Source organism: Sus scrofa, chromosome 10, assembly GCF_054392235.1.
Source record: "Sus scrofa isolate SSC_HxYL_T2T_F1_AM1 chromosome 10, Sscrofa_HxYL_maternal_Yorkshire_Landrace_v2.0, whole genome shotgun sequence".
Lineage (NCBI taxonomy): Eukaryota > Metazoa > Chordata > Mammalia > Artiodactyla > Suidae > Sus > Sus scrofa.
In genome coordinates, this window is record NC_139392.1 from 92,957,673 (window position 1) to 93,029,308 (window position 71,636).

General features: G+C 49.8%; 2 long non-coding RNA genes across 2 annotated transcripts; one reads left to right on the plus strand and one right to left on the minus strand.

Annotated features, from left to right (window-relative positions):
• The first annotated feature begins 18,324 nt into the window (after nucleotides 1-18,324).
• Nucleotides 18,325-27,139, plus strand: LOC146399615 (uncharacterized). The gene is made up of 2 exons (XR_014818238.1): nucleotides 18,325-22,766; nucleotides 23,065-27,139. It is a non-coding gene; the product is annotated as an uncharacterized LOC146399615 (long non-coding RNA).
• A 12,909-nt stretch (nucleotides 27,140-40,048) lies between these two features.
• On the minus strand, nucleotides 40,049-41,519 carry LOC110255729 (uncharacterized). The gene is made up of 3 exons (XR_002336440.2): nucleotides 41,310-41,519; nucleotides 40,707-40,809; nucleotides 40,049-40,378 (listed from the first exon to the last, which is right to left on the minus strand). It is a non-coding gene; the product is annotated as an uncharacterized LOC110255729 (long non-coding RNA).
• Nucleotides 41,520-71,636: the final 30,117 nt, after the last annotated feature.

The following is a 71,636-nucleotide window of genomic DNA, read 5'->3' on the forward strand; positions in this document are numbered from 1 at the left end:
TATATATCAACGTCCATCTTTCAAACATCTCTTTTCTAAGACATCTGACCCACTGACACCCCCACAGAGCCTGGCCCTGCCCACCTAGAGTTTGATCAGGTTTACTGGATCTCTGCCTCAAGAGCAGCCACCCACCGCCTGGCTAGCAGCATCTAATTTACACGGCTTGGTTCAGCACATGATTGCAGCAATCATATTCACGTCTTAGGAAAACAGAGATGATTTTGTTCATGAAAAGTGGGGAGAGATAAAGAAGCAAGAGGAAATAGAAGGAAGGGAGTCATGACAGAGAAAAGAAAAAAGTGGGACTGCCCCCCTGAGAAAGCAGCCCTAGTTCTTGTCATCTATCCTCTTTCCATAGGAAACCAGCACCTCTGCTTGGCCTTTTGTTTTTAGACTCCCGGGAATGCTTGCTGTAATTGTTTCATAGATGATAGTAAACCTTGGTTTCTTGAAACTGGAAGAGCCCTGGAAATTCAGTAGATACAAATGTGCAAAGTTCTCAAGCATCACTGAATGCAAATGATGTGGCCAGTGCATCCCACGCGTTTCCTCCTTTGCCCCTCGGTCCAAACCCTGGTGTTACCGTCACCAGTGAACAGGGAATACAGGAAACAACACGTGACCTTCTCCTGGCACATGATGGACAATGGAGAGAGGATTCAAAAGTCAGTATTCTGACTCCAGAGCTCACGTGTGTAACTCTCTGCAGGGCTGTTGCCTCATTGCTGCTCCTGCGACATTCTGTCTACAGAAAGGAAAAGAAGAAAAAAAATGATTAAAACTGCTCTAGTTCCTTGATTTTAAGGTGTCATCAATTGGGATATTTAGAATCACTTTAGTAACAGCAATTTACAGAAAAAATAAAACACTGGCATTATTCTAAACCCTTTTTCTCTTTCAAATTTTTTTTGGCCGTGCCCTCAGCATGTGGAAACTCCCAGGCCAGGAATCAGACCTATGCCACCGCTGTAATATGAGCCACAGCAGTGACAGCGCTGGATCCTTCACCCTCTTAGCCATGAGAGAACTCCTTAAACATTTTTTTCTGGGGGCAATAACAATGTATTCACCCGTATAGTTACAGACTCCCTTCCTCTGCAAGATACAATCAATAGTGGAGTTTAGCTGTCTTCATTTCATAGCTTAGTTATTCTTTTGAATGGTCTTTGGCCATCATGCATGTCTTCATGGGCACGCCCTGGTTTTGGTAACCTGCACTTATCATTTTTAGGCTTGACACAATCATTTCAAGGATTACAGAGGAGTTCGCCTGTACTTCCAGTTGGGTCAAGTTTTTTGTGTTTGTTTTTCTGTGTTTTTTTATAACTGACTTATATACAGGGTCAATGAACTTCTTGGAAGACGTATGGAAACTTCAGACAGTCATTGAGAACTGAGCGATAACTTCTCAGGATGCATGAACCTGTCACAAGAACCTCTCTGAATTTAGATATTGAAGACATTTAAAAATTCCTGCCACATTGGAACAGTGTGTAGAAGCCTTGTCTATATATACAATGCATTTGTGTTTCAACTCTATTACGTGCAGTCATTTCTCAGGCAACAAGCAATTTCTGACCCAAATTTAATTTAAATTTCAGCTGCATCCAGTGCTACCCATGCAAACAGCCCGTGTGACAGCCAAGTGGATCGGTGCTACCGAGGCCCAGATGAAAGCAGTCTGCCTGCAGTGACAGCCCTGCCAGACACACCCCTCTGGTGACAGCCATAGAGAGCGAGCTGTGGTTGTCACCGACTCTAAAACCAGGCCTTGATTCCAGAGACATTCAACTGTGAGCAAAACACACATTTGAAAATGATAGAGGTCACTACAACAGGCAGTTGCAAAATAAATACAGAACATCAATCTTTTCCCATGTGTCAACAATGAATAAAGTCATTTTGTTTTCCTTTGTGGCCATTGGGAAATGAACTGGAAAAGATTATATTGCTATGGTCTTTATGATATTATCACAATAACCTCACGATCACAAAAATGCCTTCCATAAACTTAGCACACAGCTTTCTGGAGAGTTAAGGGGACGTTCATGAGAGCTCCCTTGTGACCTAATGGTTCAGGATCTGGCATTGTCACTGCTGTGGCGAGGGTTTGATCCCTGGCTGGGGAATGTCCATGTACCTCAATCACCGCCAAAAATAAAACAACAAAGGAAGAGGAGAATTCCTTTTGCCAGGAGTTGTGTAAAACTCACCACACGTGTCATAGAGTCCCCACGAGACCCCGTGTAGGAGACCTGCCACTTCTGAGGAAAATCCAAACACGGAGGCTTAGAAAGAAGTGAATAAAATCCAAAAGAGCAGGAGGTGAGACTGAGACATGCTGGAAGTTGCAGCCCTCGAGGGTCTGGAACCTCAAGTCTGTGTCTCTCTCGTTCTCAAGTTCCAACAAATTCTCCATGATTACAGGGTTCCAAGAAAAGCATTTTATCGCAGAGGAAGTGCCCAGAGTAATTTTTTTTTCAAAAGTTAACAAAGGACTCCATTAATTGGCTGGAAACATTTTTTGTCTTATTTGATTGGATATTTTAGCCATGATAAAAACAAAATCAAAGCGCACAAAATTTAATTTCAATTTCTTCTTTTGTTATCTTTCTTTTTTCCTTTTTTTCTTGATGTTTGTTTGTTTGGCTTTCTAGGGCCGCATGTGCGGCATATGGAGGTTCCCAGGCTAATCATACCTGCAGCTGCCAGCCTACACCACCGCCACAGCCACAGCCACCCAGATCCAAGCTGCATCTGTGACCTATACCGCAGCTCCTGGCAAGTTCTGCCCCCGTCTAGACTCCCCGGCGAGCTCTCCCATTCCGCCGGCCCTCCTCAGCAACCTGAGCAGAACAGGGGCCCCATCTCGCTCTTGGCTTGTCTCCTGCAGCGTTCAACCAAGGCCAACCACAGGCAGCCAAAAAGCTGTGGACGCTCAGGTTAACAGATGTACTTGGGGTGGAATATAAAAAGGGCTCAAAATGTTTGTTGAACACAGCCGATGTTTCACTCCGTGAGCGGGAGATGGCACATTTGGAATTGCGCCTACTTATTTGAACGGGACAGTTTGATGCAACCGAGCTTGGCGCACATTTCCCAGCTTCGGCTGCGTATGGATTATCTGCACCCGCTTATCTAGAGGTTATACCTGTGTTACACTGTTTCAGGCTGGCTTTGAGGAAGGCAGAACCACAAGCCCGGTCCACACGGTCACTCCGCAAACACTGATGCGCTGGGTGACGGGAGGAGGCCGGTGAGGTCCCCAAACCCCGGCTTAGGGCTTCCATGCAGACATTAAGGCCACAAAGCCCGGGAGGCAACGGAGGGGAACAGGAGCGCCGAGCCTCCGAAACCTCTCAGGAGCCCGTCCTGCTCTCCACCCTCTTCCCGCGCACCTGAAACGCGGGTGTGTTGCTCCGCTCCCGCGCTCTGTGCAGACCCCGCCAAGGCTGGCTCAGAGGTCTGCTGGAGGTCTGCCCATCACTTTGAGGATAAACCTTTCTCACGAGATGCCAGCCGAGCCCGTCAGCATCTCCCCACCCCTCCCCACCCCCAGCCAGCTGCCCCTCCCTGCTCCCTGCCCCTTCTCCTCTCTGGACGTGCATGGTGGCATCTCATGTTTCTGGGCTTTGCAAATACTTTTCCTGTTTGTCCTTAAAGGCTGGGGCCGTTCTTTCTCTCACTCTTCAGGACAGTTTAAATATCTTGACTCTCTCCAAGGCTTTTTTGAAAGTATGTGCTCATCATTGTACCGTCAATGTGCTACAAGCAGCACTTCTGTGTCTGGTAACTGTTATTAACGCTTTGCCTCCTTTCTCAGAATGTGCGCTTAGTGGAAGCGGGAACTGTGTTTTCTCTCTATTTATATGTCAACATCTAACACAGTACATGGTATCAAACAGACAATCCATAAAATGTTTATTTAAAGAATGACTAGGAGTTCCCTGGTGGCTCAGCAGGTTAAAGATCTGGTTTTGTCACTGCTGTGGCACGGGTTCAATCCCTGGCTGGGGAACTTCTGCTTGCCGAAGGTGTGGGCAAAAAAAAAAAAAGACCAAAGGAGTAATAGAAACAGGGGTCTGCTTGCTTCTGGGAGAGGGCACCCCAGTGTTTTCCCGAAGCCGGCCTTCCTTTCCTCCGTAGTGATGGAGTCTCCAGGAGGCAAATTTCGGAAGGCAACGGCAGGGGATCGAACCCTCACCTCTGCAGCAACTCAGGTTGGACTCCTAACCCACTGTGCCACAGCGCGACGCATTTTTCCTCAACTCCCAATGGTCCAACGTCCCTAACTCACAAGGCGGCCTCTTCCATCGTTGGGGAGTCTAAAGAGCAGAAAGGGTTTACTTATGGTTAAATTACGCTTCCTTGTAATTTCCTCCAGTTGGTTCAGTTCCGCAGTCTGGAGCTGTGTAGACGGCGTGGAAAAGCCACAGGTTTATGGTGGGAAGAAGGCCGTCCTCTTCCTGGCCTCCCCCAGGCTTCTGGACCTGAGAATCCCAGCAGTCCAGGCTGGCTCTCCAACGACGGGCTTCCCAAAGCATATCGTCACACGGTCGGCCTGGCTTTCTCAAGACTGGGGGTTTGGTAACATCTATCACTAAAGGCTGCTTTCTGGAAGTAAAATAAGTGTGGCTTGAGTGGGCACAGGAGCCGATAGCACCCCGTGCATGTCTACAGCCTTTTACATTTCTTCATCTGTTCAAGAAGAACTTATGGCATGCCGTTAAATGTGTGACATTCCTCTGGGTGCTGGCAACAGAGAAGACAACTCTAAGAGCTCACGGACCACACAGAGAGCAATTTTCCTCCCAAACCATTAGAACGGGTAGTTCTATCTCTGATCTGGCAGCTCAAGAGGGAGTCTCTCCTTTTTTAGATACTCATCTTTCATCAATTGAAAAATTGTGCAAAAACAACAATTGGCGTCATGGTTCCAGCCAGGCCTCTTTCATGACTCAGGCTTGTCCAGAGGAATGGAGCAGGCCCACAGGACCAGGACCCAGAGTCCATGAGGGGAGGGGGGATGCAGAGCCAAGACGCCCCCCACCCGCCCGGTGCCGCCAGGGGCGCAGGATGCCCCTCTCCGCTCATCTCCACATCCTGCTCCATCTTCTTCTCAGCGGTTTACTTACTATCTTTACAGCTGTTAAGTTAAAAAGCTAGATGACATTCCCGCGGGAGCTTACTTATCTTGGCTTTGTAAGCCCCTCCCTGTCTCCTCCGGATATTTAAAGTAGGAGTTCCTTGGTGGCCTAGCGGTTAAGGATTTGGCATTGTCACTGCTGTGGTATGGGTTTGATCCCAGGCCCGGGAACTTCTGTAGGCTGCAGGCACAGCCTAAAAAAATGTATTTCAGACTTTCTAAAGGCAAAATTTGTTTGTTCTCTTTCGCTCTCTCACATATATATCTATACATTAAATAGATATATAGATATGGATTTATATAAATTGATATATCCAATATAGAGAGATCTATGCGTATCTATCTATGACATATCTATTATATATCTATTATAGAGAGATTGATAACTAAAGATATAAATATCTAAATTATCTATAATATATCTCTCTATATCTATGCATATCAACATCTGTCTATATGGAGAGGAGGAATTCATGCATTTAATCTTGAAATTCCCAAAAAGGAGCCACAGTTGAGGTGGGGTGAAAAAGTAGAGAAATGGCCACCCCACCTCAAAATGATCTAGAATCGCTGGGCTGAGGACAAAGCAATTTGAGAAATGTGCCAACAGGGGAAGAAGAAGAAGTGGCGGTTTAGGAAAGCAGAGCAGCCTCAGGAGGTTCTGAGGCTTCAGCAAGGAATGAAAGAATGAAATGAAGGCAGGTGAGAGGCCCTGGGGAATGGGGGCCAGTGAGACACAGGGGCTCGGGGCGGAATGGGGCTTTATGGATGGGGCCAAGGTGGTGCAGCTGCGGGCGATGAAGAGGAAGCTCAGACCACGGCGACCCTGAGCCACAGGGAAGGGAGAGCGTTGATCTGAAGAGGGAGGAAGGAGTCGGGAGTCACACCCAGCTTGGGGGACACATCTGTCACAGGTTTGGGACACCACAGTGGTCCCAGAGCCGGGAAGAGGAAAGAACTTCCAAACCCATGAAAAGCTCTGCTTGGGGCTTGGCAGCACGGTGCACAGTGCCCTGTGCAGGGGCGTTTGCGCCCAGGAAAGTGGCAGCAGGAGAGAGGGCCCTTCTTCTCCATCATCTGTCAGCTGGTCCTCTGTCAGCCAGCGCGCCATCCCCAGCCGCTCAGCCTGCACCCCGCCTCCGGCATCCCGCCGCTTCTCTCAGTGCCTGCAGCCTGGATGGAAGCCCCCTTTCCTGGCACCACATCACACTGCTTAGCATCAGTTTTCAAACGTGCATGCATCCTGTCGTGCCTACTAACTGGAAGGCGAGCGAGTGACATCTCTGCATGCTTTTGGCACATCCCTCAATGCCTAGCATGTGGCCAAACACTAAGGCACAAAAAATACCTGTCAAAAAGTCTGAAGTGTCCGGTTCCAGGCATTACTTGATTTCCACATATTGGTAAGGCCCAGGCTGATGTGAGTGGACTCACTTTTCACGTCCATGTATTTTTACGTTGTAATTAAATCCGGTGAGGAAGGGACGTTGCAAAGGGCCTGAAGGACAGGAGGAGGCTGGGGACCAGAGCCCTCCAGGGACTATCTCAAAGCCACCTCTCCCTGCATATCACGTGCATGAGTCTTACTGTATAACATTCAAAATGACACAAGTCAGTCTCCACCTGTGCCGTCACCGCGGTGGAGAGCAGGTTCGCCACCAGTGTGGCCTCGGGACACAGGAGGCAGAGCTCAGGAGACACGGAAGGGAGGGCTTGGGGGTCACCCAGAGAGGAGACAGACCCTGGCTCTACTTCTTCCTGCGTAAGGATGGGGTGACTAATCCCTCTGAACCTCGGTTTCATCATCAAGTTGAAAAAGCAGTAAATAGCATTAAATTTGTGACATTATTGCAATTCCCTGTAACTGATTTTCTGGAAACCGCGTAAGAGAGCTATTAAAAAATGGATAATGAAACGTCAAATTCATACCAAATGCTTAAAATTAACCAACTATCCCTCTTAAAATATCATCTTTCTCTAGTCTTAGTTCCTTGTCTTTTATTTTGATTTTTCTATTTTATTGTTGCCGTGGATTTCCAGTGGTGTGCCAGTTTCTGCTGTACAGTACAGGGACCCAGTCATACACATGGAGGTACATTCTTTTTCTCCTGTCATCTTCCATCATGTTCTATCTCAAGAGATGAACGCTATGACATGGAGACTGTGGCTGAGCAATGCGGTCCTAACTGTACAGCACAGGGAACTCTATCCAGTCTCTCTGTAGTTTATTTTATTTTTTTTATTTATTTTTTATAATTTATTTTTTTCCCACTGTACAGCAAGGGGATCAAGTTATCCTTACACATATACATTTTTCCCCCACCCTTTGTTCTGTTGCAATATGAGTATCTAGACATAGTTCTCAATGCTACTCAGCAGGATCTCCTTGTAAATCTATTCCAAGTTGTGTCTGATAAGCCCAAGTTCCCAATCCCTCCCACGCCCTCGCTCTCCCATCAGGCAGCCACAAGTCTGTTTTCCAAGTCCGTGATTTTCTTTTCTGTGGAGGTGTTCGTTTGTGCTTGATATTAGATTCCAGTTATAAGTGATATCATATGGTATTTGTCTTTGTCTTTCTGGCTCATTTCACTCAGTTTGAGATTCTCTAGTTCCACCCATGTTGCTACAAATGGCATGATGTCATTCTTTTTTATGGCTGAGTAGTATTCCATTGTGTATATTTTTAAAGCAAGAGTCCATGGAAAGTGTTCACACACTATCTGGCATATAGAAAATGCTTAATAGGTGTTGTTATAATCGTCTCTTCTGCCCTAAGTAGTGGGGAAAACTGAATTACTTCTGGAGGCATATCCAAAGTCTGTACTCCCTTAAGGAAGTCTGGCCAATAAGACACTTTTAATTGGCGTAATTTCTTCTTTAGCCAGGGATTTTTCTGTCCTGTCCTTCTTCATGACATGGTGTACAAATAGAATGATAACAAAAAATAAAAGTATTAGTAGCATTGAAAAACATAAGCCCCCAAATCACTAACTTACCTAAATCTCTACTTGTTAATTCATTAATTATTCAACGAATGAGCTAAGAGGCTAGCAAATTAACTGGGAGACGTAAATCAACAAATATGAGCGCTAAAGAAATGGGAGAAATTCATGCAACATTTGCGTTGCTTTGTTGTTTAAAAAGAAGTTTTCAAACAACCAAATATTCAGGGGCGATAAAGAACAAAACTTTCCCCATTGTGAGCAATCGGCAAAACTTAGTTGTCCTGGAGAGTTTGGAATGCCTCATAACTGGGGTTGGACAATGCGAGATGTCAGCCTGGCCCACGTTTCTGGAAGCTCTTGCAATGATCAATGCGGTATCGGGGAAAAGCAGAGCGTGAAAGATGTTCGCCGCGCAGCCCCACGCTGTCAGGGGTGCCCGAGGACAAGGACGTTGATCTGAGCCAGTGGCTCCTCTGCTTCCAGTGACTCCAAAATGCGTCAATGGCTGGGATGAGCTGGCAGTGCGCTGGGCAAGTCAGCTGCCTTGGGGTCCTCAGCCAGAGCTGACCTCACCTCCACCCGCATCCCCAGCCCCCAGGATGCAACGCCCCTCTCCACGCTCACTCTTGGGCTCTCAGGGGCGGTGAGGAGGTCTGCTCAGTGTGCCAGTAGCTGTGCCCTTCCAAGGCACACACCCACCCCATCTCCACTCTGGGTCGGGGCTCTGTGCTTGTCTTCCGGCCGTCTGCCTGGAAAAGCCTATGGATTCCCATAAAGATCTCTCAGCACAAGACATCAGTGTTTGCCACGCCGAAGGCATGTGCCATTTGTCAGCTGTTCCACCCTGGTCTCTCATCTGATGTCAGTGGCAAGTGACTTTGGCAGCCTCAAAGGATCTGCACTGCCAGTCGCTTTCCTGCCTCTGCTCGGCCGCTTGGCTTGGTACCAGCCAGCTTCAGCGCTTACTCGGCTTGGAGGCACCTGCCTGGGGGCCGCCGCGTTGGTTTTCAAGCCCCACTGTCGACGGTAAGGAGGGTCGTACCCACAGTGACGGCACGAGTAGTGATGAAGACTGCAGGTAAGACTGAGGACATCCGGAATCGCCATCACAGTGACGTCTGTGTCCCTATCGTCCCCGGCATCTTTGCCCGTCAGTGGTGGCTTTGCTTTCCATCTTTCAGAGGCTGTCGAACATGCTTGGAAAAGTCCAGAAGCCACAGGCAGACGCGCAGGGGAAAGAATTCGGAGAGCCCGCGCTCGTCTAGACCCTAGACTGTCAGCCCACGCGCCCCTCCTCGGCCAGGCCTTTGATCCACGGATGGGAAAGTGGATTCTAAAAGGTCCATTGTCAACCGGCCCACCCTGTAGACGAATGGTAAATAATCAGAGATGTGAAAGTAGGTGAGGGGGCGTGAGCTTCAGCCCGAGGATTGTGATGCTTGGCCAAGGTCCACATGACCCCGGGTCTGGGACGGGAGCTCTCGGAGTGAAAGAGGCACAGCGAACAAGACGAAGCCAAATGACAAAGCAAACTGACAGCACTGTGTCTCTCGACACAGCTGACACACATCGCAATGTGCCTGGTGTCACTGCAGCACTGAGAGCCGGGGGGATTTTGTCATGTGTTGTATGTTTTTTCTGCATTTTCCAAATTCCCTGAAGTAAACAGGCACTGGGAAATTCTTATTCTGAAAACATTTTTTTTATTTATTTATTTTTTATTTTTTTTTTTTTTATTTTTTTGCCATTTCTTGGGCCGCTCCCACGGCATATGGAGGTTCCCAGGCTAGGGGTCTAATCGGAGCTGTAGCCGCTGACCTATGCCAGAGCCACAGCAACGCTGGATCCGAGCCGAGTCTGCAACCTACACCACAGCTCACGGCAACGCCGGATCGTTAACCCACTGAGCAGGGGCAGGGGTCGAACCCGCAACCTCATGGTTCCTAGTCGGATTCGTTAACCACTGCGCCACGACGGGAACTCCTGAAAACATTTTTTTTAAACTAAAGTATGTGAAGAGTTTCTGTCTAAATGGAAGCTTTTGTGGGAACGTAAAAACCTAAATATTACAAAGCCACAGTCATCAAAACAGTGTGGTACTAGTACCAAAACAGACAGACCTACCAATGGAACAGAATAGAGAACCCAGAAATAAACCCTGACACCTATGGTCAATTAATCTTTGACAAGGGAGGCAAGAACATAAAATGGGAAAAAGAAAGTCTATTCAGCAAGCATTGCTGGGAAGCCTGGACAGCTGCATGCAAAGCAATGAAACTAGAACACACCCTCACACCATGCACAAAAATAAACTCCAAATGGCTGAAAGACTTAAATCTACGACAGGACACCATCAAACTCCTAGAAGAAAACACAGGCAAAACACTCTCTCACATCAACATCATGAATATTTTCTCAGGTCAGTCTCCCAAAGCAATAGAAATTAGAGCAAAAATAAACCCATGGGACCTCATCAAACTGAAAAGCTTTTGCACAGCAAAGGAAACCCAAAAGAAAACAGAAAGACAACTTACAGAATGGGAGAAAATAGTTTCAAATGATGCAACTGACAAGGGCTTGATCTCTCCAATATATAAACAACTTATATAACCCAACAGCAAAAAAACCAATCAATCAATGGAAAAATGGGCAAAAGACCTGAATAGACATTTCTCCAAAGAAGATATACAGATGGCCAACAAACACATGAAAAAATGCTCAACATCGCTGATTATAAGAGAAATGCAAATCAAAACGACCATGAGATAACACCTCACACCAGTCAGAATGGCCGTCATTAATAAATCCACAAATAACAAGTGCTGGAAGGGCTGTGGAGAAAAGGGAACCCTCCTGCACTATTGGTGGGAATGTAAACTGGTACAGCCACTATGGAGAACAGTTTGGAGATACCTTAGAAATCTATACATAGAACTTCCATATGACCCCACAATTCCACTCTTGGGCATATATCCGGACAAAACTCTACCTAAAAGAGACACATGCACCCGCATGTTCATTGCAGCACTATTCACAATAGCCAGGACATGGAAACAATCCAAATGTCCATCGACAGATGATTGGATTCGGAAGAGGTGGTATATATACACAATGGAATACTACTCAGCCATAAAAAAGGATGACATCATGCCATTTGCAGCAACATGGATGGAACCAGAGACTCTTACCCTGAGTGAAATGAGCCAGAAAGACAAAGACAAATACATATGATATCACTTTTAACTGGAATCTAACATCCAGCACAAATGAACATCTCCACAGAAAAGAAAATCATGGACTTGGAAAACAGACTTGTGGCTGCCTGATGGGAGAGGGAGGGCGTGGGAGGGATCGGGAACTTGGGCTTATCAGACACAACTTGGAATAGATTTACAAGGAGATCCTGCTGAGTAGCATTGAGAACTATGTCTAGATACTCATATTGCAACAGAACAAAGGGTGGGGGAAAAATGTATACATGTAAGAATAACTTGATCCCCATGCTGTACAGCAGGGAAAACAAACAAACAAACAAAAAACCACCTGAAATTAAAGCTAGAACAATTGATCCATAAGAATTTACCTTAACCATTTTCTAGAAACGGTATTAAAAAATACCTACTTAAAAATGGACAATGAAACTTCTAACTCATAGTCAAATGTTTAAAATTAACCAAATACGGAGTTCCTGTCATGGCGCAGTGGAAACGAATCCGACTAGGAACCATGGGGTTGCGGGTTTGATCCCTGGCCTCGCTCAGTGGGTTAAGAATCCCGCGTTGCCGTGAGCTATGGTGTAGGTCACAGACGTGGCTTGGATCTGGCGTTGCTGTGACTGTGGTGTAGGCTCACGGCTACAGCTCCACTTGGACTGCTAGCCTGCGAACCTCCATATGCCTAAATAGCAAAACTAAATAAACAAATAAAATAAAATGAACCAAATACTACTCTTAAAATATCATATTTCTAGTCTTGGGTTTTTGTCTGCTTTATTTTTGAAGCAAGATTTCCGGCAGGGTTTTTTTTTCTCCTATTTACTACTTAAGCGGGAAAAAAATGTTATCACTCATGACAAAAATGCAGACACATTAGGTCTGAAAGATAGAGGGTGTTTCCTACGACTTCCTTAATGTAAAGATGAGGATGCAGGTGGGTGCTTGACAAGCCTGGGACCGCAGTTTGCTCCAGAAAGTCAGGCCACCTTCTGGCGCCACATCCCGAGACTCATTTCTGAGCAGCAGTTACTGCTGAAGATCCTAAAGCTTGGAGATGAAACAGGAGCAGGCCTGGCCATGAAATGCCATCCCCAGGTCCACTCCTGGGACGTACGCTGAGCCCCTTCTTTGTCCCGTTGGATGTTAGGTTCACATCCATCCGCTGGGGACGTGGGGAGAGACTGGACAAAGGTGTGCTCGAGCCTGGCTCCATCCAGAGTCGTGCGCTCTGGAACATGGCACCCCACCCCCCCCAAGCCTAAATTTCTGAAAAGGGCAGCATGATATTCTGTTTTGTTGTAAAAATGATACCTGGGAGATACATGCAGCCTGAAAGGTGTCCCCTGAAATTCACATATTGACACTCGACCCTCCTGGTGCCGCCAAATGTGACATGTGTGGAGACAAGTTCTTTTAAAAGGTAATTAATTAGAACGAGGTCATTGGGGTGACCCTAACCCACAGGGCTGGTGTCCTTGTAAGAAGAGGCCAGGACACAGGCTCACAGAGGGGTCTCTGTGAGCACGTGGCAGGGGTTGGGGAGTGGGGGAGATGGGGTCCACCTGCCCAGGAGAGAGGCCTCAGGGGACCCAGCCCAGCCCCCACCGTGATCTAAGACCCCTGGCCTCTAGAACTGGGGGAGAATCCGCGGGTAGGCCCCCCGTCTGTGGTCTTTCGCTGTGGCAGCCCTGGCAGACTGACGTGACCCCTCAACAGAGTAAGTGCGCCAAAGGCAGAGACAATCTCCCTAACACCAGGGCCGCCTCCACCCAGGGCAGAGGCCCTGGCCCCGAATACGTGCTTAGCGAGCGGAGGCGGGAGACCAGGCCACTCGCCTCACGACTTACTCTATTCGCTTCCTGTTTGTCCCATCACTGCAAAGGGCGTCACGTTGACAAGTTTCCTGTTTTTGCAGAAATTTTATTATTATTCTCTATAGAGGTGTTTTTCTCCAACTCTATGTTTCTCTTTCAGCAAGGAAGGAAGGACATTGAACGAGGAAGACAGATATCAATCACCAATTATATAAGAATCTGAGCCAACAGATAAACAAATCCACCATATCATAAAAACGTAAACTCAGGACGTGAGCCACTGAGAATGAACTCAGAGCCATCCCGCTGTTCCAAGACCTCAGGCAATCATTTCCCTGTGCTAAGCCTCTGCTTCCTCATCTCCGAGTACAGCGTCGGGGTCAGTCTCTAAAGTCCCTTCAACCTTTGATTCCTGACTCAGTGTTTAAGGCCTCATTGAAACCAGCAGAATTAAAATAGCGACCGATACGCCTGACGCTGATGTGGTGACCACATCAGGTGACCACAAGGGCCTCGGTCTGGAGAGGAAAGTCAGTGACCCATGGAAAGGTAGCTGCGGAAGCTTGGCTGTCAGCAAATGAGGCACGTCTTCCAGGTTCCCTCGCGGTGCTCAGGTGCTGCGGGAAAAAGGTGTTAATCAGGGCCCCGCTTCCAAAATGAAAAGAATACGTATCATATCAAGCCGTATAAAGCCGTTCTGAGACCTTTATCGCAGGCCTTCGCCGACTCCCAGTGTCTCATGCGGGAAGGTGGCTTCTCATTTAGAAAGCATTCTTCCTGACCGGAGAACTTTCCCAGTTGCATACATATAGTATGCATGGGAATGTACATATTTCTACAAATGTGCATGTATAAATACATTATAATATTAATGTATAAATTTATTATTATTATATATATATAGATACGTCTCTGCACAGAGCTGATAGTCAGTATAAGATCAGCATATCCTAGACAAGCAGATAGCATTGGCAGTTAAGTTATACACAAATAAATATGTATTCAAATACTGTAATATACATAGTAAATATTATATGAATTCATCCGGGTTAAAATCCAGACTCCTCCACTTAACTGTACGTGAAATGACATAATTTTCCTACACTTGTACTTCAATACCACTCGACTCAAAAAATTTTGTAAAAGATAATTCTCTTTGTGTAGCTGTTGTGTTTTTCTTAATTAGCCTTTCAAATGTATTGATATTTGAAAGTAAGGAATCTGTTCTCTCCCGAGTCTTGTTCTACAAAATTCACTCGCAGTCGCTTCTCTCAGAAACATCCTTTTTCTCTCTCTTTTCCTCTCTCCCTCTCTCTCTCCGCCAGGGTCATCACCCAAGCTCTGCCTCCCACAGGGCACATGAGGCCATTTAAATTTAAACTTATTAAAATTTAAATGAAAGGGTAAAATTCCCTTTCTCTTCCTAGTGTATCAGAGACACATGTGGCTCGTGGCTCATGGCGACCACCTTGGAAACTACAGGCCCAGGCCGATTTTATTCTTGGGGAAAGTTCTGTCTCACAGCCCCGCTCTAGCGGTTCTAAATTCTTGGTAGGAACAGGTTGCATGTTAAATGAGGGTTGGAGCTCTCGTTGTGGCTCAGCGGGTTAAGAGCCGGACTAGTGTCCATGAGGATGCGCGTCCGCTTCGATCCCTGGCCTCCATCGGTGGGTTAAGCATCCAGCGTTGCCGAGAGCTGCAGCGTAAGTCGCGGATGTGGCTCGGATCTGGCGTTGCTTCGACTGTGGTGTAGGCCAGCAGCTACGGCTCTGATTCGACCCCTAGTCTGGGAACTTCCGTATGCCAAGGGTGTGGCCCTAAAAAGAAAAAAAAAAACAACATTTTTTAAGAAGGAAGTTGCTTTACTGTACACAAGCGGCTGAGTCACCCGCTGCTCCATGAGTCGTGGCGTCTTAGATGCTCGATGGCGTTACTCCAGCAGCTGAAACTACAGATCCGTGTCTGGGTTTTACTGCCGTCATTTCTAATTCCGTTTAAGTCCAGTTCGAGACTTGTACAGCACAGCTTCTCCTCCGGGCCCCATGGATGGACACGCGGCCACCAGAACAGGACAGGCGACAGCCCCTTTCTGCGCAGAACAGTCTAATGAGAACCTGACTCTGCCACGTGTCCAGGGACACGCAGGAGAGAGAGAGGACGGGGACCGAGCTACCAGGGGCGACTAGAGAAAATCCGAGTGACTGGGAAAGAGACGATGGAAAGGGCCTGATCTGGCCCCTCAGATACCCGGTGGGCGGTCGTGGCAACAGCAGGACAGGCTTATTCTGGGGCCACAAAGCAGAACTGGGGGTCCTGGCTCGGGCGGTCCTAAGAGAGGTTTTCTGGCTAATACAGGAAAGCACTTTCTAGAGGGGGCAGCGTTATCGGAAAACGACATGGAACTCCTCCAGAAGGCCTCCGCTTCTTCTCAAGAACCTTCAGCTGGGATGGCCCATCAACTGTCAGGCATGTTAGGAAAGCGATTCGAACCTCAGACTTACCTGTGTAAAGCCTGACAACCCTCACGTCAGTTCCGGGTCTCCGTGGGGCTAAAGCCTCAGGTAAAACCCTCGCTGTTCACACCTCTGAAACCTCACGTGTTTTCTGCAATGCAGCTCAAAACCTGAAACGAGAAATAACTCTCTAACACATGAAGTCACCAGAGGGCTAGGCTGGTGCCAAGGACACAGCAGGGGCTCGGGACAGAATGACTGGGAAAAGGCCATCGTGTCACAGCCTTTGTATTGGGGACGGTTGTTCCTTCTAAAGTCACCATCAGTAAGGGAGGGGGTGGGGGAGGGAGGAAGGGGGGGAAAACAGAACAAATGCGCTTAGGCCGCCAGAGAAAACGGAAACGAAACCCAGAAATAGCCCTCAAATCAGACAGATTTTTATGATGGAAAAGCCAATCAAGCAGTTTCTTGCTGAAAACGCTGGGCTTACTACCGTTTCTCTCAGAATCAAGTTCGAATGCCTCCGCCCGCCTTCTGCTGCATGGCCCTTTGTGACCTGGTCCCCTCCCCCCGTCAGGCCCCCTCTCTCCTGGCTTCCACACAGCTGGGTCCAACTGTTTCCATTTCTGCTCCACGGCCTTGACGCCTGGAGCGCGCTTACCCACCTGCTCTGTGCCTGAAAGACCCCTACATTTTAGGCTGTTGCTTAGGCCGCTCTTACCAAAAGAGATGCGCAGTGAATCCCTACCCCGTAGACCGGGCTGGGGCCTGGTTAGTGGCCAGTCACGGCGTTGGATATTCTGTGAATGGACTGGACGGAAAGTCGGCTCACCCAGCAAAGCCCCAAACTGAAACACCACAATATCCACCCAGCTGTTACTGGACAGGTAAGCTGGGGTACACCGAGCCATAGACACCCAGCTTCTTCTTCCACATGCACCCCCTAGACACACCTCAAGTACAGGTTCCAAAAGAAAGGAGCCAGACAAGAATATCCGTAGTGCATGATCCTGTTTCCGTGAAGCCCGAATGCAGGACGAGCTCAGGTGATACAATCGGCTTTTGAGGGGTGGGTGGGGTGTTCGGAAGCAGCACAGGACGGAGCTGACGGGCCAAGTGACACTTTCACCTTATTTCAGGCTTTGGCTTATGCGATCGTCAAAGCTCATTTAATTGGATACTTGGGAAGAAAAGAATACTAATTTTTACAGGACTTGTGTTTCTGTGCTTATGCCCCATCCCAGTCTAATAAGGCGTTTGCTCTCCGTGGAGGCTTCTGGAGCCATCTGTAGCTTTTGCATGTAGCTCTTCCTGGCAGTGTGTCCCCCTAAACTCCCCTCAGTTGACTTCTGAGGCAGCTCCCAGCCCAGCAACATCCGCCAGGGTCAAGGCTGATCTGCGCGGCTATGGACCGAACGTTTATGTCCCTCCCCGAAAAGTCCTGTGTTGAAACTTAACCCTAATGCGACGTCAGGAGGTGGGGGCTTTGGGAGGTCATGCGGTCATGAGGGTGGCGTCCTCCAGGTGAGGACCCAGCGAGAGGACGCCGTCTCTGAACCAGGAAGCAGGTCCTCGCCAGTCCCCGAACCTGCCTGCGTCTCGATCCTGGATGCCCGGCCCCAGAGCTGTGAGAAATAGGCGTCTGTTGTCTGAGTCTCCCAGGCTGTGGTTCTTGTTACAGCAGCCGGAATGGACTGGGGCGAGCACTCAGAGAACGCCCAGGTTGCCTGCTGAGAGCCTGATCCTCACGACACTTTTGAGGGACGTGACTTCGAGTGCCATTTAAGGAAACGCTTCCACTTCCTACCATGTTGCACTTGGGGATCATTGGAAGGGTTGCCTCCATGGGCATCTCTGAGTCGTGATGTGTCCCTTTTGCTGCGTCTCTGCTGGGGCTCTTGCTATGTGTTCATTCTCTGCAGGGAACCCTCAGAGAGCAGGTGCCTGTCTCTCCTGGCCTGGATGTGGGTAAATATAAACAGGAAGGACGGGAGGAGGAAACTTGGGGAGAAGGAAGGAAGACGATGGGTAGACAGATGAGAGATGATACGTAGATAGACAGACAGACAGACTGATAGAAAATAGACAGATAAGGTAGGTAGCTGCGTAGGTAGATAGAAGATACACAGATAGATTCATTAGATCTAATTTTCCCAAGGAAAACAAGCTTGATTTTGCAGTCTCCCAAGGAACAGTAAGAAAAACCTATCAATTGAACAAGGGCTAACCCAGCCTGTGTCCTCTGGCCAACACAGAAGCCTCACCATTTTAGCCACATCAATAAGGTTTAATTGACTCTTTAAACATCTTCAATTAGAAAGAGGTTTTAGAGGAAGACTCTACCGTGGTGGGCAGCTCAGCCCACCACCATTGGTTTACGATGGGGACACCCCTGCCAAGCGTCGCTCGCAGACGTGTATAGAGAAAAGGAAGGGTGAGGTGTAAATACGTGTGTTATTTACCAGCGGAGAATCCAGGGGCCTGGCTGCTGTGATGATTTTACATCTTGCACTGTTCTTACTGTGAGTGAGTTGTGGGGAGGGGATGCTGAAGGGATTCAAAGAGAGAAAAATAAGAGAGGCAAGGTATTTGTTGGTTGCAAAGAGTGGAAATCTAGCTCAAGCCAGCTTCAGTACACAGTTAGATCGGGAGGCCCCTGTGGCCCACACGGTCCTGGGAAGGGCGCTGTCTCGGGCCTTTGCCGAAATCCAGAAGGGGAAACTCCCCTGTCTTGTTTCAGTGTGTGTTCTCTTCATGGGGGGCGGGGGGGGCGGATGGCCGCTGGCAAGGTTGGGCTTGATTCTTTTCACAATCAGCAATTCCATGATTCTGCAGTAGCCCCAGGGCTGGCCTGGAACGGCCCCCAGGGACTGTGGCTCATCCAGAAGTGAGACGGCCTGTCGGACCCGGGCTCAGCCTCCCCGTCGCCGGCGGCCAGTCAACCTCAGCAAAACGCGAGGCGAGGCGGTTCGGGAAGAGGACAGACGCTGCCACCAGAGCAATGGCTGGCTGGCAAACAAAACTGAAACCTGCCAGAGGAGCCGGGATGTGGGGCACCATTCCTCTGGCCTTGACCCGGGCCATGGTCAGCACGAGTCTTGCTAAATTCGGAAGCGGCAGTGAGAAAACAGGAAGCCGCCGAGCCATCATCACCCGGCCTCTGAGGGTCACCCTTCAGTCCGGGGGCAGAACAGAGGAGAGAGTGTGGGATCCAGCAAATTTCGTAATAATTGATCACGGCCATCCCTGAAGGTGCCCTGTCTTTTAACCTCTGCTTATTCCAGGTCGTCGGATGAAGCGACGTTAGAGCCAGGTGGAAGCAGGCCTGACTCTGACTGGGCCACTGGAGGCCACGTGATCGCAGGGAGGCCACTGGCTGTGCTTTCCCCCAGCCCTCGTCTGCAGGACGGTTTGCGCTGAGCCTTCAGTTATGATGGACCTTGAGCAGCTTAGGCCTGGAGCTGCAGACAAGCTCGGTTCCTCCCATGGCTGTTCCGTCCCAGCCGCCAGTGAGGCTCTCAGGGTGGAAAGAGACGTGACTATAAGTCTACCAAGGCCAAAACACGCCTGTAAAAAGCGTGGCTAATGTTGCTTTAGACGCATTCAGACAAATTAGCTGCTATTTCTACATGCCCACCATAGGCCACTTAATGTTCTAAACACTATGTATGGATGTGCTGAAGCCTCACAGAAATGCGACAAGGTAGGTACTTTGTCACTGTCTCCCTGCTGCACCTGAAGCGATGGAAGGCCAGAGAGGTAACGCAACTTGCCCCAGGTCACACAGCGAGTACGGACAGAGCTGGGATCCAGTTTAGTCGGTCGGGCTCCAGCATCTAAGGTCCTTGAGCCCAACCACTTGATCTATTTCCAATCGTTTTTATCTTTTGAAAAAATCGTGACTACATTAAAATTGCTTCTTGTGCTCTGTACATTATAATTCAGTGGTAGTGGGTATTGACTCCTTGAGAGGCATTTGCTTCTGTTTGTCACTGGTGACGTTCTGATTATAAATACTGCTGATGGCTCATTGAAGGAGCCGAGTGTGACCTTCTGCGGGACACAGAGTCTCTCGAACCTGCATATTTATGTGCCTTTTGTGATGGGAACAAAGCGTGTCTGGGGACTGCAGCGGAGTCCCCAGATGACCGAGGAGGGCGCCCAGAAAGAGTCAGAGGAAAAACACAGGGTTTTGGTGCCGCGGATTCAGCCGTCTGTCAGTGATGGAACAGGACGGGGTTGTCCATCGCCGGCCCACACGTCCGTCCAGACAGAAGTGAGAGCAGTGATCGCACGCGGGTCGAATGCATGTGAGAGTCGGCAGTGCCGGGGCCCAGAACCCCCCGGGGGATGCTGAGGCCAAACGCACATCAAACCCACATCCCAGCCAGTGTCCCTGTGCCAAGGAACCCGGCGTTGGGAATGCTCGTCAGTAGTCTGCCCTCGAGGATAAAAATGTCCTTCCTCCATTAGCGCAGTTTCCCGCAGATCCATCATTCCCAGGAGCGGCTGGTGCGCGCCCGCCCCGTGTGCCTGGCGGGGCGGTAGGAGCCTGAGCCTGGACCAAGGCGTGGCGTCTAAGGAATAGGCAAAGCGGTCCAGAGCTATTGGGTCCCTTCTCCACCCTCCTCCTTCCTCCCGTTGTGCGAAGATACAGATGATGGAGACCAGGAGGGACTTAGAGCACACACGTGTGTACACACACGGCTGTGCACAGGTTCCCGCAGGAGCAGCTGGGACCTCACGGGAACCCAATTCCAGCTCTCCTCGTCCTCCGGCCAGAATCCCTCCTCCTCCTTCCTGCCCCCTCGCTTCTTGAACCCCCACGAGCTTTGTCCTCAAGGCAATTGGGGCAGGAAGGGGACACGGCATGCACGCCTCCATCTCGCAAGGTCTGCTTCCCAGGGAACCAAATATAAATATATATGCATCTCCCCTCCGATGGGAGCCAGGAGAGGAGGGCACTTCCAGCTTTGATGGGAGACGGAGGCACCGGTGGCTTTCCTCCCCTCGTGGACACGCAGACGGCTGCTCTGATGCTAGAGGCTGTAGCAAAGGTCAGAAATGGAAACCGCAGTCTGTCCCGGATAAACAGTGGGCCATTGAAACATTGGTTATCACTGCTAAAATGTGGAAAACCAGCGGGGAAACTATTGCCACATCATTTTAAAAAGCACATCCTAGGAAATATTTGAGATGCTCTTTGAGTGAAAATTAAACCATTTCTGCTAACATTGGTGTTATTTTCTCTCTGGATATCAGATATATCAGTTGATATTTACCATCTTTTGCGAATGAAAGTATGAAACTAATGAGATGGTTATGATTCTGTGACTCTTTTAAAACCAGAAGAGCCTTCTCAATTCTGGGGGGCGGGGTAAGAATGACAGTAAATGCGTGACCAGTCAGAAAGATGGGACGCAAGGTAACACACGTCGGGCTTGTGTGTCAGGTGCCCTTCTGAGGAGAGGAGGAAGCACACAGAAGGCAAACCTGAGTACATTTGATGAGTCCGCTCTGATACAGAGACGCACAGGGACATGACATGGGGCATGTGGGGGCCACACCCAGGATTTTAGAAAGCGGGGCTTTTTGCTTCGTCGTTTCCAGTGCTCTTAGCCACAGGCACCTGTGATGGATTCAGGTTGGTTTGCAGGCCTGTGTCTCAGCTGCTTCTGAGCCTCTTGGTTGGTTGTGGCGGAGGGTGGCTTTTGGGGAAAAAGCTGCTTCAAAGGTGACAGGCAATGGCAACCGTTGATGACACCGTCTCAAAACACAGGACAGAACAATGAAGAACTCCAAAAGCAGGTTTCTGTTTCCAGGTCTACAAAAAGCTAAGGATTTGTGCTATGGAATGTCAGCTATCTTGAAGAGGCCGCCAGAGGCCGCGCGGCGTGTTCCCCAGAAGACGAGGTGCAGGGCCGTGTGGGGGCTTTTTCGGAACTCCGACGGCAGGCCGTAAACCTCCTCAAGAGTGAGAGCTCCCCATCTGTCACTCGGCTGCTCTGGGAAGAGCTGGAAGCACACGGGGGGCAAGCGGCTGACATTCCCTTGAAGCACTCCATCAGGCCGGGAAAGGCGCCCGAGCTCGCCTGGCCCTGCAGTACATGTGTGTGCGTGTGCACACACACACACACGCACAGAGTGATGAGAAAAACCTCTAGAGAAAATATGAGAACAGAAATTCACGTCCCTGGAATTTCTCAACAGGATGCTTTTGAATTGTTAGGTTTCTACCAAGACCTTAGGACTTCTCAGTGATGAAACTAAAATTCCTTCCCGCCCTGCTTTCTGCTCAGAGAAACCTTTACAGACACACGTGCGGAGGTTGCGCCTCACCCGCCCCATCTCACACAGTCTCCTGACAGTTGGAAGCAAAGAGCAGGGGCGATATTTGGTCACTTCCCCTCCCGCGGGTCAGTAGAACCCAGAGAGGTGGGAACGTGGTTGTCAGGGACGCTGCTCATCCCCAAGTTGCGCGGGGACCCGGGTGAAGACACAGCTTCAGAGGTTGCTCAGATGATCCCTTGTTGCTAAAAGCCTGGTGGAGGCCGTCTGGGTTACTTTGATTAAAGACTTGTCAACGCTGAAGAGTTTTCCTGAACGGGGCCTCTGAAAGCTGTGAAAGGTCACGGGCCAGAACCGAGAGAGGCTGATGATAGGGGCCCTGGGCAGCCTGCCCGAGACATTGGCTCCTGAAAAGCCCAGGGGGTCCCTGCGGGACACTGCCTGGCAGGCTGTGTGACCCCTGGGTTTGTCCCCCGCTTAAACCAGGGCTACCCAAATTCATTTTGCATCAAGAGTGGATAGACTGAGAGAGGAAAATGGTTTTAATTCCTCGGAAATAACCAGAAAACAGAACGTGGTCTCCGAGGAGAATTTTCTTCCTGGGCAGGCTTTCCTATTCCAAACTGTCAGAGCACCTGCAGGGCACTTGAGAGTTCCCGCAGAGCAGCACGAGACCCGGACGTATTTATGCCTCTATTTCTTTCTAATTGTTACTGCAGCACAGCCGATTTACAGCATTGTGTTATTTGCAGGTGTACAGAAAAGTGATTCATTGATGCGTATCTATGTGCATATATATTATTTTCCAGATTCTCTTCCATGATAGGTTATTACAAGATATTGAATATGGCTTCCTGGGCTGTGCAGTAGGTCCTGGCTGGTTATCTATTTTATATATAGTAGTAGTTGTATTTTTTTTTTTGTCTTTTTTTTGTTGTTGTTGTTGTTGTTGTTGCTATTTCTTGGGCCGCTCCCGCGGCATATGGAGGTTCCCAGGCTAGGGGTCCAATCGGAGCTGTAGCCACCGGCCTACGCCAGAGCCACAGCAACGTGGGATCCGAGCCGCGTCTGCAACCTACACCACAGCTCACGGCAACGCCGGATCGTTAACCCACTGAGCAAGGGCAGGGACCGAACCCGCAACCTCATGGTTCCTAGTCGGATTCGTTAACCACTGCGCCACGACGGGAACTCCATTAGTAGTTGTATATTTTAATCCCAAATTCCTAATGCTTCCCTTCCCCAGCCCCTTTCCCCTTGGTAATCATAAGTTTATTTTCTGCATCTGTGTTTCTGTTCTGTAAATAAGTTCATTTGTATCATTTTTAAGAGTCCACATATTAGTGATAACATATATTTATCTTTCTCTGACTTAACCTCACGTGGTTTGATTTTCAGTTGCTCTCGTCTTCAAATATGTTCTCTATCACAAGCTTTTATTCACAAATTCTTTGCTGTAATAAAAACATTAGGATGGGTCTCCATGGAATTAATGAGACATTTTTAGTCATTGGAGAGAAAAATTCAATGGATGTTTTCCCACGTTCACTACTCAGAACCTTGGGTGAGGTCCAGGGTTTGAAATCTGAAACTTGAAAGTTCAAATTCTTTGTGGAATTTTCCTCTTGAAAATGTGTGTTACCTCCCCAGTTTTGAATCCTGGCCCCACGCTTCCTTTGTCCCCTGATGGACACGGTTCAGAATCCTTTTCAAAGATGTGCATTTAGAACTGCTCCCCACACGGCTGAGAACCGAGTGGAGGCAGCTATCAGTGAGCGTTAAAGATTACGGAGGATTCGCATAAGAGCCAAGACCCCGAGGGATGAGTTCGTTGTTACACTGCACACAGTAGAAACAGTTGGAGTCAGGGACTGAGACTGGGGGGGGGGTGATTAAGGAGAAATAGGACGCAAAGGAGCTCCTCTGGAAGAGGGCGCTCTTGGCAGAGAGACTGCCTCCGGGGCCAGGAGAGACAGGCCGCAATGAACTTGGGGTCTGCGCTGGACCCGGGGCATCCCTGAGTGGGTTGGGAGCTGGCTAGAGAGGCTTAAGCCTCGGGACGTGTCATCACTCTGTTTTCGTTTCGAAGGGCTGGCTGTGGGCTCCGTGCTGAGGACAAGCTGGTGGTGGAGCGTGTGGGGAGGGAGCAAAGCCAGAAGGACGGGAAGGGCCACGCAGCAATTCAGGGCCCCGTGAGGGCCTGTCCACCACCCAGCACCCAGCCAGGGATGCAGAGGGGCTGGGGTCCAGGGAGCCGCTGGGGAGAACAGAAGCTGGGGCGTGTGAGGAGAGGAAGTCACAGGGAACCCCAAGGAACGGGCGGGGGTGGGGGAGCTCTCATTTCCTGAGAAGTTTGGAAATTGGGGTGTTTTCCAAAATTGTGTGTTTGAGAGGCTAATCTGGTAACCCAGGGAACTGCAGAGCAGACAGTGAGTTCTGAGCCTCTGGGCTGTTTGTGTGGACTTGGAAGTCTGCAGGGCATTGGGTGTGTGTGTGTGTGTGTGTGTGTGCGTGTGCACGCGCAGCACTTAAAGCTACAGCGTCACCAAAGGAAAGCATCCCAGGACTGAGCCCAGGATGTTCCAGATGAAAAGGAGCAAGGGCTACAGGCAAGGGCCAGGGTACCCGGGGCCAGGAACGGACACATCCTCAGGAAGAAGACGTGCCCTCTGTGCCTGATACCAGTGACGGTCAGGGGAAGTGATGGATGGGGACACAGCGGGGACGGTGACCCCAGCGGGGCTGTTAGGAGAAGCCTGCTCTGGCGGCTCCTACAAGCATCCCCCAGGGAACCGTGAAGAACAAAAACAGACAATGGTCAGTGGAGGAAAATTAAGCAGCGTGACAAACTGAGAAAAGAAACGAAAGTGTCATAAAAAACGCGCGTGTGAAGGGACTTGGGCAGGAGGGCCCTGCAGGGTGGCCTCGGAGCTGTCCTTGGATTTGGCAGGTACAGCGCGATTTTATAGGGAGAGGGAGCCAAGCTGTGCTGGGATAAGGGGCAGCCAGCCTACCTCTAGACGTCTGGTACCTGAAGAAAGGAAGATTGGGAAGGGTCATGGCTCTGACCTCCAAATATCTCGGGTTGTATCTTACCCAGACACATGCCTTTTCATGTTTTAACAGCTCTGAAAACAGAAGGCATCTTGGCAATTGATGGCAGTTTTCAGTGTTTATTGGCAGCATTTTTTTCTTTCATTCTCTGTGGCTCATAATGTTACGGTACATTTTACGATCCATGTTGCTTAGATTTCATAAAACATGGGCACAGAATGAATGACTAAGCCAAGGAGAAAGAAGAGTGTAAATGGACATAAAGATGCAAGAGAAGGACGTGGGAAGAGATGGTTTGAGCAGCTTTGTCACCCAGGAAATGCCTGTCCAGGGAGTGAGGGAAGATCATTGATGGGCCAGAATGATTTTTTTTTTTTTTAATGGCCAAACCCACAGCATATAGAAGTTCCCAGGCCAGGGACTGAATCTGAGCCCCAGCTGCAACAATGCCGGATCCTTGACCCAGGGTGCAGGGTGCAGGGTGCAGGGTTGGGGATTGAACCCATGCCTCTGCAATGATTAGATCCTTTTTATTCTCTTTTTTCCCCCATTTTTGGCCACCCCTCGGCATATCGAGTTCCCCAACCAGGACTCACATCTGAGCCACATCTGTGACCTAAGCCGCAGCTTCAGGATCAGGATCCTTAACCCACTGTGCAGGGCCGGGGATCGAACCTGGGTCTCAGCGCTCCTGAGATTCTGCGGTCTGGATTGTGCCACAGCGGGAGCTCCCAGAGCAGATTTTTAATTGGATTCCTGTGTTCCCGGCTAGGAGGACAGAGGTCAGGGTAGTGCGGGGCAGAGTCGGGGCCTGGCGGAAGGATGGAGCAGCCCGTGTGCTCAGTGCGGGGGAGGACAGTGAGGGGACACAGTGCCTTTTTGGGAAGGGGCATTTCTGAGGGAATCATCTCTCCGAGGCCCGGGCTTGTCACCTGAGTGTCTCCGAGGAGCGAGAGGAAGTGGATCTTTTGCTTAGTCCTTGTTTCAAGGGCCAGGAAAGAGAAGTGGTCAAATAAAGTTCATGCAGATGGTAAACGGCAGAATTTGAACTTGACCCTGGATCTCTCTCAATCCAAAGCTAGTGGCCTTTTGACCAGACAATATTGCCTCCCATGAATGAGGGTCCAGCATGGCCCAGCCCCACTCCCCCGCTTGTGTGAATACGGAGGCCGAAGCTACCAGGGGAACCAGGACGAAAACCGTGCTGGGTTCCTGCCAGCGGGATACCGGCATAATCGGAGCTTCCAAAGGGCGAGTTAGTGGGATGTTAAATATTAAAAGGACCATCCTGTGCTCTTTCAGCGGGAAATAGTTCTCATTTACAGGTCACCGAAGCCAGCCACACTCACGTGTAACGTTCGCCCGAGTCAGTGAGCATTTCTCTTAAAGACCCACCGAAGCAGGTTCTGCGTGCTTATGTTTTCTGGCTTATAATTTCTACGTTTTGTGAAGTACTCATATTCCTGTGTAAATAATGGTCAGATCCTGTGGGCGGTCCCTCGTGTGACGCCTCGGTCCCCACGGTCACTCGGCACACGGGACACACCTCTGATCACGGGCTCCTCGCGACTCCGCTCGGGGTGCGTGGGCCGCGGGCTTCTCTCCGGGACTCGTCCCCGCGGAGGCAGGGGAGCGGGGCCCTGCGTCCCCAGCCTCGGAGAACCACTCACCCAGAGTCCTGCTCGAGGGGCAACGAAGCTGTTTGCAGGAGAAAACCCGCCCGTACGGAAGGCAGTGCCTCCTGTTCGCCCTCCACGGAGGCGCCTTTCCAGAAGCGATGCTTCGCAGGCGGAAGTAGACCCCTGTCCAGTTTCTTCTCCCGAACTGAGTGGCTCTGCTGGCAGCTCGACGCTGTCGGATGATGGGGTCTCGCGGCCAGGGGAGACCCGCGTGAACATCTAAGACAAATGACCTTCTTGTCCCTCCAGACTGCTGTTCCGTTAAAAGGAATATCTGAAAATGGTAGATTGGTCTACTCGCCTTTTAAAATAGCTTTGTGGATCGGTGGTTCACGAACCCGACTAGTATCCATGAGGGTGGGTGTTCCCTCCCTGGCCTTGCTCAGTGGGCTGAGAATCTGGCATTGCCCTGAGCTGTGGGGTAGCCCAGCAGCTCCAGCTCCAATTCCACCCCTAGCCTGGGAACCTCCATATGCTGCAGGTGCGGCCCTTAAAAGACAAAAAGACAAATAAAATAAAATTAAAGTAAAATAGCTTGCAAATTAAGAAATATAAATTGCATATTTAACCTTTCAAGGGGAAGGACACACCATTTCCTAACCCTAAAGGTTGATCCCCGAGATGATAAGGTGTTAAAAGGATCCGCAGTTGGCAGTCTGCCTCCCAGTTTCAGCCAAATCCCTGGAGGACAAAGAAAACAGATAAAAACAGCTGATGGGCGGGCGGAGGACGGGATAGCGCATGCCCCAGAAGAGAGACAAACTTTATCTCATCTCGCAGCTCTTAGCCACTGCGGTCCTGTGACCAGATGAGAACCCTTTGGAGTAAAACGTCTCTATTTAAAAACTCTTTACTCTGCATCTTTGGGGTCAGATGTGTGTACACACTCCCAGTTATCCGTGTAGAAAGGAAAGGCCCTTTGAGAGCATAGGGTTTCATACCAGCAATAAGTTCCTCAAACCTCCGAAAACTCTCCCTCCCTCCTGATAACTCACTTGTGACAAGCCCAGGAGAGGGACAGACACCACCACCACCCCCGCTCCGTGGTCCAGGCGGGATGCTGATGGACACCCCACAAGGGGAGGGCAGACCCACTCTGCCCTGAGCCGCTTCTGACACCGGCTCCGCATCTGAAACAGCTTCCCAACTCTGCCCTCTGCCCAGACAAAACCCCTTGAAGTTTGCATCACCGCGGTCGGTTATTCTCGAATTTAATTCTCCCCCAACAGAGGAGGGAAACCGGACACTTTCTAGTGACCCTACGGGGAGACTTGACCTTGGAGTCTGACCTCCATCGGAAACTTCCTGCACGTTTCATTCCTATTCAGGGACCAGAGGCCAAGGCAGCAGGAAGTAACTGCCCTAGAGAAGGCATCTTGTCCTCAGGACTCTCTAGAGGACGGGGCTGGGGACGGAGCAGGATGCATGGGCGGGAGCCTGGATCCGGGCTTCTGCAGGAGGCAGGATGAGCAGGCCCAGGACTGTGCGGTTGAAGTGGTTCCAGCAGGCTCTGGGGCTCGGGCTGCCCCTGGTTGTCTGGGTGATCTGGGCAGTGGATTGGCGGCCCACAGAGGAGGGGTGGGAGGGTGGGCTCCTGACCAGTGGGTTTGCATACAGAAGAGACCCTCTGCTCAGAGGGGGTCTCTTGCTACCTTTAGGAATTTTCCAGCCCCAGGAGGGAGAGCCTCTGCAGATCAACCAGGGCCCAAGATGTCAAAACACCAGCAAATACAGAAAATAAAATACACATAATTGGAGCTCCTTGGTGGCCTAGCGTATAAGGATCCAGCATTGTCACTGCTGTGGCATGGGTTAGATCCCTGAAAAAACAAAAACAAAAACAAAAAACGGTGATGAACAGAAGGACTGCTGCTTTTGAGCAAATCCTCCTCCCCAACCGTGACCGCAGCCAAAGGGCATTCACTCCGCCCGGGACCAGGGCTGAGGGAGAAGCACAGATTGCTCGACACACATTAAGCATGAGGCCGGAGGGCCTCCAGGTTATTGTGGACATACGTCACGGAGCTGTCGTGTTAAAACGGCTTCTGATTTAGGAGGAGGGGTGGGTCTGAGGGTCTGCGTGCCCGACTGTATCGGAGAAGAGCCCTCCAGGCCCCGCCCCATGTCCTCTGCTTTAGCTCCTCTCTGAAGGCCCAGGGAACGGTCTTCCAGACCCGTGTCCTGAGTTGTTTTTCGGATGCAAAACCCCCCACCTGGTGGACCCCTTGATAAGCTCGAGCAGGTGGCCCCAGGCCTGCGGGAGCCTAAGGTTGATGATGTCACCCCGTGACAGGCCTGCTGATCAGAGAGCTGAGCACGCGCTGATCACGCACCCCGGGGCCGCCCCGCCTCACCCGGCCTTTGCCAGAGCTTTGCTGAACCCCCTGGGGAGGGGGGCTTTTTGAGAGGGAGTCGTCCCGGCTCCGAGGGTGGCGGGGGCCGTGCAACCAACATGGCCCTTTCCTGCGCCGCAGCCCGGTCGGGAGAGCGGCTTCACTGCAAGTGGAAGCGCCGACTCAAGCCTGGTTCCCCCGAGGATGCCAGGGCTGCCGGGCCGGGGCCCACGCCAGCGGGAGGGCCTTCAACTCCAGTTCTCTGCCCCGCGCCTTCAGGCATGTCCGCTGTTACCCCGAATCTGAGAACGTTCTTTCATGTGTAAACCAGAGCTTTAGCCTGAGACTCGTTCGCACGCCGCAGTTTCCATCAAGGCCTTTTTTCTTTTTCTTTTTTTTCTGTTCAAGCCACTTTCTCTCCCTGATTAAAATGTGATCTTATCTGATGAGAACTGACCCAGGATCGAATTAATTCTCCAAAGGAACGGGTGCCAGTGGTCAGCCTTCTGAAACACAGGCGTTCCAGGCTCGGGGGCAGGAAGGGGACAGGGCTGTGGGGTGGGTGGGTCTGAAGGCAGTTTTGGAGACGTGTCTGCTCTGGCCTTAAAACCAGCCATGTAATCTAGCCTGGGTTGGACGCAGCAAAAGTGGAAACGCCTGCATATTTTGAAGGAATTCCAAGCAGACAGGACCTAGGGTTGGCCATGGACAAGGAGACAAAGGTAAGTTTAGGGATTAATTTACCAAGAAGGGCTCGGGGAGAAGAGGAAATTGGCGGCGGGGGGGGCATTCACAGCTGGTGGATTATTAGAGATTCAGGGTGAGAAGGATTCAGCAGTTGGATGAAGACTGAAGCTATTGAAAGGGACAAGAAAAATAAAACAAAGTGGCTGAAGTGACCCAGAGAACTGGGAGTTCAGTTTTTTGGGGGTTTTTTAGGGCCCCACCCTCAGCATATGAAAGTTTCCAGGCAAGAGGTCGAAGCAGAGATATGGCTGCTGGCCTACACCACAGCCATGACAATGCAGGATCTGAGCTGTGTCTGTGACCTACAGCACAGCTCATGGCAACAGCGGATCCTTAACCCACTGAGCGAGGTCAGGGATCGAACTCGCATCCTCATGGAAACTAGTCAGATGTGTTTCCGCTGTGCCATGATGGGAACTCCTGGGAGTTCAGTTAGACTGTGATACATCCAGCCCTCCCCGGGGTCAAAGGAATAGCAATCTTCGTATTAAATAACAGATTTCAGGGTTCTTGGAATGATAGGAACTTTGCTTTGTGGGAAAACAGCACAGTTCAAAAGCCTTTGAAGAATAGACACACAGTTTTCAGAATACTTTTGGAAAGAAATTACAGCAAAATGGCTCAATGACCAGGGAGAGACATTTCTGGTATTTGTCGTCATGAGCGGAAGGGCTGTTTGCAGAGAAAGAGTCAACTTATCTCCCTTGAAATCATGACTCGCCTGTCTCTCCCCAGACTCCTGTTCAGAAGCACAAGAGCATCTGAAGCTGCAGCTGCATCACTTTCTCAGGTGAGAGCAGAGCCTGCTGCCAGCCACGGGCGCCCCAAGGAAGGAACCTGTCCTCTGGATGCCCCCCTGCCCGACCCTCCCCCCGCCAACTCCATCATGTTCCCCCCTCACCCCAGAAGAGTAGGGGGCCATCCAGACTTAGCGGGCCTTGGGGCAAGCTGGCTTACACGAGCACAGGTGAATGTTCTGGAATGACTTCACCAGCCCTTCCAGATCCCAGGACTGGCCATCTGCCTGGATGCTCAGGCTTCACTGTGGAGTTAGAAGTCCTGGTCCTTGGACCAGCTGGTTTGCCCCATCTTGGTTGGGGGGAGGATGCGCTTGGGGTGGGGAGTGGCCTCCAGCTCCTGGGCTGGGCCCCCGTGTGAGGGCAGCAGGGCGTCTGTGTGAACGCCTGCTGTATCGAATATCTGTGCCGGCGTGCACACGGCACAGAATCCTCTCCGCATAGCAGGACCTCCTTCTGTCCCTAACCAAAACCGCCCCACCACCGTTCTCGACTCAGCTTAAATGTCACCTTCAAGAGTGTGCTCGGGTCACTCAGATCAAAGTTGGACGTTGGAATAAACGGGCTCATTGCTCCTGTCCTCTTTCTTCGCAGAGTTTACCACACTTTCCAGTAACACAGGTTTTTACTTGTTGAACGCCTGTCCGCCACCAGTCCCTAAACTCCCCGAGGACACAACCGGATCTGTTCTTATTGTCACATCCGTAACCCTTATCACAGCAAATGACACCTAGAGGCCAGGTAGCAAATACTTGTTGGCAGAATTCGTGAGGGTTGAGTGAATGAGCAATCGTGATGATTCGGTACAGCCTAGAAAATTCCATCGTGGTTATTGCTGTTATAAGGCCTACCATCGCTGTCCTAATCTGGGTTAGCGTCAGGGATCACTGACAAGTGATACGCTCCGAGCTGGCCGGCCAACAGCACCTCTTCTTACGTATCGGTGATGCTTCTCTACCAAAGGCATCGGTTCTTCCTGTGCCAAGTTCATTTCTAGTTTGCACACGACAGTTTTCTAGCGGGATCAGGGACACATTTTGTATTCCGCTAGGTTTCAGCTAAGAATATTTTCCATCTCCAGTCAGTTTGATTTTCCCAGCTCCGCTGGATGCTAAGAACCATGTTTAAGATGAGTCTCCGCGTTAATCATAAATATGCATCAGCTTCCAACCCTGTGCCAGCGCACGCGCCCAGCCCCTCCGGCTCGCCACCCCGGAGCCCTGCAGCCCTTCCCAACCCCTCTCCCCTCCTTTCAACTGCCCCTCGGCAACACAGACACACACACACACACACACACACACACACACGGTCTGTCCTTTCCACTGGTCAGCCCCACGGGACACAAGCAATGCAAAATCGTGGGGAGGGGGAAAGTGGTCAATGAGTGCACAGAAACAAACAGAAATCGGAAACTCCACGAGCTAAAGAGACCCCCCGGCTGGCATCTGGAGACTAACGCAGACTCTCAGGGGTCGCTCAGGCTTGCAGTTGGGGATGAAGGTGGAAACCAGGATGTTTCTTTCTCCTCTTCCCAAATCACAAGGACTCTGCTCACTCCGGGCGGACTCGGGTTGGTCGGGAGAGTGGAACCCGGGGCTGGTGGTCAGGCTGGTTGGGAGCTGATCGGAGCAGGACCACAGGACGAAGGCTGGGCACCCTCGGGCAGGCTGCAGGCGGCGTCTGGGAGATGCTCCCCCGAGATGTTCCCGCCGATGTGCTATGCTGTGCTGTGATGATTCCACCTCCCTTCCCATCCGTGGCAGCTGGCCTTGCTTTAAACTGTGGTTCCCAGCCTTGGCTTCCCTTTGGAATCCTCTGGGGAGATCTGGAAGCTTCCAGAAGGACAAATCTAGGAGGCACCCAGACCAATTAAATCAGGGTCTTCTTGGACCCCGAGATGAGTAGATGCAGGCATGGCTGACGCCCCCTGGAAAGGGTCCAACGAGAAGCAGGATGAAAGAGGCAACGCTCCAAACCAGAACCACCCAGAACACCACTGTTTGAAGGGCTTTGTTCTAGGGGAAAAGGGCACACATTCGATCCCACTCTCCTCCTCTCAGAAGACACTCTGCTTTATGGAAGTGAATGTAGCGTCAGTTATGGAACTCCGCACAGAAATGTTCGGTTTTCCTGCTTGGGTTTACAGCATCTCTTATTCCTCCAGCTATAATTTTATATGAGGCCTTGCTGGCATTTGCAGAGTAAAACATTACATGTAGTTTCCAGTGCAAAAGGTGTAGAAAGTTTTGCAAAACTCTGGAAGGGGAGAGAGCAAAAGGTTTATCTTCGGGTCATCACATTTTTATTTGATTTTTTTCCTCCTTTATACCGGTTGCTGTTACTTTAAAAGTCTTCTGGCATTTAACTGGCAATAAACAGGGCAAAACAAACTGTTCCTTCTTTTAGATTGTGCAATTTTTTATGGCTCTGTTTTAGAGTCACCAAATATGCCTTTTAGAAAAAAAATGCTTGTTTAACCACCTTCTGTTTGTATAGCAGTAGGGCTATTCGCCGACAAACCTCAGGGGTGAGGCAGTGTTTTCGGTGGAACTCAAGTTTCTCAAAGGTACTTAGAAACAACCTGACGTTAAGTGGCAGTGATGCTACGAGTCCCTCAGGCAGGAGAGTGCATGTCGCTGAACCAAGGATGGGCTGAGCTCATTTTGAGCCCAGTTGTCATGCCCAGATGTTTAAAGCAAGTGGGGTAGTCAGCAGGATCACAGCTGGAACCGAAGGAATCAGTGTGGGATAATCTGCTGACACGACAGTCTGGAAGCCAGTGGCCAGAGTGAATGTTTCCACGATACATCAGCGAGCACATTTGTGACCCCAGAGGCAGTGCCGGCAGGGAGGGTGAGTTCTATCTTGGCCGACACGGTGCCGTGCTTCAGGTTTTCCCATCTTTGATACATTTCCACATCGACCTAAAAACTTTAGGGTCCTGAGTTAGCAGCAAGGGGGGGAGTTGCACTGCAACCCAGTCTTCAGGCAGGAAAAGGAAAAAAAAAAAAGTAGGATTTCAGAGCAGCAAGTACTTTAACATTTAAAGACAAAATGTGAAGAATTTGGAGAATTCGTATGCTTCTCCAGACACATACATTTTGTTTTTTTGCAATAGGTTTTGCTGCCTCCAAGGCAAGTAGAGCAATAACCTCTGCCATCAAATAGCTTTTTGTTTGTTTTTCATCATTGCCTTTATTTATTTATTTACTTTGGTGTGGTCATAGCAGCAACCTAAAATGAAAAGGCAATTATTGCCTGCTTAGAACGAGATTCCAACCCCAGAAACCCTCCTTCCAGAGTTTGTGTCTCCTGTGTGTTAGTACACAACACGATTAGAATTCTTCTTCTCTAACGTTGCTGTATCTCGCTGCCACCTTCATCCGAACATCATCATCATCTGAATAGTATTTAATTTTATGGCACATTTCCTTCCGACTGGATCCTTTGCTAAGTACATTATCCGTGCTGTTTATTTAGTACAGCATTAGGAAGCCTGTATGGTGTTATTGTACCGTTTTGCCATCAAGAATTGTAGACAGCTTAAGTAACAGCCAAATACTGCACAGCTAGAAAGCAGAGCCCACCTCTCCTGTTTTAAAAATCCCCTAATATAATGTGAAAACCTGTCAATTTCTCCCTGTAGCTTTGGCAGTGTTTTCTCTCACGACTTTGTTGTTGGATGTATACCTAAGTTTAGTTATAATTTCCTTGGGAAAGGGAAGCATTTCAGATACACAACAATTACTGTCTATCTTTAGGATGCTTTTCTGCCTCTGAGCTTCTTCTGTCCGGTGAGATAGTATTACTCTAGCTTTCTTTTATTAAATATCCCGTCTGGAGGGTGTGTTTGTGTGTGCATTTAAAGTAAATGCAAAAAACCAGAATACACGCATATACACACATATGTATGTATGTACACATATATGTATCTAGCAGTATATAGATACATGTGTATATATAAACGTTTATATATATGTATATATATAAATGTTTATATATACGTATATATATCCATTGCAAAGATTTTAGTGCCCAAGTTTTCTAAATTCTCATAATTTCGATGTGTCTCTTGTAAATGGCGGTGAACTCAGAGTGTCTACACCAGCTGAAATACGTACATTTGAATTAGGAAGTCGGGCCCGCTGGTGTTGCTTGATGCCCTGGAGAGGGCTAACTGGTGCGCTCAGCATCCTTGTCCACTGCTTCCCTGACTCGTGGTGCCTCTCATCCTCTCACGGAGCTGAGGGAGACGGAGCCCAGGGGACAGGATGCGAGCCGAGGAGCACGGGCGACTCCAGGGAGCGGGGCCGAGGCCTCAGGAAGAGGCCACGGTCTCCCCTGCCGCCCCCTTTTCCTGCCGACTCCCAAATCCTGATAGATCCACGGGCACCTGGGAGCCGGAGGAGAGGAGGACAGAGCCGCCGCCGGCCCTGCCCAGGCCCCCAGGGCCGTGAGGACAGAGAGGCGGACCCCACATCTTCGGGGGAGAGGCTCTGCCAGGACGTCACTTCCCTCTCATCTTGTGCTGTTGTGTTTTTCCCACTCAAACCACACTTCTTTCTTCACTTTTCCTCTTTCTTGAATTCTTTCGAATCTGTTGAGGTTTTATTCTCACACCATTTCAAAATTACCACGTTTAATGTGTAAGCCCTATTTCTGTCATTTTGATGTTCTTATATGGTTTTCATAAGGAAATGGAAGTGTAGTCAGTGTCTTTTCCCTCTTCTAGTACAAGACCAAGGTTTGGGAACAATGTCTGTCTGTAACCTTTTGGTCCAGTATTTTAAGTTAAACTTTTAAAATGCTAGAAATCAAAAGTTTCCTTCGTTTAGGTTCAGTTTGTGACAAGTGCTTTGCTTTTGTCTTTTACACTCATCATTGAAAAATAATTTTACTGAGGATACAACTGGCTTGATTGTTGTTATTTTTTTCTGCAAATATGAAATAACTTTAATCTGTTTCAGCTTTCCATCTTTGCGGCTGGTTAATAACACTAGTCTGACTGTCATTCCTCTGAAGGGAACCTGGCTTTGCTTGGTGAGAGGTTTCAGGAACTTCTCTTTGTTTGAAATTTCCTTATTTATTTTATTTTTATTTTTTGCTTTGAAGAGCCACGCCCGTGGCACATGGAAATTCCTGGGCTAGGGGTTGAATCAGAGCTGCAGCTGCCAGCCTCCACCACAGCCACAGCAACGCAAGGGATTCCAGCTGCGTCTGCGACCTACACCACAGCTCATGGCAACGCCCGATCCTTAACCCACTGAGCGAGGCCAGGGATTGAACCTGTGTCCTCATGGATACTCGTCAGATGTGTGACCCGTGAGCCACCACGGGAACTCCTCTTTGTTTGAAATTTCGTCTGGAGGGTTCAGCTGTGGATTTCTTTATCCTGCCTGATCCTGGACTTTTGAACTCGAGCTTTGGTGTCTTTCAAGAAACCCAGGAAAGCCTCACAGACTCAGTCCTCGGGGCCTTTCTTCCGGAATTCTGATGGATAAATTGCAGGACCCTCTCTCATCATTGGGCCCTTGAATTTTCTTTGCCCCGTTCCCTTTTTTTCCTCTTACTCCAATTTGTAATATTGGAGCAGATTTCTTTTCCAGTTCATTGTTGTCTCTTCACAATTAAGATTGAATTAAACTGAACTTTGTTTTTTAGCTTTGGCTCTTTATTTCTCATGTCAAAAAATTCAATTTTTTCTCCTTAATTTCTTGTCTATTTTTAAGGTCTTTATTATTTGCTTACATTTTTAATCACTTTCTGTATTTAACTATATGAAATATCTAAGTAAATATTTATTTATACACATTAATTCCATAGATTTAGATTAGATTAGTTTAGATTTGATATAGTGCCTGTGTTTTGTTTTGGTTTCTTTGGCCGGGGTTGGGGGGGGGGGGGTTCTGGCCATGCCATATGGAAGCTCTCGGGCCGGGGATTGCATCTGAGCTGCAGCCACAACCTATGCACAGCTGGACGCCACAAATCCTTAACCCACTGTGCCACAGAGGGAACTCCTAGTGTCTAGAGATTTAAATCTTGCAGTTTAGCGGGAAGCACATGGAAACCTGGGGCTCCTTCTCACAGGACACAGCAAGTTTTCAAGTGGCCAGTCTCTGGGCGAGGGTCCCTCAGGACTGTGAGGTCTCAGGAATTCCATGGCCATCTGAGGCTAGGAAGGGGCGGCGGATGGGACCCCAGGCGGGCTCTGCCCTCGGGTGGTTGTCAGTCTGGCCGGGTGCCCCACCCCCACCCCGAGCATCCGCATGTACCACCCTCTGCACCGTCCCCACACCCTCCCTCGGGACCACATCCCAGGCATGTTGCCCCTGTTTTAACCGCGTTTTCAGGTCATCCTGTGCTCTTCACAGGGATGGCTCCCCGGAGGAGGTGGCAGGAGGTGGACCTTGTTTTAAATCCCAGCTCCCTCCTTAAGAATCTCTGCGACTGCGTTTCCAGCCTGATGCGGGGTGGGGGGGGAGGGCTTCTGATTGCAGGGAAGAGGAAGAGATTGTATTTGTGCGCATCTGTGTGTGCGTGTGCCCACACACGCCGAGTTTTTCTTTCAGGAGGGGTGGAAGGCTCATGAATGGCAGGAAGCCCCTTTTTCCTGCATCGGCCAGTGTTTTCCGTGTCCTGGGAAATGCAGTAGGTGCCTGGTTCTCACAGCGAGGCTCTGATGTGGGGCTCTGTGCGGCGGATCGGTTTCCATCGAGGCATCGCACAGGGACCGAGGACCACCGACCCTTCAGCACAGCCTCGCCTGCCTCCCGGACCCGCGGCCCCACACCTGCTCAGGGCACCGGTCTTCAGGGTGGCAAGTCTTCTCTTTACTGCGTTCCTGGGCAATTAGGAAAGGACATTTCTGTGCGCATGTTCCCAGTGGAGCAGAAAAGCAGCGCTCAGCCCATCATTCCTCGGAAGAAAAGACCTGCCGTTTGAAGGTATCTTTAATAACCAGAAAATCAGCTGTGAAACGTGCCGGACTGCCAACAGGAGGGAAAACCAAAAAGCCAAAAACACAGTAAAACCCTTTACTTCATTCTGCACGTGTTGGTTTTCCACATTAAATAGAGAGGTTAAGTACTACCCGATACTCATGCAGGTCAGAGAATACTCTTACACACACACACACGCACACGCACACACACACACACACACACACACACAGACTATCGTCCCATTTTTTTATTCTGAAGAATAATTTGTGGTTAGACAAGATAGCCAGGTCAAAGTGCACCTGCAAGGGCCACTCGTTTCATGGACCTGGAAAACTGCTCCCGTTTCCTTTGCCTCTTAGAGGACGGGATCTCGGCGATGCCTCTGCCTCAGGGGGTTCATGAAAGTTCGTGAAAGTTCGACTGGAGGCTGGCATTGAGGAACCTCAATGGTACAGTGGCAATGCAAAAATAAAAGTAATCTTTGGTAAAAACATGAAATCGATCAAGATAGACAAGAACAAGTGAAACCACCAATAATTCCCCGGTGGGAACAGTTCCTGTCTACCTGCACCCTGGCTTCTGGCTTTCCCCACGCCGTCCCTGCTGTGTGTGTGTGTGTGTGTGTGTGTGTGTGTGTGTGTGTGTGTGTGGTTTTGCTCGCAGAAGTGGGACTCGACACCCAAGACTGATCACCTCCTTTCACCAAGCACCGCTGTGCTCTGGATGTTATTTCGTGTCTGTCAGTGCAGGCGGGGACTAGCTGACCCCTCCAGGTGCTGACAGCTCGCTGCGTGCAGGTAACAGGGTTTATCTGGCCAGTCTCCCGGTCACAACCCGTCTTGGTTTTTTGTTCTCTTTCGCCTTTTCTGTAATGACCACCCCTACTTTTCCAAGTCTGTGGACTCGGCCTGTTATTTCTGTAGGAGGAGTTCCAGGAAGTGGACCTGAGCAAGCAAAGGGCCCATCTTGCTGAGATGTTGTGTCTGAGCCGCCACATCGCCCCCCGAAACCATCGTGACGACTTACACCCTACAAACCACGACTGCGGCCGCCTGCTTCCCAGAGCTTTTCAATCTCCGCCAATTCACTGGCAGAAGGAATATCTTTTGTTGGCATAATTCATTTAGTTTTGATGGCTGGTATAAGAGGGTGCAGGGAGACAGCGCTCCTAAAACTATGTCAGCAGGTGCTGGAGGGAGTGGGAGCCAGCAGGCCCCTGTGACCCTGAGTGCACGTCACCTTCTAGAATAAGGGGCTGCAGGCCCAGCAGGTGGCTGACGCAGAGGCATTTCTGCAAGAGACAAGCACTGAGCGGACATCTCTGACCCAGTATTCAGTATCCTGAGATAAACCATAATGAAAAAGAATTCTAAAAGAATACATATGTGTGAGTGTATCACTGAGTCACTTTGCCGTAAGCAGAAATTAACACGACATTGTAAATCAACTATACTTCAATTTAAAGATAAAAAATAGATTAAAGAAAGACAGAAGACAATGTCCTGACTGGAAGAGACCGGGGTGGTGGGGTGGCGGGGTTGGGGGGTAGCGGGGTGGCGGGTGAGGGGTGGCGGGGTGGGGGGGTGGGGGGTGGCGGGGTTGGGGGGGTGAATGGATCAGGACACGGGGAGGGCAGGTGCCCACAGAGGGTGTGAGCCAAGCTGGAGCGGCCTTCGGGGCAGCTGCCATGGGGCCCCCGTTAGGCAAGAGTGTCCAGCGATGGCTGTGAACCACGAGGCTTGCACATCTGAGGGCAGCAATCCAGCACCCGGCACCCAGGCCAGGAGAGGAAGGCATGCCTCAAGGGAGCAGGACCGTGACCGTGACTCACCCTCGCGCTGCTCCCCGCCCCCCACCTGATGCCTGGAGGCAGGACCAGTGCCCTCTGGACCAAGTAAGCCCCCGGGTCTCTGGGTAGTCGAAAGAGGTCGCAGGAGGGTGGAGACACGTGCCGTGGACTCTGTGCAGAGGACCCAGCCCACCTGGGAGCAGTCTGCTGAGAAAGAAAGGAGAACCAAGCCGAGCAAGGTACCTAGGGTCCCTCAAAGAAAATTTCCCCTGATGACGAGTCCTGCTTGAGCGTGTCCTATTTAAACCTCCATCCTCTCTTCCTGGGGTTTTCCTCTGTGTATCCCTTAGGGATGGGGAGAGCTGTGGCGAGCATTGGAAACATCAGTGAAAGGAAAGAACGCGAGGGAGAGAAATGGAAATGCAAAGTGAAGCAACTTCTGGATTTTAAGAGCTTTTGCTTAGTTCCATTCTCACCAATACATGTTTAAGTCAACTGAATAATAGGAACAGTGTAATAACATGTCGAGAGAAATTTTAAAGCATGAATAGATCCCTAAAGGGGGCTAGTGACCCACAAGTGCTTTGGGGCTCAGAAGCTCCAGGATGTGAGCTGGATGCTGGGAGGGGGATGGGCAGGGGGAGGGGACTCTGTCCTTCCGCAGGCGACCCGGCAAAGGAAGGGCTAGGGAGCCAGGGGAATGTGTGTGTTCAGGTTAATCTTTTGAAAACAGAGGTAGAGTTGAGTTACAATGTTATACGTTTTTGGTTCACAATTGTAAAGATAATCATACTCCATCTATAGTTATTATAAAATATTGGCTGCATTCCTGTGCCACGCATCCTTGCTGCTTATTTATTTTATACCTAATAGTTTGTACCTCTCTCCCCCCTCCCCCTCCATGGGTAACCGCTAGTTTGTTCTCTATGTCTGACGTTCTCTTTCTATTTTGGTCTAGTCACTAGTTGGTTGTATCGTTTAGATTCCACATATAAGTGGTAACATGCAGCATTTGTCTTGCAAATGGCAAAATTCCATTCTCATTATGGTTGTGTAATGCCCCATTGTAGAGGTACCACATCTTTATCCATTCATCGGTCGGTGGACACTTAGGCGGCTCCCATGTCTTGGCTAGTCTTGAACATTCTAGCAATCTGATCCATACTCAGAGCTGGAATTAAAAAAACAAAGAATGTATCATTCAGAAAACAAGTTGACCTATTTTTTGGCAAAAAGTAAACCGTGAAACCACATTTCAAAGTAAGAGTCAAAAGTCTGATTTCAAATGGCAGCATGAATACTTATGGCTCCGAAGCCTGGAGCACCCTTCATCTTCCTGCAGAGCCGAGCAAACATATAACGAACACCAGCTTTGTGCCAGGACATGGTGTGGGCACCAGGATTTTTAAAGATGTGGATGAAACAAATAAAGCAGCCTGAACTCTGTAAAGCAGGCAGATGTGTAAACAGACAAGAGTAATTCAGCATCAGGAGCAGACCTGTTCAGCTTAACATCAGGGATGCTGAAGAAGAACCAGGTTCCGTCGTGAGCTGTGTGACATTGCCCAAGGTGCTCAACTTCTCTGTGCCTCACTGGTTCACCTGTAAAATGGAGATAGTGGTAGACCTTGTCTCCCAGGTGTCACTGAGGATGAAATTAGTTGGCTACATGAGCGAGCAGAACAGAGCCTGGAATATAGTCGGTGTTCAGAAGTGTCTGCTGCGATTTGTGCATGAACAGCTCCAAGCTCAGTCTCTTCATCTGTAACGTTCGAGGGATGATCACATCCCCCCCTTGGCGGGGGTCCCTGCCCGGGCGGGTCTGTGCGGAGACCTGGAGCATCATCGAGACTGTTCACGCGCAAAGTGTTCCTTGAATAATAAAGTTCCCCGCCAAGGACCTTCACCGCAGAAAAATAATGTGGGGGTTTGTGAATTACACACCAAGGGCAGCTGGCCTTAACAACTGACACAACTGCTCTGTGTGCTCTGGGTGTGGCGGCCAAAACCGCCACATGAGGGACGGCCTGCACGTTCCATTCAACAGAAGCAAACCTAATACAAATGCAGCGAGCCCCAGGCTCACAGCCACCCCCACTCACCTTCCTGAAGATGTGGGGAGACTCAGGTGCCTCTGCCCACAGCCCAGGAGTCACACACTTCCCGCATCTAAGGATCGGGACCACAGTCGTGGACTCTCCCCATCCCGAAGTCGGGGCGAAAGCAAATCCTTGCCACCAAACGGGATTAGTGCAGACAGAGCAGCAGAGCTCAATCTGCTGACCCAGCTGCCTGCGGCGTCGGCGGGACTCACCAGCTCAGCTGATTGTGCCGAGAGGTCCTTGCTGGTGCATAAAACCCACCCACCCTGACAAACTTGATCAGATGAAAGGATGTGGCCCATCTTCCCTCCCAGGCTTCCCCTCCTAGCCTCCCCCTCCCACCCCCACCCTTCCTGTTCCGAAACACGCAGCTAAACCCCTTCGGATGCACTTTCAAGCTTAAACGCACGTGTGGTCCATTTCTGAAGCCACCCTAATGTTTTCAAGTGAAACTTTTAAAATCGTAGAAGGCATTGTTCTGCTCGGAGCAGGAGGCAGCTCCGACCCTGTGAAAACGAGATTTTAGTTAATGCCACTTTGAACATTACTCACTACTAGAAAAAAAGATTTCCGAAGAGTTAAATGCCATCGTTTTAATCACTAGATCCTGGCCTGTGAAAATCGGAGAGAACATTTTTCAGTCTTTGCTGTGAATGACAGATCGAGAGCTGTCTCTGATTTACTGACAGCTGTTTGATAGCCTCATGTGATGGGACAAAACTTGTCTCTCAGCCTGACTGGTAGCTCATCTCTAGCCCTAAATGCCCTGCTCTTCTGAGGCCATAGCTCATGACAGACGTAGCTATGAAAATCCCCACCAAGACTGTAAAACTGACATGTCTCTTTTGTCTGTCTTTAATTTTGGTCTCCAAGTTACTGAATTTAGGTTTCAGTTACCGAGCCTATCAGGCAAAGACTGATTAAGTATCGTTTCCAAGGGTCACACCAAATGCTTAAGGAATACCTCTTTTTCTGCTTGTTTGGTTCGGTACGTTGTTTGTTTGCCGTTTCTATCAGTGATCCTGCAGAAACAGAATATTGGCGTTTGTTTTCCAAGAGTGTATCGTTCAGGGAAGCAATGGGATTGAATGTGGGGACAAGGCAAGGCTGTGTGGCGTGGGTTTCTGATTAAGGGCCCAGAGAGCTGCTGTCATCCAGGAGAGCTTCCTGGGAGTGGCGCCCACGGGGCAGACCCTCCTGATGGGAAGAGGAGACGGAAGAAAGTCTCCTTTAAGGAGGGTGAGTCCGGCGGCTCGGTGCAGAATGGGGGGAGGAGGGCTTAGTCCATCCTCAAGGCTGTTGCCACGATTTGGGGTAATGGTCACAACGTGTCCTGAAAAAATACCCCTAGAAAACACTGAGGGAAAAGAGCAGGACGTGGTGATCTCCGTAGTTACTAGTAAACTTGCCTTTTTCAGCTTGGTCCTCAGCGTTTTCCACAGAACCACTGAATTTTTTCAGACGATTTGTATTTCTCCCATGAGAGCTGGTTGACAGTGTTCTGTCGATTTCCTCCTGCACAGCGAGGTGACCCCGTCACACACGCGTCTACATTCTCTTTCTCCCATTATCCTCCATCACAAGCGAGTAGCTATCGCTCCCGCGCTATACAGAACCACTGCATTTGAATCACTCGGGCAGCTGCACTTTAGACCAAAGAAAGCAGAGGCTTTTGAAGAAAACCCACGACAGACGCCTGAAGGATTCACACGCTTCCGTAAAGGAGAGTTCTCCACCCCTCCTGCCATTCCACCTGCTACTCAAACGTACTCCTGAGTGAGCTGCAGACCCCGAACCCTCGTCAGGCCAGGAGGCCTGATGACCTGCACTGGCCAGAGCACGGGTCCGTCTCGATGCCTTCCGCACCCTCGCTCAACAGGTTCTAGCATGTGCCAGCAGGCCCCTCGCGGCTGGGTCATGAACTTGGGCAAAGCAGTCCCAGTATTATTCTCGTGGAGCCCAGGATCCAAAATAGTCCTTTAAAGACATACTGAGGTCAACAGGCCTCACTAATTATCAGAGAAATGAAAGTCAAAACTACAACGAGGTACCACCTCCCCTCTCAGAAACGTCTACAAATAAGACCGCCATCAAAAAGTCTGCAAATAAGGATCCGGTGTCTCCGAAGTTGTGGTGTGGGCCTCAGCCACAGCTCTGCAGCTCAACCTTTAGCCCATCGGCCAAACGTCCATATGCCGCAGGTGTGACCATAAAAGAAAAAAAATAAATGAACTAAAATAAAAGTCTACAAATAGCACGTGCTGCAGAGGCTGTGGAGAAAAGGGAACCCCCCTGCACTGTTGGTGGGAATGTATGTTGGTACAACCACTATGGAAACAGGGTGAATTTCCTTAGAAAACGAAAAACAGAGCTGCCGTTATGATCCGGCAGTCCCACTCCTGGGCATCCATCTGGACAAAACTACAATTCGAAAGGATCCATGCATCCCCCGTGTTCACAGCAGCACTGTTCCCAAGAGCCAAGGCACAGGAACAACCTCAATGTCCATCGACAGATGAACAGAGCGTTTGTCCTGGCGGCCCCCACTCGGATGTGAGCTGTGCCCAGCCAGCCCCGAGACCCTGCCCGGGACCACGCCCATCACTCCAGACCTGGGGATGAGGGCAGGGGCACAGAGCTCTCAGGGCTGAGGCTCGAACTTGCCAGGCGCTGGGCTCCGACTTCCTCCACCTCCTGCAGGTGTGCAGAGGCTGCAGGTGTGCAGAGGCTGCGGGCGTGGAGACCCAGCCAAGCCGAGGAGCATCACCCTTAGAGCATCAGGCAGCTGCTCTGCAGAAGCACAGGGCCCTTGGGGAGGGGCCTTCTCCAAGCAGAAGGCCCGGCTGTAAATACCATAATGTGGGACAAACTGGACCAAACTGGTTGCTCAGAATTCAGCGATGAAAACTGAACTTGATTTATAGAATAACGCAAAAATTAATTTTTTTAAAAAAAGTCAACATCCTTGGGAACGGATATGCTAGTTAAAATATGTTATAAATGTAACTTCAGTGTCATATCCTCACACCAAGTTAAGCTTCACTTTTGCAATCAACTATGTCCTTGCTCACAATCAAATTTCCTCGGGGGTGATCCAAAGATGAAGAATTCTACTTTGGGTCTCTCTTTTCCCACGCATCTGAACAACGGGTTGCTTTCTCTTCCAGTATTTTCCAAACTTTCCGTGTTTCTTCTTTAAAACCAAAAGCTCAACGTTTAAAATCAAGATGGGAGAGACATGTATTGCTTACGATGCAACGAGTCCCAGAGATTGCTCCATCACGGATGCGCTCTCAAGCTATGCATTTCTATTAACATAAATATTTCGAGAATTTATTTACAAAACAGAAGTAATCCACATGACCTCATCAACGGACACTAATTTGTTGTGATGTCCCGGAAAATGCTGACGAGGTTTCACAGCTGTTCATGTTTCCTCCGATGAATGAAGGGAGACAGAAATAGAATTTCTTGGCCATGGGTGGCCTGTCCCAAACATGCAATCACTTCCTTCGATTGCAGAAGAGGAAGTTCCAATTCCCGTCACTCCAGGAAAATAAGATGGAGAGAGGACGTGGTGGGGGGAGGTGGGAGATGAGTGGTGGGGAGAGGGATCAGTAGGTTGACATGGACCACGGGGCCGAGTGACCGATGCTCTGTGTCTCTTGGGCCACAGCTCCCAACAGGCTGAGAGCCATCGTCAACAAGTCTTCCAGAGACGGTGTTCTTGGCCTCATACAAAGCTGTTGCCTGCCACGTGGCTGATGTTCTTTATTGCTTGTTTCAACTACTGATCCTGCAGAATCTGCTGCTTGTCAGGCTTTGTTATAGACTCTACGGCCTTGCAACCCTGAGCTCAAAAGACAGAAAGCATCTGTCCTTGCAGCCTGCTATTAGCATGTTAAAGCTATGCCGCCTCAGCTTTCCCACATTTTTAAGTTAAAAATTAAGATTTGGCATGTGCTTTAACCTCATGAGAACTCCTACATGGCAGCAGAGTGAACAGCGTGTAGATTTCTGGCTGGAGGACTGGCTGTGGCATTTGACCAGCAATGATTAGCATCATTCCATCTCCTGGGCAGGCTCTGGTTCTCCGGCACCTTATAGGACCTCAAGGAGAGACGTTCTTTCTTTTCCTCTGGAAATAGTACGGGATGCAAATGCAACTATTGGGAATTTGGCAGCCATTTCATCACCATGAGGGAAACCAACATGACAAAGATGAACCGTGGGGTTAGGCAAACCCCAGAGAAACACAAAGAACTGGAGCCAGACTCCTGCTCAAGCCACGCTTGAATCTTGCCCTACCCTAGGCTTATCTCTTATGTGGACTCATAAGTTCCATGGCTACCAGGTGGCAGCTTTAAAACTTGTGCACAAATTAGTTGACAACTGTAAAATCATGGAATATTATTTATGTTACTTCAATCAGTCTTGTACATGTATGAATTAGAATTCTAATTCAGTATGGAAAATGCGAGCATTTGGAAGTGGGTAGGAAAAATGAAAGTATTTTATTTTTAATTGATGTATTTTCTCCACAGAAGGAATTATGAAACAAGAAAAATGTTCGAGAAAAGATTATATTAAGATAAAATTCTACGGAAGAATGAAATTGGACTGCAGGTTCAAAGAGAAAAGAAATAATGTGCAACCTCCTAAGTTAATTGCTTCTCTGTGGATTTTCTTTCAACAGTTGACTGTCAGCACCAAATCACTGACCACATTTAAAGGCATGATTTGATGGGGTTTTTTGTTTTTTTTTTTTTTGCTTGTTTTTAGGGCCACACCCGTGGCATATGGAAGTTCTCAGGCTAGGGGTCGAATCAGAGCTACAGCTGACCAACGCCACAGCCACAGCCATGCAGGATCCAAGCTGTGTCTGTGACCTACACCACAGCTCACGGCAATGCCAGATCCCTGACCCACGGAGCAACGCCAGGGATTGAACCTGCATCCTCATGGATGCTGGTCGGATTCGTTTCCACTGTGGCCCAATGGGAACTCCCAATGGTTTCATTTTTATTTGTCCATATTACAGTGGAGTTCGCATCACTTGCAACTCTTTAAATTTATGAGGGAAAATTGTATTTGTCAGCTTAATAAGGACTGAGAGGTTGCAGTTTGCCAAATGACAGGGTATGACTGTGGAAAAACATTTGAAGCTCACTGATCTAAAGCATCATGAAGTATCCTTTCTGAAGCAAAATTATCTGGAAATTGACTTTTTTCTGCTCGTTTGTATATCTCTGTCATTTTTCTCAAAAGAGTGATCTCTGAGAAACACATTGTGTGTTTCCATGATGAAGTATGTTTTCTTTTGTTGAGTTGACTGATAATTTCATGACAAGACCCAGTGATTTTCTTTCTTGAGGCTGGATCACTGATGGAATTTACTTTGGATTTTAAAAATCCCCTCAAAGGAAGTGTTTAATCTCCTTTTTTAAAAATAATGTGGTTCATACACATGGGGTTTTTTGCCTTGTTTTTTGGCCGCGCCCACGGCATGCAGAAGTTCTGCGCCCAGGGACAGAACCTGGGCCATGACAGGGACCCAAGTCACAGCACTGACAACGCCAGATCCTTACCCTGCTGAGCCACCAGGGAATTAAAAATGCGTGTGTTTTCCCAGAAACATACAGCATCTAAGTAGAAACACACATATGCACCCATGCTTAAAATTTTAATGTTGAGGAACTTAGAATGTATTAGGAGTAATTATTGTCTTACACTGTTTCAGTAAACACGCAAAAGAAAATGAACTAAATTCGACAGGTGAAACTTGATAGCCCAGAGCCTAGAGATGTGACCATCTGGCTGCATGTGGAGAGGAGCAAAATATAGCTTTCACTGGTGTGTTCTGGTCTGAACAGATGTTTCCAAACCCACATAGAGGATGTGAATCTCTGAAAATGACACCCCAGTTCCAGGGACAATGTTAGAATCAATGACAGTTGTCCCCGTTCCAGGGACAATGTTAGCAGCAAACTGCTCTTCACTAAATTAATTGACGCCCCCAGACAGAAAGCTTGGATGGCTTTTATAAGGGGAGTGGGTCCTAATACAGCCCTTAGAACCCTGGGGCCTGCGACAGGTGCCCAATGGATATGCATAAACACAGCCAAACTCACACTCGGAGAAAAAGGAGTGTGAAAAAAAGGTCCAGATCGCAGGGAGGAGAAAGGACGGACGTGTGTTAGCAGTTTTAAAGCAAAAACGCTTAGCGTGCTGAACGCCTCCCTGTCGATCGCTCTCGACCTTCCCTCCCAGTGGAAATCTAAGAATAACGTTTCCGCTCTGCAGAGACATGTCCTTCTGCGCGCCCCCTTGAATGGCCATCCTGTGACTTAAATGTTGTCATCGTGCTCTGTCCCCTGCGCTGACCAACTCCCTCACAATCCAGCCTCTTGTCTCAAAGTGCTGTCCCCAATTATTTAAAAGCAAAACAATCAGAGGGGGAACCATCAGGTAGGGAGAAAAAAACAGAGCAGAAAAATGATCACAAGTAAAGATGGGCATTGGTTCTCCATAAAACGGTGTCTGTTTCCTGTGTGTTTTGTTGGGGGCTTGTTTCCTAAAGCGAGAATGAAGTAAGGAAAAAATAAATTCCTCTCCAGAGGGATTCCACCCAAGCTGGGGCTGGGGGAGGACCTGGGAGGGCAAATTACAAACCCCAGTGTGAGAAAAGCTTGGGAATCTGGGGAAACGGATATGCAAGTTCAAAGTTTTTGAGTTAAAAGCTTTTAGAGTGTAATTCATTTGACTGGCTTCACTCACAGAGAGCTCACAATGTTTTTTTTTTTTTTTTTTGGCTGCACCCAGGGGATGAAGAAGTTCTGGGGCCAGGGACTGAACCCACGGCACAGCAGTGAACCAAACCATGGCAGTGACAATGCCAGATCCTTAACCCCCTGAGCCACCAGGGAACACCAATGATCCTAATACCGTTTCTTGCCTATTTAACTCAGAAAGCTGTCCCCACTGCCTACTAGGATTTAATCAGAGTTTTCCCTCCTATTAGGAAGTCTATGTTATTTATTTCCAATAGATGAGTAAAATCAAACCGTCAAATTGCAAAGTTTACTGCTTATTTTTGTTAATTCCCATTACTTGCTGATGGCAATTGTGATTTAGGCTTTGGAAGCGCGTGGCAGATAACGGACACAAACCAAAAAACCACAGAGCTCAGTTCTTGGAGTGAAACTTTGAAAAGAGATCTCCTTGGACCTAATATCACTTGCTTGAACATAAAGAGGGGAATGTTTTGTAAGTATATTTCGACCACAAAGAATAATTTTATCCTATTTTATAGGACAGGGAACTATATCCAGTCTCCTGGGAGAGAACACGAGGGAAGGAAGTATGAGAAAAAGATACGTATGACTGAGCCACTTTGCTGTGAGCAGAAATGGACACGACACTGTAAATCAACGGTACTTTAATTTTAAAAATTAAAAGAGAATAAAGAATAACTTTATGGCTTTTGAGTAATACGTTGCTTCTTACCATAGCAAAGTGAATTTAAAGTTATGAAAAAAATAATAAAAAACCTTTTCACTTTCCCAGTAAGAAGGAATCTTTCTAACACACTGCAGGTACAGAATGAGGGCATCAACTAAAATAAATAAGGGCATCAACTAAAATAAATAAATAAGGCTTCCAGGGCGCTGAGATGCGCCGTAAAGCACTATATTTCTTTGTCTGGCCAAATATTTGTGGAGCAGATCAGAGAGCAGACGTAGGGATACAACTTCAAATAAATAGCTGGTTATCTAAAACTCAGGGGCCTTGCAAAGTCAAGCTTTGACTGCGCCGTAAATGGGCAGCAGACTTTCCTTCGAGCATCTGGATGTAGGTCTGTTCTGGGGACATAAATCCCACGAGCCTGGAGGCTGGGCTGAGATCTCACAGCAGCATTCTTGGCTGCCTTGCCCAGGCCGGACCCTGCCTGAGCTCTGCCTCCGCCCTCAGAGCCAGGCACACAGGCCACAGGATGCGGGGCCCCTCCCTGGCTCTGACCAGCCTCAGGAATGTCTATGAGACCTTCTCTCCCTGCGGCCCCTTTTGCAGTTGTTCTGATGCTCAGGGTTCTGCAGTTGGAAAGATTTCAGAACCCAGACACCACGTGGGCAGGTTGAAATTTTGAGCTGAAGGCCCTGGAGACGCAGCAGATGCCCAGAGAGCTCGTGGAACTTCTTCTTTCTACCCAAAGCAAGTCATCTAATTGCCCATGAAAAAGGTGCCCTCCCTGGACCAGGAGGAGCAGGATGTTCCTACAGATGCCAACATGGCTGGCACAAACAGCCCACTGCACGAGCCCCCTCTCCCATCCATCCCTGCCCCCGCCTCTGTCTCCTGGTCCCTGTCCCGCAGTTGACAGGCCCCGCCCCTCTGCCTTGTCACAGCCCCACAGTTGCTCATTCTTTGTGTGCAAGACATAAGTTCGGGGGCCTAAAATGTTCTTCGGATCTTCATTCTCCGCCTCAAGAGTCCCTGTGCACATAAAAATACTCAGTTCGGTCCATGCGCGTGTCTCCCGTTTGGCTTAGGTCAGCGTCATCCGTAGGCAGGCCACCAACGTGAGAGCCAGGAAGATTCTTCCCTCCACGAGATCACCTGGCAGCTGCATGGCCCTGAGTCAAAGCTCCTTGGGAAGACTGCTTCTGCCCTGCACCTTCCTGGCACGTCCACGTCTAGTCCAGGGCTCAGGGGATGGGGACCCCTCTCCACTGACATCCAGATCGCGAGGTGATTAAGGCTTCAACGACCCAGTTTCGTCCCCTGTCAATTCAGCCAAGCGCGTGGCAGAACCTCAATACATATTTATTGAGCAAATATATGTCAATTCATTAGTCTCCCATATGGAAAGATCCGCGGATCAATCTGCGGGGCTGAGAAGCCGTCTCTGTCGGCTTTTCTTTGTGCGCGGTGCTGAATAAAACGGCTCATTTCAAAGTGAAAAAAGATTTATCTGAAGTTCCTGTCTGTGCACAATTTGCCTCTTCAAAGTGATACAGTGGGATACTACTTGGACTTTATTTTTTTTTTAATAAAATACTTTTAAAAGAAAGAAGAGGAGTTCCAGTTGCAGCTCAACAGGCTGAGGACACAACTCGTATCCATGGGGACAGGGGTTCAATCCCTGGCCCTGCTCAGTGGATGAAGGATCCAGCATGGCCTCGAGCTGCAGCCCAGGTCACAGATGCGGCTTGGATCCCACGTTGCTGTGGCTGTGGCGCAGGCCGCTGCAACTCTGACTCAGCCCCTAGCCTGGCAACTTCCATGTGCCACAGGTGCAGCCCTAAAATAAGAAAAGAACAAAAAGAAAACCATGCTTCTCTCTTTAAGAAAAAAAAGTAATTCTTCCGTAACAAGCCCTAGGTTTACATGGCGGGATATATATTTTTAGTCCTCAGTATCAACATAATTAAAGGTTTTCCAGTCGCAATGTTCTCCTTTGATGTTTAGAGATAATTGAACAAGAGGAATTAGTCAATGCTCGAATGTCCAGCTCAAGAGATATTAAACTCCTTTCTCAGGGAGCAACATATAAGATCTCAGCCCTCCGTGATAATGTGGAAGCAAATAACACGCCGCTCATGCTTCTGTAGCGCTTCGTGTTTGAAGAGCCCAAGGGCAGTGGTCACATGATTCCGTCGTTCTCAGAAGAGGCCCGTCATCTGAACTTCTAACAGTAGTTTGTCCGACGTCCTCCAGCAGCAGCGGCAAAGCACGTGGGATGAGACGATTTCCCAAATTAGCCGCCCCGTACAGACCCACGGGGATGGGGCGAGCAAGGAGATTTTTGCTTTATGGAGTGGAAGCTGGTCTTGGGCGGCGGGACCTCCCTGTGCCATGACACCGAGGGATGGCGGGGTTCATTGTCTGTCACAGGCGTCACCCAGGTGAGCTTCCAGCTGCTCTCATATCACCATTTCTCTGTGAGCTGCACACTCAGGTCAACACCGTCTCACGGATGCTGTCAGTTGGCTCATCTCTAGAAGACAAGACAGAAGCCCATCCTTGATCCACACAGGCTGCTCTCCCGGGACACAGGGACCCAGAAAGCGGGGGCGTTCTGCGCTAAGATATTTGTGATTGTGCTAGGGGCTCAGAGCTGTAACTCATCCCCATCAAACCCACATGTTTTGCTTACACATGGACTGGCCAGCCAGCCTGTTCATTGTTTATACACTATGTGTGCTTGCTGCCGGGGCTGAGGGTTGACCTAGGGGCGGGGTGGCTGCCCCGAGCTGACCACCAGGCGTCTGTGATGTCCCCGCATGGCAGCCTGGGACGGAGGCCTGTCCCGAAGGCCTTCTGTGCTTCTGCTCCTGCCCTTCCCACTTTCAGCGCTGAGCGCACAGAGGATGCGGGCATAGCTTAAACACTTGCTCTGACTCTTGGACCCCCACCCAAGCCCCACCTGGGCACCCCTCCATCCCTATTCACCCCTCCATCCCTATTCACCCCTCCATCCCAGGTCGGGTGGTCCCCCGGGAGCCAGTGTCCAGGCCTCTCCTGCTCAAGGCCTGAGCGGGGAAGTAGGCGAGGCCAACAGAGGAACAGCTGGAGACGCGCCATCATGTTTCAACAACAAGGAACTGGGTTGTTTGCTCATCGTCCCTTTGGACACGGCTTCCTTCAACTCCTCCAGAGTCTCAGGACCCTTCTCAGCGCCGCCCCGGCTCCCTGGAGGCCGGCAGCCCCGTGTCACCAGCCGCATGCAGCGATCAGAGACCGTGAGCACGTCTGTCCCAGCGCAGCGCCCCTGGCCTGCAGTCCTGCCCTTATAGGAAATGGGAAGAGGGGAACCCAGCAGACATCCCCCCAAAACAGGGACAGCGGGTGTGAGCCCAGAGCGAAGGCCGTGCAGAGCAGAAACGGTCGGATGGATCTCAGGTGCCAGCCACGAGCCCCTCAGCAGCCGTGCTTGCCAGACACACAGGAGTGCCCTTTGGAAATGTGAGGTCTTAAGTTACTGATGACTGATGACATTAGTTAAAGAGAGATTGCACGTGTACAAGCTAAACCACATAGTCCATTTTTACCTCCTCCTCAAAAATATCCCATTACTTAAACTGACTTCTTCTTTGGTTGTCTTTGCAATATATAGATGGATAATACATATAACATGTGCTCATACAGTTAGAATCAATTAATAATTATGGGTGATCATATATAATATAGATTATAATTTATAATATAGTAATACAATTATTATAGAATATATGTGATACGTGTTACAATAGATACAAAGTCTATTGTAAATTATTGCATATTTCTATATAGTATATACCTTATTATGATCTATTGCATACTTGCATATATTCTGTTTATCATTATAAAACAAATCCTAGGGAGTTCTGGTGGTGGCTCAGCAGCAATGAACCTGACGGGCACCCCTGAGGATGCAAGTTGGATCCCTGGCCTCAATCCCGTGGGTTAAAGGATCCCCCGTGGCTGTGGCTGTAGCGCAGGCCTGTGACGCCTAGACTGAAGAACTTCCATACGCCGTGGATGCAGCCCTAACACAAAAACCTGTATTTATATCATAACATGCTATGTCATTATACATAGAAGTATAGTGTAAATTACGCTATGTAAGATATCTGTCTACTATAGTATACACTCTATGCCTAGTATAGCTTAGACACCACAATGTATTGTTACATTACACTCCACGTTATGTATAAGTGTAATATTATAATATAGTCTATTACGTACACGTCACCCGTCATCCCTGTGAAGCTGCGGTCCCCAGTCATTCCACTGGGAGACGGTCTCTTCCTTGCAAGGGTCACTGATCACTCCACCTGCTGTTCAAGGCCCTCCCCCACACCCCATCCCTCCCAGCCAGTGGGGTCCTCGTGTCCGATTTGTTTTATAGCCTCATAGCAGCTCCTGTGTCATCGCAGAGCAAGTCCCACTAGTGTTGAGAATCTGGCTGAATTTGTTAAAGTTAGTATCTGTCGACCACCAGTTGTCCCCCTGGCCCCCACTTTACTCCCTGGGACCTGGCGTCACCTTTCAGCCAGTCGATCCAGGCAGCCCATCCAGCTGGCTCCAGCTCAACAAGTCGAGTCCCAAGAACCATGAAGAACTCAACATTTGAAAAATTAATACTTTTCCAATAATCACAGTCTGAACTGTACCAAACTGTGTTTGCCTACAGGCTCAGATGGACATAATGTCTCAGGAAAACTAATTCCATGGGAAATAGGAGGGGGGGCTCATGAGCCCCAGAAGTGGCTCAGTGGGAAGCTCTGGGGCCTCGGGTACCCTGAGCAGGCAGGTCCCCTCCTGCCAGGCCTCACAGTCCCACCCGGAAGTCCCCTCACCGAGGCCACCGCCTTTCCTAGGATGACCCAACCCCAAGCAGTGCCACCCCTCCCACCTCGGGTCTTGGCACCTGCAAACACAGGGGTTTCATCTAAAATGAAACATTCAGGGGAGCCTCTTCACTGCTGGGGGAATGGAGAATCTCAGCTAAAGCGTTTCAGCTTGTAGTTCAGACATCTCGTTCTTCCAGCAGGTATGTCCAAAATCTTACCCTTGACACTGAGCCTATTTGAGCAATAGGACCCATGATGAAAAAACAAAAAACAAACAAAAAAAGCATTCCAAACATCTGAGAAACAAAGTGGGCTGAGGAGAGGGGTCCAGGCTAAGGAAGGCAACTCTAAAAATAACAACTAGACTTTCCCTCTTCATTTAAACCTCGCTAACAGGCTGTTAAAATTCCATCTAAGTGACTGACAGATTTGCAAAAATTACTATATTTCTCAGCCTTGTGGGAGGGCCTGCCTGCGAAAACAGTATGTGCGCCCGCCTTTGAAAGAAAGCCTCAGCCTGGGGCAGAAAGACGCCTGCACCCCAGGAACCCAGCGTCCCTGCCAGGAAGTGCAATTTCCTGTCAGCTCTCCTGTCCCCAGGAGGGTGCACAGGGCCAGGCCTCCGGGCTTCTCACCTCCTCATCTAACCACTGGGTTTCTCTCCTGCATCCGAGGCTTCTCCTGAACCCACGCCTGTCTCATTGCCTTTATCTTGGTGCCTGCACGGAGTAGCTCTTGGGAATTCCTGCCAGTCCCGCCCTTCCTGGGGGGCAGGGGGGCTGTTTTAACAGCTTCGGGCCCCTTTTATGAAGTCGCAGGAAGGAGAGGGCACAGCTCCCAGATGCCCCGTTACCGGGCTGTGCCGCCTTTGGTGGACAAGGGGCAGTGGGCAGCTTCCCGATGTGACCATGACCGGACAGCTCCAGGGAGTGACCGGGCTGTAAATTCATCTGCGTGCAGCCAGGCGAGCACAGGTGCGGGTCAGGGACCAGCCAAGCCCGGGGGCCTCATACGAAGCAGAGGACAAGGAGAGCCGCCAGAGATCTGGGCACCAGCAGCTCCGGGAATACAGGCCCCTGATACCAATCGGTCCGGTTTCTTGAGCCCCCATTGAAGTGAAGGCAGGGGCTTCAGGGAGTGAAGGCTGAAATGCAGATGCTGTTCTAAAGGAGCCCACTTTTTTGGGGGGGGGATTGCTCAGGGAAGTTCAGTGTCAAGGGTAAGACTGTGGACATACCTGCTGGAAGAACGAGATGTCTGAACTACAAGCTTAGATGCTTTAGCTGAGATTCTCCATTTCCCCAGCAGTGAAGAGGCTCCCCTGAAGGTTTCATTTTAGGTGAAACCCCTGTGTTTGCAGGTGCCAAGACCCGAGGTGGGAGGGGTGGCACTGCCCGGGGTTGGGTCATCCTAGGAAAGGCGGTGGCCTCGGTGAGGGGACTTCCGGGTGGGACTGTGAGGCCTGGCAGGAGGGGACCTGCCTGCTCTGGGCACCCGAGGCCCCAGATCCTCCTGATAGTGGCGGAGCAGAGGTTAGAGCCAGAAAATGGGCACAGGTCAGGGTCTGAAAGGCGGCTGGAAGCTGCAGCAAGAACACATCGTGTCAGGAAACCAAAAACACCGCATCCTTCCTCAAAATAAAGGTGCTTGTCCATCATCCCCACTCAGGATATTGGTACCTGACTAAGCATATTAATTATTGAACAGTGGATTCGTTTGCATCAGGTGGACAGCTGCCTGCGGGATCCCACCCTGGACACGTCACTTGAAAATCTCTGCTTCCTCTTGCTCCTCAGAGTTAGGAAAAGTGAGAAGCTCACAGCTTCCTGATAACATTCCCCTTCTAAGATTCTAGGGGTTCTGAGCAGTAAGATGAAGTCGAGGGGATTTTCCCTGATCTAATCCCAGAGCAATTAGGAAGCCGGTGATGGGAGGCTGATGATGGGCTGCGGACTCGCGCTCCGTGACCGGCTCCCGAAATGGTCTCCAGTTTGAATTAGCACCGTGATTGCCAGACACTGTGATTCTGCTAAGTGGCATTCAGTTAATGGCACGAAACGCTGACTCATCGCTTGCCAAAGTCCTCATTCAGAAGAAAAATGTCCACTACAGTGGATGAAAATTCGCAGTAAAACTGGTGTTCTGAAGCTTCCTTTTCTTGAATGCAACACAGGAGGTGATCAGCCCATTTTGCTTACTGGAATAACTCGGGGATTTTATTTTGTTTGTTGGGCATGTCACTGGGCATCTGTGTACTTGCAGGCTTTGATTTCATCGGGATGATTCTGGAATATCAAGGTGAGTCAGGATTCCATTTGAAAAAATATAACTCGGGAAGAAAGAAATACCTTTTTCCCCTCTGAGGATTGAATTCAGTTGAGGCTTTGGAGAAGATACGATTTGGAACAATACAAGGTATACATTTTTTAATGGTAAAAAACAGATTAGGATGCAATTTTCTGTAAATATCAGGATAAAGTAGGAAAATCCCAGAAGTCCTCCTGTGACAGACGGCCTCAAACCCTTCACACCTCCCCAAGACTTCGCTTCACTTTTGTCCACAGCGTTGCCATTTTGATAGAAAAACCTGAGAAGCACTGCTGGATTTGCTCATTAAAAACACTAGTGTATTCAAAATTGTCCAAACTTGGAATCCACCAAGATGTCTTTCAGTAGGCAAACGGATAAATAAACTGTGAAGCCTCCAATGGAATATTATTTAGCTAGAAAGAAATGAGCTGGCAAGTCACGAAAAACATGGAAGAAACTTTAGCACATATTACTGAGGGAAAGAAGCCAATCACAAAAGACTGCGTCGTGTGCAATTCCAGCTCCATGATCTCCGGAAAAGGCACAGCTGTGGAGGCAATAAGAAGAGGAATGGTTGTCTGGGATTGAGAGGGATGAACAGGTGAGCACAGAGGATGTTTAGGGTGGTGAGTCTTCTCTGTGTGACGCTACAATGATGGCTACACCTCATTATATATTTGTCCAAACCCATAGAATGTAGCACACCATGACTGACCCCTAATGTAAGCTGTCAGCTTTGGGGGATGATGATGAATCAGTGTAGGTTCATCATTGTAACAGTGGACCATCCATTGGGAATGTTGATGGTGGGGATGTTGAGGGTGGGGATGCTGAGGGTGGGGATGCTGATGGTGGGGATGCTGATGTGGGGATGCTGATGGTGGGGATGCTGATGTGGAGATGCTGATGGTGAGGATGCTGATGGTGGGGATGCTGATGTGGAGATGCTGATGGTGAGGATGCTGATGGTGGGGATGCTGATGTGGGGATGCTGATGGTGGGGATGCTGATGGTGGGGATGCTGATGGTGGGGATGCTGATGTGGAGATGCTGATGGTGAGGATGCTGATGATGGGGATGCTGATGGTGGGGATGCTGATGTGGAGATGCTGATGGTGAGGATGCTGATGGTGGGGATGCTGATGTGGAGATGCTGATGGTGGGGATGCTGATGGTGGGGATGTTGATGGTGGGGATGCTGATGTGGGGATGCTGATGGTGGGGATGCAGATGTAGGGATGCTGATGGTGGGGATGCTGATGTGGGGATGCTGATGGTGGGGATGCTGATGTGGGGATGCTGATGGTGGGGATGCTGATGGTGGGGATGCTGATGGTGGGGATGCTGATGGTGGGGATGCTGATGGTGGGGATGCTGATGGTGGGGAGGTTGATGGTGGGGATGCTGGTGGTGGGGATGCTGATGGTGGGGATGCTGATGGTGGGGATGCTGACGGTGGGGATGCAGATGTAGGGATGCTGATGGTGGGGATGCTGATGGTGGGGATGTTGATGGTGGGGATGCTGATGTGGGGATGCTGATGGTGGGGATGCTGATGGTGGGGATGCTGATGGTGGGGATGCTGATGTGGGGATGCTGATGGTGGGGATGCTGATGTGGGGATGCTGATGGTGGGGATGCTGATGGTGGGGATGTTGATGGTGGGGTGGCCTCGGGTGTGCAGATACAGGGGGTATATGGGAAATCTCTACACTTTCCTCTCAATTTTGCTGTAAATTTAAAACTGCTGTAAAAAAATAGAGTCTTGGAGTTTCCGCTGTGGTAACGAACCTAACTAGCATCCATGAGGACACAGGTTCGATCCTTGGCCTCTATCAGTGGGTTAAGGATCTAGCATTACCATGAGATTTGTTGTAGATAACAGACACAGCTCTGATCTTTCATTGCTGTGGCTGTGTGTAGGCCAGCAGGTACAGCTCTGATTTGACCCCTAAACTGGGAACTTCCATATACCTCAGGTGCAGCCCTTAAAAAAATTTTTTTTTAAAAAGTGAAAAATAGAGTCTTAAAAAAAAAAAGAAAAGAAAACTTTATCCTGATATATCAGTCAACATGGGCCAGATGAGATGATGCCCAAAACCTCATGGATGGAAAGTTCTCTGCAACCTGTGAAAAAGAACCCGAAAGGAGGAAAAAAAATATCACTTAGGAAAACAAATTCTGTTTAATCTTCTCAAGAAAGATCATCCCATTTTATGATGACTTTATGATTATTTGCTGTGAGATGTGGTTGTAACTTAGCTGCGGGGTAAATGAGTAACTAGTTGAATAAACCAACACCTGGTTTGGGTTCAAGTCTCCGCGCCTGTTCCCAAAAGTCCACTATTTTAAAAAACACCTTCAGGAGTTCCCGTTGTGGCTCAGCAGAAGCAAATCTGACTAGGATCCATGAGGACACGGGTTTGAGCCCTGGCCTAGCTTAGTGGGTTAAGGGTCTGGCGTTGCCATGAGCTGTGGTGTAGGTCACAGATGTGGCTCGGATTCGACCCCTGGCCTAGGAACCTTCTCATGCCGTGAGTGTGGCCCTAAAAAGAAAAAAAAAAAAATCCCCTTCATTCCCGCCCTTGCTGCTTCTCCCCGCAGAAACTAGAGGCTGGAGGAACTCAGTGTCAGGACACGAGGCAGGTGGCAGGGGGACCCGGCCACATCCTGCCCTCGGCTGTACCTGCTCGCGCTCCTCAGCCTCCTCCCTGGCTTGGGCCCCCGTGTTCAGAGAGACAGTTCCAACCCCACAGGTAAAATCAAGTGATTTGGTAACAAGAAGGTCTGCAATGTCTTGGGATGTAACCTGCAATTCTATTTCCTAATTTCAATAAATTAGTGGAGGGAATTTTCTGATGGAAAACTCTCAGAAATACATTGGTTTTGTGACAGAAGGAGGGAGCAGGCCACTTTAAGTCTAATTGTCAAGTTCCCTGACTCCACTGTTTCCTCTCAGCTCACCTGGGAATCACCCGATTTGCTTCTAACCCATGAATGGGCATCGGTGAGAGGCAGGTCCCCCTCTGGGTTCTCCCCAGGCTGCTCTAGCCCTGGCTGAAGTGCAGGGCATCTGACTGAGATTATGGAACCACAGTGGTCAAGGTAGCGTTTGGGGGGGGGGTTGTTTTTTTTTAATTATTCCTAGAACCAAGTTTGCTTTTTTTGGAAACCTTTGCTGAAAAATGGAGAGGAGCTTGAAAAGTCTTCCAGCAAAGTTCATTTTGGAAACAGCTCTGAAAAAGCAGCCTGTCTGAGACTGTTTTCCTTGTTGGGCTGCTAATTCCTTATTAACCTTTTTTTCTGAGCTTTCTTCATTCCCTGATTATTCTAACATTTTGCTTACAGAGTACATTTAGAAAGAGGCCTCCCATATTTTTTTTTCCCCTTTCCTAAAAGTAAAGCATCCCAGGCGGGAAGGTGAGGTTCCCCAAAGAGCCAGCAGGTGAGGAAGTGAGGGAATTCTAGATGCTCCGTCAGGTACTTTCTGGGGGTAATTTTCTCAGGATTTTTTGTGAGTCTTTTTTTCAACTAAAAAAAAAAAAAAAACTTGTATTTTTTCTTTTTTTAATTCCTGTTTTGGGGGAGCATTGGGGTGTGTTGGTAATACAGGAAATACAATTTAGCACTTACTTGTGGATCCATAGACAATTGAACAGAGCTGCCATGTCGCTCCCTCCCCGTATGCATACATAAGGAATGTGTGTGTCTTCATGGATGCGTGTGTGTCTGTGTGTATCCCGACATAGAGCGAGACACACGTGTTGTATTACACACACCTCTCAAGGTTTTCAGCCTTAGCACCTCTGACGTCACTGGGGCCAGGTGTCTCTTTGCCACTGTGGGATGTTGAGCCGCATCCTGGGGCTCTGCCCACCAGACGCACGCAGCCCCCCCTCCCAGTTCTGACAACCAAAATGTCCCCAGACATTGGCAGTGTCCTCGGGGGTGGGGGGCAAAACTCTTCCGTGGTGACTGAGAACCTCTGATACAGACACATTTTCAAGAAATACACATAAAATGTAAAAAATCGCTTTGCAACCTCAAAATAACAGAAACCTTTGATTTCTACCACCGAGTCAGCTGTTGGAGAATAACAAAGAAAACATGGATTTGAAAAATGCTTTTGTCATCCCGTTTGGTACAGACCGCGTCACACCACTGTTGGCATTTTGACCAGATCGTCCCAATTCTGAAATCACTGTTGGATCCATATTTCAATAAAATGAAGAGCCCCAGATACAAAAAGGGAAGATTGTTCTCCAGTTTATCTTCAGATTTCCGCCCAACTATTTTTGGACCTTGACTCAGTGAACATGACTGCCTTGTGACTCTGTACCACTGCATTTGTGTCTCCAGATTGCGATAGAAAACTTTGCTTCAACCAAGAGACTTGTGACTAATTTTTAAAATATCACAAAGCCATGTGCTTCCCATCCCTGCCCTTGGCTGACCGGGTGGCATGAGTATTGACTAAGCCCTGGCATTGGGGGGTGAGCTGCCAGAGGTGCATCAGGTGGCACAGGGCAGGTTAACCAGGCCGGGCTCCAGCCTCCTCCCCAGAGCCCTTGGGCACCACTGGCCACTTCTTCACCTCCTCTGTGGCTCCCTCGCTGCCCAGGCACGTTCTCCCCCTCAAGTTAGGCTCGGTCCATCACACGGTCTCATGAATAATTTCTGCTCCTCTGGAGTCCATCTCAGTGGTAGGGAACCAACCAAGGACCAGCCTCACCGTGAAAAATCTCAGTCAGGTTGGCCTTGGACTTTGACACCATCCAATCCCCCCAAAGTCAAGCTTTCATCCCAAGTACCATTCAAGAGCTGCGATTTTCATGGCTGCTGAGCAAGACTCATATTCTCGGTTAAAAAGAAATAAGCAAATGGAATACTACACAGCCATAAAAAAGAATGAAATCATGCCATTTGCAGCAACATGGATGGACCTAGAGACTCTCATACTAAGTGAAGTAAGTCAGACAGGGAAAGACAAACACCCTATGAGATCACTTATATGTGGAATCTAAAGAAAAGCATACAAATGAACGTATCTGCAGAATAGAAACAGACTCACAGATGGACTTTGAAAAACTTATGATGATGGAAGGGGCAGGTGGTGGGGGTCTGGGACTGGCACGGGCACACTGAGGTCTGGGACTGGCCGACAGGGACCTGCTGTCGAGCACAGAGAACTCTACCCAACATTCTGTGATCATCTGTGTGGGATAAGAATCTGAAGGAGAGTGGACGTGTGCACACGGGTAACTGGAGAGAGAGTGGACGTGTGCACACGGGTAACTGGATCACTTTCTTGGACAGCAGACATGATCCCGGCATTGTAAATCAACTACACTTCAATAAACCTTTAAAGAATGAAAAAGAAAAGCAAAAACCACTACGCAAAACATCCTGGGTGGTATATCAATAACCCCCCTGAGCACTAAAGCTCTGAGAAGTGACATCTGCCCAGAGGGGTTTGTTCCGAACACCAAATTTATTCTGAAGTGGGCGGGCGTGGGTAACACAAAGCTGGAGCAGCAGACAGTGGGTGACCCACAGCGGGAGGAAAGTCCTCCTCCTGCCCGATGGTGTGAAGGGCGTCAGCGCCCTAAGGTGGGGTGTCCTCAGAGGGGGGAGGCACCAGCAGGCTGGAGAGCCCTGCACTCAGACCCAAGGGAGCCCCTGGTGAAGGCCATGAGGCCCAGAGCAACCCGGGGCCACTGAATAGACTGGCTTTGCACCTGCAAGACAGACACCCAGGCTTATCACCAACCACAGTGCCCTCAGAGGCCAGCCTGACGGTGTAAGTCCGTCTGAGACGTCGAACATCGGTCTGAATCTGTATTTCATCGTACCAGTCTGGACAGACAGACCTGGAGGAAAATTGTCCCATAATAATGCAGCAAACGCAGTGGCCGATGGCCAGCGGTACCCGTGTCTGGTTCCGGTGGAGGTGCCACGTGGGCTCCAGAGAGACTTGTCCTTTCCACAGGGCAGCCGACGCCCAGCCTCAGAGCCTGGCAGCCGTGGGAGAAGTGGGGACAGGGTCGGGCTGGCCTGGAGGCACCTGTGGTGAGAAGGCGAGTCTCCAGTCTATCCACTGCCTCCAAAATTCCCCCGCAGCCCCTCCGAGGGGGCCCAGATGGGGTTTCTCCAGGTTTAACGGGTCACTCAGGGAACACGTCTCCAAGGACCCCATGCCTGTGGGTGACTCTGGCCCTTCGTGCAGCAGAGCTGGCCCCCCGGTCCTCTCAGGGGACACAGGAGAAGCCAGGGAGGGGCCATCGTTACTGCAGCACCTGCCGGAGGGCTGCCCATCGGAGACCTGCTTCCTTTCGTTCCAAGTGCAGGACTCTCTTCCCGTGTCCCCGGACACCGAATCGAGTCCTCCGAAGGGTCCCTCCGTCGAAAGCCTGGCCTCCCACGGAGAGGCTCCGTTTGTTCACTGAGGGGCTTGTCATCCCCGCGTGGTCACGGCTTCCTCAAAGCCGCATCACCAGCCCTTTCCCAGCACAGGCTTTCCTGAGGAACGGCACTGACCTGGAATTTGGCAAGTGTGCCTCCCAGAAGCCCCGCTACTGGGTCTGCCTGCATTTCACTTCTGCTCTCTAGCTTTGCACATGCACACACACACACTCACACTCACACCCTTGCTTCCTCACTAGAGACTACATCTTGCTTCAAGTAAGAGATGGCCTTGCTGGAGTTCCCACTGTGGCCCAGAGGATTAAGGACCCAGTATTGTCTCTCTGAGGATGCGAGTTCAACCCCTGGCCTCCGTGGATGGGCTAACGATCCGGCATTGCCACAAGCTGCCTGGTAGGTTGCAGAGGTGGCTCGGATCTGGCACTGCTGTGGCTGTAACAAAGGCTGGTAGCTGCAGCTCCATGTCAACGCCTAGCCCAGGAATTTGCATATGCTGCAGGTGTGGCCCTGAAAAGCAAAAAAAAAAAAGAAGAAGAAGAGGAAGAGAAGGCCTTGCACTTGCACGTGTGTGTGCGCGTGCATGTGAGCTCAGTGTTTATAAGGTCTACATGACAGTTCAGAGTACAAAAATCGACACATGCACTGAGCTGATCTGGACACAGGGTCAAATGCTGCCCTATCAAGACAGCAAACATGGGTGGGTTGTTGTTTTTTTTTCAGAAAAAAATTAATATTGTGAAAGGACTGTATGCCACAAAAATGCACATTTTACTCTGTCGGTAACACTGACAGGAAACGCATGGCTTCATTTCATCTAAGACCAACATGCTCAGTGTTCAGAATCGAAATGAGTCATGATTCCTGCCACTGGCTGATGAGATTAAACGCACTCATCGGCCCAGGGAGATAAAAACTGCAGCTTCCAAGGAAAACTCCGGTGCCTCCAGCCTGCGAATGACACGTCCATTTCGGAAGTTCTAGCAAATATGAGCTGAGCTCGTGTAGTGAAATCTGGTCACAACCGTTCCACCAAGGCCTTTGGGCAGCTCTGCATAGAGACCCAGGCTTCTTCAGGAGAAGGGTTGGAAGCAGGCAGGGTGGGTCTCTGCCCCTGGAGAAATGTGAGTCTGAGGGTTGTGGTCCACGCTGAGTTTTCCTCCTGGACACTGGGCAGTGGTTAAGAAGTGGCATCTCAAAGTATTACTTTCAGAACAGAGAGGCAGTGAGGTCCTGCTGTGCAGCACAGCGAACTGTATCCAACCTCCTGGGACAGGCCGTGATGGAAGGTGAAATGACACAAGGGAATGTGTGTGTGTGTGACGGGGTCACCTTGGTGTACAGCAGAAACTGGCACGACACTGATCTTGAGGTGGCCAGCAGAGACCCATCTTTGTCAAAATTTCTAAAAAATGTGAGGGAATTTCTTCTGAACGATAGACCTCCGTTTCTGACAGCCTTGCTACCGGCCTCAACTCGTATCTGCTCGCTAGGAGTTTCCTCCCTTGAAAACCACTGAACACGAAACCACCGAGCCCGCCGCCCCGTCTGTTGTGGTCTCTCCCCAGCCGCCTCCGATGCCGACGCAAAACCCGCTCAGGGCGGCGGGAGACCTGACGTTGGCCCCTCCCGTCTCCGGGCACATCCCCACATGCCATGTTGGCCGCATCCACTGGTCACGACCAGTTCAGCTGTGGGGGCTGAGACGCAGCTGCGAGGTGAGCTGAGGACCGAGCGGGGGGCTCCCGAAAGCAGCCTGGAACCGCCCCTCCGGACGGAAGAGGCCCGCGGTGCGCTCCGGCGATGCTCCGCGTGGAGGAAGGCGGGGGAGTCGCGCCTGCCACCCCCAGCCTCACCGGCCATAAAAAGTGCTCTTTGCCAAGGAGCTGCCGACTGGAGACGGGGGAGCGGAAGCTGCAGGGGAAGCCGAGGGGAAACCCCGCAGTGCGGGCCCGGCAGAGCGCAGAGTCCCGCCACGCCACCGCCACCCCGTCGGACCCCCGCACTCTCCCTGCCGCCTGTCCTTTCCAAAGCAGCGCCAAGTGCACAGACAGGGGCGGGAGCTTCCCACCACTGCTTCCCGAAAGCAAAAGAGATTTTCCAGTGCAGTTAAGCAGTGACCACGAGCGTGAGTGCCACACAACACAGTCCCATGTGCCACCTGAGTGCCAGGCCAGAGGGTCACCCCCCCCACCCTCCAGCCAGAAAGAAAGGAGGGAGGGATGAAGGGAGGCATGGGGGGGAGGTGGAAGGACGGAGGGAGGGGGAGGGAGGGAGGGAAGTAGGGAGGGGGAGGGAGGGGGAGAGGGGGAGGGAGGGGGAGGGAGGGGGAGGGAAAAAAAGAAAAGAAAAATGAAAAAACATAAACGCCATTCAGGGAATGGAGGCTATAAAGCGATTCGCTGAGGAGCACCGGCTGCTTACGCCCGTTGCTGCCGCTCATTCTAAAATGTATAGTTAATGGTTTCTTAAGGCCTACATGTGCATATTATTGGGGTCACTCGACGTCCCTCTTAAATTGCATCAAGATGGCTCTCCAAAACCCTTTCTGTTAACCTGCCAGTCTGTGCAAACATAATCCATGACCCAGCCACACGTTGACCACTCAGCTCCTGAGGGTCCCAGACACTCTGATTCTGAGCGTGTGGGGCAGAAACCACAGGAGCAGAGAGAAGAAGGGGTGGTGCGCTCCTCCGGGACGGCCCCTCCCTGGGCAGAGCCAAGCCTTGTCTGGAGAAGGTCTGCACTGCACCTGCTGTGAGGACGTGAGGACGTTGGAAGCCGTGCGCTGGGTGGAGCAGCCACACGCACAGCCTCACGCCGGGGTTAAGTGAATACGTGGGGCTTTGGGGTTGGAGACTGTTAAGCAGGGGTTAGCCCTACTTGAGCTGTCCAGCTGGCACGCCAGCTCTCTGTGGCCCTTTAGAAAGTTAGCTGTTAGGTGAAAGAAAGTTAGCATCGACGTCCTCCACCGCTCGCCACATGTCAAGGGCAGGACAGTTCTCGTGAAGGCTCCGTGGGACAGGGCGGGTCCCGTCTCGACCCTCCACGGGCCACATGGCATTCTCTCTCCTTCTTGCAGAGGGTTGTGCTTCTTGTAACTCGACTCCCTCTTGGGTCGGCTGTTCTAGCATAAGTAAAAACACAGCCCCGAAGGGCATCAAGATCCAATCTGGGCTGTCCTCCCCTTGAGGAGTGTAGAGCCTCTGGGTGGGTGTCCCGGGAGGTCCTGACCTCCCCCCTCAGACACCCCCCACCCCAGACTCCTCCTCGAGTCTAATGGGTTTATTGATCTGTTGGAGTTTTGCTCTGCTTATGTGCTAGCTTTTTCTAACTATCATTTTCTTTTTTGCTTTTCTTGTTTTTAGGTTTCAATAATCGAGGTAAATTTATCTTTAAATTTTTTATGATAGTTGGTTTACACCGTGCTGTCAATTTCTGCTGTACAGCAAAGAGACGCCGTCACACATCTATACAGACTCTTTTTCTCACTTCATCCCCCCCATCATCACACATCTATACAGACTCTTTTTCTCACTTCATCCCCCATCATGTCGTCACAAGGGACTGGATAGAGTTCCCTGTGCTTATCCACCGCGAATGCAATAGTTTGCATCTACTAACCCCAAACTCCCTCTCCCTCCCCCTGCCCCTGGCAACCGCAAGTCTGTTCTCCACGAGTTTGTTTCCTTTCTGCAGATCGGTTCATTTGTGCTGTTTCTGAGATTCCAGATATAAGCGACATCATAGGGTATTTGTCCGTCTCTTAACCAGCGTGTTCTGAGATCCTGAGGGCAAGTTCCAGATCTGAAAGGTGTGCTGGAGAATCTGGTGGCTCCGAGCTTGGGCTGAATCTGCTCGGACTCCTGCCTTTTACTACGGTTTCCATAGTTCCCTGAGATGAGCACCCGCGTGGTTGGAGAGCCGCAGTCTGCTTTGCATGATTGCCACTCTGGTGAAGGGAGGGGCTCCTTCTCCCCTTTCCGTCAGCCCTGCTAGAAGATGTGTGTTCAGTCCCACCTTCTCCCACCTGCATCACACTTAGTTTTAACTTTCAAAGCGGAGTTGCATCCATTATTCAGAGCCTTTCCCTGAAGATCTGGGGCAGGCTCTGCTCTGGTTATTGCCTTCAAAAGCTGAAATTTGCCGAGCACGGAGCAGATCTCTTTTCTGCTTTGCTAGTGTTTTTATCCGTCGCTTCCATTCACTGAATCTGGGGAATTATTATCACAAAGAATGGTCCATGGAGGAGTTGATGCCGGCCATGATTTGGTGATGCCTTGTTTATTCTCCTGATTGCCTAGGTTTAATCCTATCTGGCGCTGCTGGGTTAGAGGGGCTTTTATGTTAGGACTGAGTGTCCAGCGTGTGTACCTGGGCGCGTGTACTTCAGCTTTCATTCACAGCTTGGACTGCAGGATAACCTGAACTTAATGGGTCTTGATTCTTCCTCCATCTTCTCACCCTTAGGAAAGAATGATTAAATAACAGATTTCTGTTGACTTTAACCCCTAAAGTATCCATTATGTAACGAAAGCGGCAGCTCGTTAATGGACGCCTCCAGTGGCGGGCCTACCTGGTGGAGATGCTGGCAGCCACCGCAAAATGGTCCAGCCCTGGAAATGGCATCTGTCACCTCCACCTTCACCTTGTGGCTGGTCCTCGGCCCCACCACACAGCGAACTGCATGAGGTTCTGGGTAAACCACCAGCTGCCTCGACAGAGGGAAGGGGTTTGGCCCTCACCCAGCAACACTGTCCAGAATGTTCTGGACGACAGAAATGGCCCAGGCCAGTCCCGTTGCCTCCAAGTGCTTGAACATTTGAAAAGCGTCCCCTGCAACTTAACACTATGGCTTCCCTCTCATGTGGCACTAACTGACCTTAAATAAACTTTAATATCCAGGTGTGCAGTGGTTCCGTGGTGGCCAGCACAGGAAGCTCATCTCTGATCCCCTGATGTCTCTGAGTCCTCTTATCTCTGAGGTCGGGAATAACAAGGGTGCACATTTCAAAAAGCCAATGAATTTAGTGAGTAAATGCTCAAGTTTTAGGATTATACTGCATTGACGCCTCCTTTCTTTTCTTGTCTCTCTCTCTCTCTTTTTTTTTTTTTTTTTTTTTTTTTGTCTTTTTAGGATCACACCCACAGCATATGGAAGTTCCCGGGCTAGGGGTCAAATTGGAGCTGGCCTACACTAGAGCCACGGCAACACCATATCCAAGCCATGTCTGCAACGCACCTCACAGCTCACAGCAACGCCAGATCCTTAACCTGCTGAGGGAGGCCAGGGATTGAACCCGCTTCCTCCTGGATATTAGTCACGTTCATTTCCGCGGAGCCACGACGGGAACTCCCAGAAGCCTCCTTTCCAGGATGTCCTCACTCGGCCCACACCCGCCATCCTCAGACCTCGCCACCTACTCCACGTGTGTTCTGTGGTCAAGACTAAGTCTCAGAGTCAGAGCTGAGTCCGAGCCCTGGCTCTCCCGCGTGTTAGCGGGGCTGGGTCGAGCAAATGATTCAGTTCTCCCTGTGCTCCTCTGTAAGGGGTGGGATCATTCTTACTTATGAGGTTGTGTTAAGGACTAAACAAGAGTCTATGTGTGTAATCGTGCAGACAGCTTAACGGTAAGAGCCCATCCCACACGAGGGCCCCTTCATTGACCCAAATCACAGGGTCACCTGAATAAGCTAATTCCCACTAGCAACTGCTTCAACAATTTGCACACCAAAGCCCGTAGGGGCCCCTTTGAGCTGAATCACCCCATATGATTCTCAGCATAGTGATAATGATTTTATTTTTTAAGGTTTTAAAAATTGTTATATTTATTTTCTTGTATAAATGACATTTAGTATACAAAAATATATGCCAGACCTAGTTGCTATCTTTTTAAAAATTATAGTTGATTTACAATGTTCCGTCAATTTCTTCTGTGCAGCAAAGTGACCTTGTTACACATATATGAGCAGTCTCTTCTCAAACACGCTCCTCCATCATGCTCTATAACCCAGGGAGCAATGACTGTCTCTTTAACCTCTGGGCGACCTTACATTTTCAGTGTACCTTCGGCTTTGTTGTTTCTCTCCAGAACTTTCCCTCAGTTACCATGGAGGATGGCCCAGAAGAGCCCTTAAGTATCTCGTTCTGCCCCCGTGACTCTCACAGCTCCTGGATGCCCTTCTCACGAGCCAACGATGCAATTCCCCGCACATCCGCATCCTCCGAAGGCGCAGTGCACCGCACCATGGTGGGCAGGTTGGGCCGGCAGGTAGAAGAGCAACGTGAGGGATGCTGTGCTTGGAAAGGTGAGAACGATCCAGAACAAGCTACTGAAAGGGACGGTCCTCCCTCCCAGGCCCCAGCCAAGTGGCTGTCGGGAGATATTCAGCAGGTCCTGGAGGACTCGTTTGGGAGAAGTCACAGCACCTTCCTGCCCCGGGGTCCCCACCCATCAGAGAACCTCTGCTTCCCTGCAGGCGATTTGAGGAGGCAGGGGCAGCTTAGCCGTCCAGCCCTCATGATGCCACTACAGCCTCTCGCTCCCCAGAAGGGAGAAGCGCAGGGGGACTTGAGCAAACCTTCTGTGCCCAGACAAAGGCGAGCCGTTGAGTCCCTCGAAACGCTTCGGAAGAATGTTTGTGGCCTGCTGCAGTGTCACTGTCGCATCCTCTGTGGTCACTACACATCGTATACACCCTGACGGCATCGGATCAAGTTGTCATTACTCGATTACATGCATTTGAGGTGAGTGTGCTCTGTGTTATAATTTCACTAATAAGGTTGTGTCCAGGTAGTTGTGCTTTAATTTTCACCTTTGGGATTTTTGTTTCATAACCAGATGACTGAATCATGATGTTGATTACAAGATGTACCCTGGGAAAATCTTGCTTCAACAGTGCGTCCTCTGTCACAATTCATAAGAAGCTTTGTAAATGCACATAATGTAAAGAATTCAGTTTGAAATTTGCTGCAAGAGCAAAGCAAACCTACTCCAAAACTTTGGTTCCAAAACACACGCAGCCTCCTTGGCTGCAGACCGCAGAGTGGAATTGGAGCGTCTGGGGCTGGCCTGGAGGGAGGGCAAGGAAAGGACTTTCAGAGTTGCCGCTGTGGCTCTGCAGGATCTGGGATGCAGGTTCGATCCCTTGCCGGGCTCAGTGGGTTAAGGATCCAGCTTTGCCGCAGTCCAGTGGCGCAGGTCACACCTGTGGCTCAGATCTGATCTCTGGCCCCGGGACTCCGGATGCCAACAAAGAAAAACAAAGAAATGATCAAAAGAGACATAATGGTGAGCAGTTCAAGGTAGGAAGACGAGGACGGGCTTCCATGGCCTTTCGGGGGGAGTAAAATCAGCATTTCAACCGAGGAGAAAACAAGGATGTCTTGAGTGACCACTTGAAGGCGCAGAATGAGGTGCCTGACAGCGGATTCCGAGGAGCCATGACTGCCCTTTGCAGGGGACTCGCGGCCGCAGAGGAGCTTGGACACTGGAAGTGATGCCAGCCGCGTACGGCAAAGATCTAAACAGGTCGTTCCTGCTGCCGGACAAGGTGAGAGGACATATAACCGAAGGGGACAACTTACACGGCTTCTCTGAGGATGAAGCCTTCAAGTCTCATGCCACGTTCTTGTTTGGGTGGGAGCTGTGAGGTAACAGTGCCACACCTGCCTATCGGCACCGCCTCTCCCTTCTCACTCAACTCACCTCACGCCAGGTGCCTCAACGAACCGCAGTCTGCACACCTCAGTGCAGGCCAGACTGGCCAGCATCTTCTTTCTCCTCCGAGAACCTGGCGATCTGTTTAGACCTCGCCTCTTTCGAGTATTCAGACTCCGAAGGACTTCCACACAGCGGTGTCTGGGTCCCTTGGGGCACCTGTAATGAAATTCGTAGACTGGGTGGCTTATAATCAACAGACATTTATTTCTCAAGTTCTGGAGGCTGGTCGTCCAAGATTAAGGTGCTGGAAGATTCAGTGTCTGATGAGGACGCTTCCTGGTCCCTGGACGGCATCTTCTTGCAGTGTCTGCACCTGGAGGAAGGACAGGGGGCTCTCTGGGGTCTCTTCTAGAAGGACATCACAGGGACTCCACCCTCATGACCTCATCGTCCCCCCCAGGCCCCCCTCCCCTCCCTACACCATCACACTGGGGGTTGGGTTTCAACCCCTGAGCTTTGGGCTGACACAGATGCTCAGTGTATAGCAGTGGGTGTGATACTAATCCCTTCATGTTTGCATATCACTTTCTTTACCTGAGCAGGTGTGTTGGGAAGGTGAGTTAGGACCATTTGCTGAAGGCCTGCCCGCTTCTTCCTGCCTGTCACAGGGAGAGCTGCCTCCTGGTCTTGGACGCGAAGGGACTGGTCCTTCCTCCATCAAGTGTTTATTGAAGGTCTAAAGATTGAAGGACAAATAAAATGGGCCTCTTCCTTGAAGGGCTTCACTTTCTAGAAACAATGTTCTATGTTCACAAGAATGAAAAGAAGCCAAATTATCAAAAGCCGCAGACCCAGACGGTGACCCCAAGTCCCAGCTGTGCTCAGGTCCACGTCCTTTCTTCTCACATGGCTGTGTTCGTGGGGCCTTGACCCAGGTCCTAACTCACAGCCTTCAGGGCTGGGGCTGTGTCTTCCAGAGACTCTAAGCCAAGTGGCCCTTGATTTCAATTCTTCAACTTGAGACAGGGAGACACGACCGAGACCCAGAACCTTGCTCCTATGTAGCAGGGCTCAAAGAGGGGCAACCATGACGTCTTACCCCCGACAGCCAGCTTTCAAGGAACAAACTCAAATATGTGAAGAGCAGATTTCCTTCACCTAAAATGTGGACCTCACAGAGAGAAGTACCAAAGGTTCTATAACTGAGTTTGCATGTGCGCCATTCATCACACAGATGCACTCAGCCCAGGGATGGAGGGGGACCTTGACATGACACCAGCCCTGACTCCTCTCTATTAGGAAGTGAGATTGGAGTCCCTCACAGCCACTCAGCTTCTCCATCCATCACTGTCTCCTTTTATAAACCAGGACACAGGGAGCGTTAATATATCAAAAGGGCTACTTTGGAGGATGTTTGTTCAGCACCCAGTGTAAGAGACGGTCACAGCTTCCATCAAGAGATTTTAGAAGATCTTCCTGTAACTTAAAGTCCGTCTTAAGAAAATTGTGAAGACAGACGCCTTTTACTCTGGGATGCTCATGTGGCTTCTTTCTCTGTCCTCCACTCCCCAGCTAAGACTTTCATTGACCCCTTCGGA